The 72,089-nt window shown below is 43.8% G+C and overlaps 1 protein-coding gene across 1 annotated transcript; it reads left to right on the forward strand.

Annotated features, from left to right (window-relative positions):
• The first annotated feature begins 15,880 nt into the window (after nt 1-15,880).
• On the forward strand, nt 15,881-55,740 carry LOC126427996 (protein phosphatase inhibitor 2-like). Its single transcript, XM_050089880.1, has 3 exons — nt 15,881-16,034; nt 28,742-28,926; nt 55,438-55,740. Exons 1-3 carry the CDS (start codon nt 15,881-15,883, stop codon nt 55,738-55,740), a joined length of 642 nt encoding a protein of 213 aa, XP_049945837.1.
• Nucleotides 55,741-72,089: the final 16,349 nt, after the last annotated feature.

Consider the following 72,089-nt stretch of genomic DNA (forward strand, 5'->3'; position numbering starts at 1 on the left):
TGGTTCGAGTTTGCGTCAAACCGCAAGGGAATCTGGAATGAGCCAGAGCAGTGCTGTTCGTGTTCTGCATCGCCATAAGTAACCTTACCATATCAGTCTCCACCAAGAATTAACTGGTGCAGATTGTATGCGTCGCATTGAATTCTGCCGATGGGCTCAACTTCAGGTTCAGAGGGATGACTCATTTATTAATTTGATTTTGTTTACTGACGAGACTACATTCACGAACCACGGAAATGTTAATTCTGGAGGACAGAGTTTTAGGCCCCTATTTCATCGATGGAAATCTTAATGGTAGGAAGTACATCACAACTCTGCAAGAAACATTAGGTCTGTTATTGGAAGAAATACCTTTAGGAACAACGAACAGAATGTGGTATCAGCACGATGGGTGTCCGACACATTTTTCGCTGACAGCTAGAAATGATTTGCAGAGACACTTCCCAAATAGTTGGACTGGACGCGGAGGAGATGTGTCGTGGCCGGCTGGTTCGCCAGACTTGACGCCTCTGGATTTTTTTTCTTGTGAGGATTCGTAAAAGACATTGTTTATAAAGACATTCCAAGTACACCTTAATATATGCGAGAGAGAATTGTCGGAGCATGTGCTTCGATAAGTGCCGATGTGATAAGGAATGCCGCTCAATCCATGATAAGACGATTTCAGCACCGCATTAATACCAATTTTCATCACTTCGAAAACCATCTGTAAATGGTCGTTCATGCCACCTTTGTGACCTTCGTTGAGGCTCAAAGACCTTACTGTTATACATAATTGGATTCGTCTCGATAGCCGCTATCAGAAAATAAGTACCAAACTACAGCATCCCATTTAAAAAACAAAGTTGAACCGCATATCTCTGAAGAGACCCCACCAAGCAACAAAATACCAACGTCATATTATGGCCCCCGTTGTCCCATGCAACTTTTGTCCCACAAATTTTTCAGCTCCTATCATACTTTCGGAGTTATTCTTGGTGGGAATAGTTAGTCACTCATCCTGTATATGAAATAACGAATCTAGTATCGTAAAAAAAAATTCTTTGGCTTAATGGACAACACTGTAGACCATCGTAAGGAAAACTCCCACCAAAACAAAAAGAGGTAGAATTTTGTTTCTCGTACACAGCAGAGGATAAAAAAGTATTTCCGTGAATAATAGCTAAAAATGTGACTCAAATTATATTGTTTATTGGTGACGTTAACGATACCTAAAACTAACCACCGCCTATCACTGGATGGTGAGCCCGGTGGTACCCTCAGTTTCCCCGTTGCTGGCTACAGCGGTTATGCTGTTGTGGCTATGCAGGTATGAGTGTGTAAAGTTTTCGCCGCTACGTCATCGTGATCAGCATGAAATCTTGTATTCTAATCTATTCGACTTCGCATCAGTGTACGACGGGCAAGGGTTAGTAGTGATTCATGCGTCTACACAATGATCTATGCACGAAGCATACCTTAACTAAAGGTCTGTCTGAGAACCCGTAAAAATTGTGGATCTACGCTAAACGGCTAAGCGAGTCGAAGGCTTCCATCCAGTCTATTCTTGACCAGTTTGGTGTGGCACTTGAAGACAGCAAAACGAAAGCATAAGTTATAAATTTCGCGTTCAAGAAGTCTGTCACGCAGGGGAATCGTAGAAACGTACTGTCCTTTGACCATCGCACCGGCTCCTGAACAGACGGTATAGTCATAGGCAACCCTGGCGTAGAGCAAAAAGAGTTGAAAACAAATAAGTTGCCTTGTCCGGATGGAATCCTGATTAGGTTTCATGAACAGGCTCTAGGTGACTCCTGCATGTAAGAAGGGTAAAAGAATACACACACAAAATTAGACCAATGTCCTTAACACTGATTTTCTGTAGAAACCTTGAACATAATGTGAGTTAGATTATAATAAATTTCCTTAATACCGAAAGGCTTCTATCGACGTATTAGCATAGCAGGGTTTTAGAAAGCATCACTCTTGCGAAACTGGGCTTGCTATATTCGCACATGATATACTGCGAACTACACTCCTGGAAATTGAAATAAGAACACCGTGAATTCATTGTCCCAGGAAGGGGAAACTTTATTGACACATTCCTGGGGTCAGATACATCACATGATCACACTGACAGAACCACAGGCACATAGACACAGGCAACAGAGCATGCACAATGTCGGCACTAGTACAGTGTATATCCACCTTTCGCAGCAATGCAGGCTGCTATTCTCCCATGGAGACGATCGTAGAGATGCTGGATGTAGTCCTGTGGAACGGCTTGCCATGCCATCTCCACCTGGCGCCTCAGTTGGACCAGCGTTCGTGCTGGACGTGCAGACCGCATGAGACGACGCTTCATCCAGTCCCAAACATGCTCAATGGGGGACAGATCCGGAGATCTTGCTGGCCAGGGTAGTTGACTTACACCTTCTAGAGCACGTTGGGTGGCACGGGATACATGCGGACGTGCATTGTCCTGTTGGAACAGCAAGTTCCCTTGCCGGTCTAGGAATGGTAGAACGATGGGTTCGATGACGGTTTGGATGTACCGTGCACTATTCAGTGTCCCCTCGACGATCACCAGTGGTGTACGGCCAGTGTAAGAGATCGCTCCCCACACCATGATGCCGGGTGTTGGCCCTGTGTGCCTCGGTCGTATGCAGTCCTGATTGTGGCGCTTACCTGCACGGCGCCAAACACGCATACGACCATCATTGGCACCAAGGCAGAAGCGACTCTCATCGCTGAAGACGACACGTCTCCATTCGTCCCTCGATTCACGCCTGTCGCGACACCACTGGAGGCGGGCTGCACGATGTTGGGGCGTGAGCGGAAGACGGCCTAACGGTGTGCGGGACCGTAGCCCAGCTTCATGGAGACGATTGCGAATGGTCCTCGCCGATACCCCAGAAGCAACAGTGTCCCTAATTTGCTGGGAAGTGGCGGTGCGGTCCCCTACGGCACTGCGTAGGATCCTACGGTCTTGGCGTGCATCCGTGCGTCGCTGCGGTCCGGTCCCAGGTCGACGGGCACGTGCACCTTCCGCCGACCACTGGCGACAACATTGATGTACTGTGGAGACCTCACGCCCCACGTGTTGAGCAATTCGGCGGTACGTCCACCCGGCCTCCCGCATGCCCACTATACGCCCTCGCTCAAAGTCCGTCAACTGCACATACGGTTCACGTCCACGCTGTCGCGGCATGCTACCAGTGTTAAAGACTGCGATGGAGCTCCGTATGCCACGGCAAACTGGCTGACACTGACGGCGGCGGTGCACAAATGCTGCGCAGCTAGCGCCATTCGACGGCCAACACCGCGGTTCCTGGTGTGTCCGCTGTGCCGTGCGTGTGATCATTGCTTGTACAGCCCTCTCGCAGTGTCCGGAGCAAGTATGGTGGGTCTGACACACCGGTGTCAATGTGTTCTTTTTTCCATTTCCAGGAGTGTATGAATGAAAGACAGGAAGCAGATACAGTTGTAGATTTTGGAAAAGCGTTTGTGACCATGCCCCAATGCAGACTGTTAGCGTTGGTAGGAGCACATGGACCAAGTTCTCAGATATGCCAGTGGCTAGAACCCAGTATGTTGGCGATGGCGAGTGTTCATTAGCGACAAGGATATCGTCAGGAGAGCCACAGGGAATTGAGATAGGACGGCTGATATTTTCTGTATACATAAATGCTGTGGTGGACAGGGTGAGCAGCAATCTGCTGTTGTTTGCTGATGATGCTTTGTTGCCGGCCGTAGTGGCCGAGCGGTTCTAGGCGCTTCAGTCTGGAACCACGCGGCTGCTACGGCCGCAGGTTCGAACCCTGTCTCGGTCATGGATGTGTGTGATGTCTTTAGGTTAGTTAGGTTTACGTAGTTCTAAGATCTACGGGACTGATGACCTCCGATGTAAAGTCCCATAGTGCTTAGAGCCATTTGAACCATTTGATGCTTTGCCGTAAGGGAAGGTGTCAGAGTTAAGTGACTTGGGAGCATACAAGACGACTTAAACAAAATTTTTAGTTGGGGCGATGAATGGCGGCTAACTCTAAATGTGAAAAAACGTAGATTAATGCGAATGAGTAGGAAGATCAAACCTGTTATGTTCGGATGCAGTATTACTAGTGTCCTGCTTGACGCATTTAAGCCGTTTAAATGTCTGGGCGAAACTCTGTAAAGCGATGGTAAGTGGAACTAGCATGTGAGAATCATGGTAGGGAAAGCGAATGGTCGACTTCGATTTATTGGGAGAATTTTGGGAAACCACATATAGGACACTACTGCGGCCTGTTCTTGAGTAGTGTTAGAGAGTTTAGGACCCGTATCACGTGGGATTAAAGGAAGACAACGAAGCCACTCAGAGGCGGGGTGCTACACTTGTCATCGTTACGTTCGAACCACACGCAAGTATTACGAAGATTCTTCGGGAACTCAAGAATGAATTCCTAGAGGGAAGGTGACATTCCTTTCTAGGAACGCTATTGAGAAAATTTAGGGAACCGGAATTTGTAGCTGACTGTAGGAGTCTACTGCCGCTAACATAAATTTCAAGTAAGGGCTACGAAAGTAAGATTCGAGAAATTAGATACAGATAGTCTTTTTTCCCTGGCTCTGTTTTCTAGTGGAACAGAAAATGAAATGAGTAGTAGTGGTACAGGCCATCTGCCACGCATCGTACGTGGCTTGCGGAGTATGTATGTGGATGTAGAATATATTTTCGAGGGGAGAAAATATTCAAGATTCTGTTACAATGATTTCCAGTGTTAAGTATTGTTTTAGAATGTTCTACGGGGTGTTCAAAAAGTCTCTCCGCAGTGCCGTATGATTGTTCGCCTGCCTGGGTTACTTCCCTTCAAGTGGACTCTCTCAACATTCCACTGTTTCGTTTATCTCAGCCAGCGACAGTAGTATCGTTGGTGTGTGTCGTTACGTGTTGACGTGAACGTTTAAGTTTAGTGCCTTTGTTCATTAGTTTCGTTTTTGTCACTGTTAAAATTCTAACCATGCTGGCGGAAAATCCCAGTTTCAGTTCGTCAAACATTTAATTCAGTTTTCCCGGAGACAACACTCCCACATCGCGATACTGTGCGAGAATTGATTAACAAATTCCGAAGTACGGGTTCAGTGAGAGATGCACCGAGAAGTGGTCGTCCTAGCGTTTTGTCTGAAGATAAACTACTCGATATTTCCCATAAAATGTTCACGAGTCCGAACAAGTCAGTAAGAAAACTCGCCCAGGAATTCGATGTTAGTGTCGGAACGGCCCACACAGCTGTAAGGAAAAAAATAGAACTTTTTCCCCATGCAAAGTGACAGTCGTGCAAGAACTGAAAAACACTGATCAAGGCAAGAGACTGCATTATTGTCAATGGTTCAAAAATTTTGTTCAACTAACCTAACATCACTTGACTTCTTCTGGGGTGCAGCGAAAGTAACTGTCTATAAAAACCGTCCAAAATCCATCGATGAATTGAAAACCGCAATATCCACTTTCACTGCTTCTGTTACAGAAGAAATGTTACAGCTTCTGTTTGGAAACATAATTAGACGAATCGTATTGTGTATTTAACAACAGGGGGGACACTTTCAACATTTAATGTGACAATTTGTAAGTAAAAAATGAGTATTCAGTAAATTAACTTGTATTTCACTGAGTTTCATTTCGGTATATTCGCGGCGGCATGCGCCACGCGCGGCTAACAATCATACGGCACTTTTTGGAGAGACTTTTGAACACCCCGATGAATATTCTAGAATATTCCTGCGTGGCCTCGCAAAAACGATACACAGGAATATATTTGTTCTCTATGTACACGTGAATAGACTCAGGTTTATCCTACTTTGAAGACGAGCACCATGAACAAAGAGCGAATACAGAGTTTGTTTCTGTGGCGTCTCATGCTTTTTTACTCTCTCTCTCTCTCTCTCTCTCTCTCTCTCTCTCTCCCTCTCCCCCCCCCTCCCCCTCCCGCCACCCCCTCTGCTCCCCATCTCTCTCTCCCTCTCCCTCCCTCCCTCCCTCCCTCCCTCCCCCCCCCCCCCCCCCCGCCTCTGCCCCCACGCCTCCAAACACAGTCACACACTCATTTGGCGTTCCGAAGATTCTTAGGTCTTAATAACAATAAAAGTAAAATTCATGAAAAGTTTTACCGTAGCAACCAGTAAACCCAAGATTGTTTAAAGAATCGAACTACCATGTATAAGAGAGCTTCAAACATCTGATTACTTTACAAAGAAGTTAATGTGTTGAGTATTTGTTGTTAAACAGGTAAGCGAGATAAACTTTAGAAATGTTTAGGAATTACGTGTTACATTTATTGCAAGTCCCTCAGTGCTCGCATTGTGAAACAATAGTAGAATATAGTCTGGGTAATTTGAAACCTGTTTTAAGGTGGGACGTATGCAAAAATACATAGCTACATATAACCTAATGCATCTTCTTTCTATTCGAGAGAGAATTAAACGAAATTTTGCATATGTTGTCATTCTGTTAATGGCTATAATCTAGGTTTTGTTCTTCAATTTTTTTTGTCAAATAATTTATCAGGACGTTGCTGGATACTTTTGAAACAAATACTGTGAGGAACATTTTATCAAAGATTACTTTACTTATCACTTTCCAATTTGTGGTAGGGTATTCTTAGTAATTAGATAAATCTGTGTACTAGTTTTGTAATATTAATCTTAGAGCTCTCGCAACATTGTTTTAAATTTATTTCTATGATATATTCTTCTCCTTCTACGTAATCAGACCCAGCACAACTCCCTTAAACAGCTGAGCAGGCTCTTGCGATGTATACAATCATAGGCCTTCTTAAAATCAACGAATAAAATATGCAAATCTTTCTTCCACAAACATTTAAATAAATTGGGCAGTAAAGCACTTCGAAAAATTTTGTACGGCATGAAGTTGAGTTAAAGTATCTACAAAGACTGTAGCAAATTTCAATTTTTCAGCGGGAATGATTCAGCTGTAAATGTTCCTTTACACCGAAAAATGAAAGTTGCAGGAAATGCAGAGAAAAGATTTTATTAGCATTCATGCCTGAAACAAATACCTTAATGTTGTCCATAACGACACATTTGGGCTTTTTCGTCGAAGCTCTTTTCGTGAAGTCTGACCTTCTGACGTGTCCTTTTCGCAATATCCTTCACTGATATTTCAGATCTAGCAGTAAGCACCTCATCAGTCGTTTTCAGTGGAACTTAAGTGAAGCAGCCTGCATCACATCCTTGTCTCGTAAGGGGCCTGATTCTTCCAGTGTTACCACCACTGAGCACCAGAAAAACGTCGTAAGAGAAAATTTTAATGATAGCTGATGAGGAAAATGTTGTCTTTGGACGTCTCTTATAATGACGTTATTAATGCTGTCATTTGGGTTTTGTGTTGCAACATGTACGCATTTCTTTAAGAAATCGTAATTAAACGCACAGTAAATGTGCTCACAGCCTCCAATACTCTACTGATGTCATCTGTGATGGCAGGAAATAACAAAATATCGCAAACATGGACAGAGTCGTGTAGAAAAAGGGGTTGGCGTTGCGTATTGGTTGAAACAAGTTGGCTTTGACATGATTTGTCGGACGAATTAAGCTCTGAAAATTTGAGACAATATTTCTAACATACTACAAAACCATCTGACAGCAAAAAAATTTCGACCTTTGACCAACTTTGTGTACATTCCCCCTTAAGCACAAACTAGTTTTCTGCGCATGTAAATATTCGTGACGTCATATCTCTTGAACTATGTGTCGTAAAACCACATAGTTTTGCTCGTGCATTCAGTGCTACACTTGGGTACTGTCAGCAAAGTATATTGCTAATAGAGCAAGCAGCAAAAAAAGTAATAAATTAAAATGTCATGATACTGAAGTGTTGAACAGTGGAAATACAGTGAGCGTTGAAGTTCTTTCCTTTCATCGCTTTGTGGAGTGTGTCAACGAAAAAGAAGCTTCGTAAAGGTTTGAAATTCTGTTTAAAGTTTGCTGGAAGTCACTAAATGCTTTTATTATCGAACACTGCATGAGCATACAATGGTAATCTGCCCTCAGTTTTGAGCAAAAGGATAGTCAAATGAAAGCTAGAGAGATGGAAGAAAAGTAAATAAACTGTTTATTATTTCAATAGTAATCATCGTCAGTGTTGGTACATTTATCCCACTGTTTCCCTCATGGAAAATTTTTTACGGTTGCGTGCACCTCTTCGTGCGAAGCAAATCTAAGGCCACGAATATCTTTTTTCAGGGCTGCAAAATGTGGAAATCGCTTAGAGACAGATCAGGACGGCATGGATAATGTGTAAGGGCTTCCCAGCGAAACTTCTACCGCATACTGGGAACTACATTGGCAAAAAAATCGCTTGAGCCAGCCAGCCAGTTTCCTTCCTCATCCTTCAAACAATTCGAGCTTGTGCTCCGTCTCTAATGACATTGATGTCAACGGGACGTTAAACACTGATCTTCTTCCCTTTCTTTCTTCTGCAGAAACCACAAGTTTCGTTTAAAATGAAAATTTCTGGCACTTACACTGTGATAGTCCGGCTTGAGAGTCAGCTTCAGTTGCAAAATTTAAGAGCATTTCTGTAAGTCTCCCGCTGTGTATATACTCCCGTCCCATAATCCCGCGAAAGTTTTAACACAGATTCAACCTCTCTAACTCTACTATAACTTCCTTTTCGATCATGAGAATAAGATGTCTGCTTTTATCACTCGTCTTCCTACCCATATAAACAGTCAGTAACTTCAGCAACAACAAGGTCTGTAATATATCTACATCTACGTCATTATTCCGCAACTCACCTAACGGTGTGTGGCCGAGGCTACTTCCGATACCACTAACTGATCCCCCCTTCTCGTTCCACCAGCGGCTGGCTCGTGGGAAGAATGATTGTCGGTAAGCCGCTGTATTACGTCTAATTTCTCGAATTTTTTCATCTTGGTCTTTTCACGAGATGTATGTGGGAGAACGTAATATGTTATCCGATTCTTCTCGAAAAGCACTCCCTCTAAGTTTAAGTAGTAACCTCTCCGTGACGCAAAACACCTGCCACCGAAGTTAGTAATTCTATCGCGCCGACTGAGCGATCCCGTGACGAAACGCGCTGCTTTTCTTTGGATCTTCTCTCTCTCTTCTTTCAGTCCTATGTGGTAAGGGTCCCACATTGACGAACAATACTCAAGAATCGGCCGAACAAGTACCTTGTAAGCCACTTCTTTCGTGGGTTTCACTTCCTTCAGACTCTTCCTATGAATCTGTCTGCATCTGTTGTTCTCGCTGTTTTATATCGTCATTCCAGTTAAGGTCACTCCGTATAGTTATACCTAGATTTTACAGTATGTACTCTTTCCTGCAATTTTTCATCAACAATTGTAGTAGATTCCTTTTCCTACGTATGCGCAGTATGTCATATTCATTTACGTTCAGGTTCAGTCGCCAGAGACTGCTCCATTCATCAGTCTTCTGGAGGTCATTCCGCGAATCGATACTGTCTTCTGGCGTTGCTACTTTCCTGCAGACAACCGCATTATCTGCGAACAGTGTTAAATAGCTTCCATCATTATCTTCTAGATCATTTACATACAAATTAAACAGCAAGTGTCGTATCACAATTCTTTGGGGGACTCCGCAAATTACCTTTACATCTGTAGGTTTGTTGCATTAAGAATGACATGTTGAGTTCCATCTGCAAGTAAGTCCTGCAGGTTGATACTCTTTTGTCAATGATCCATTTTAGGTGCTGTTACTGAGATGTGCGTTGTTTGACAGTGTTATTTCACTTCCAGTCAAGAAAGAGCAAAATTCAGAAGGGAAACGATCTCTGAAGAAAACCGTCATTTTCTTTTCGTACCGACTTTATGTGGGGGAAAACATTAGCCCTTTAGGTCGTAGGGTAAGGAATAGGCCAAAGCGTAGACAGGAAATTGATCTCTGACATAAAACAGGAGTAAAGAATCTTATCGAAAGATCTCACGAAGCCCAAAGATATTTTGGACATACGTAAAGACTCTCATTGAAAATTTTTAGTGTCCAAACACTCGAGGATAACACAGGGGCTGAAATTGAGAATAATAAGGCAAAAACAGAGATGCTAAACTGCGTTTTCATCTGTTCCTTTACAAAGAACGAGCCAGGAAAATTGTCCCAGTTTAATTATTGTACCATTGTAAATGTGAGCCAGCCGCGGTAGCCGAGCGGTTCTGGGTGCTTCAGTCCGGAACCACGCGGCTGCTACGGTCGCAGGTTCGAATCCTGCCTCGGGCATGGATGTGTGTGAAGTCCTTAGGTTAGTTAGGTTTAATTAGTTCTAAGTCTAGGGGACTGATGACCTCCGATGTTAAGTCCCATAGTGCTCAGAGCCATTTATTGTAAATGTGAGTGATATACACGTGTCAGTGACGTTGAGGAATAGCTAAGATCGATAATATTAAACAGAATTCTATGGCCCTATGGAATCTCTGTCGGATTCTGTAGGTAAATTGCAGTAGAGCTGGCTCGCGTTTTTACTATAATATATCGTGGATTCTTTGAACAAAAAATTGAGAGAGTATGGAATGAAGCGCAGGTCACACCCGTCTACGAGGATGGTAGCAGATTTGCTCCGCAATAGTGTCGCCCTACCTCACTGAGGTCCATCTGTTACAGAATCCCGGAACCTACTCAGAGCTCAAACATTAACAGTTATCTAAAGAACGGCCTCTTCCACGCCAACTAGCATGTATTTCAGAATCTTCGATCGTGCGAGACCCAAATTGTGTATCGGTCAGATGTAATCCTGAAAATAATGGTTCAAGGCTGTCGGGTGAATGCAGTACATCTTGACTTCCAAAAATCGTTTGACTTGGTACACTACCTACAGTTATTATTTTCATTATTATTTGCGAATAAGCCCATTAGCACTACGCAAAGTACTTAGAAGTGCGCATTTGTCTTCCACCGCGACCATATTTCTTTCACTCTCTTCCTGTGGGCTTCGTTTTGCTCTTCATTTTGTTCCAGTATTTCATTCATCTTCTTTCGTTTTTCCTCTGGCAACTTGCCATTTGTGAATTCTGGACATGAAGATTTCATGGTTTTGAACATTTTTTTGGAGTAATTCTTTCCAATTTCAGACCAGTTTTCATCTCGCCAGTTGGTATACTCATTTCTACTTTCGGTTTTGCTCGTATTGTAAAAAGTAGACTATGTGTCCATAACAGAATCTTAACCTCCGTTTCCTAACGACACTATAGATGCTTCTGTACTGTTTCATTTCCTGGTGCGTTCTGAGTCGGTACTGTTTTGGGCCTAGAATTTTTCTTACGATTTTCCGTTCCTTTTTCTCAGTGGTTTAAGTGTCTGTTATTCTGTTCAAAAAAAAATTGTTTTTGATCAATGCAAACACCCTGGTTGAATCAGTATATTGTAATGTCTTAGTTTTGTGTGCTTGGAGACACATTTCTGTTGCAAATATTTTGGGTAAGCCGGTATGCAGTCTCTATTTTTGGTATGTAATTTTCGTTGCTTTTGCTTCGATTTCATTTTCCTGATTGTGTTCACAGAGATATTTAAATTGGGAAACTCGTTTAATTATTATTTAATTAATGTCATTAATTGTTGCTAACATATTAGGATTATAAAATTTGTGTAGTGAGGTCTCAGCATGTTACCTCGTAGACAATGTTATCGACAGAAGTAGAAGGAACATCAGACGTGTCCAAAGATATTACGTTAGGACCCTTGTCGTGTTGTACACTCATGCTCATAAATTACGGATAATGCTGATACATGGCGAAACAACACTCTGGTGGGCGGTTTGCGGGTTTATATCACTTCGGGGTATGACTATGCGGTGCATTTGACCCGCGGTCGTCGCATGGTGGCGCTGGCAGCAGTCCACATACGCAGAGGTGTGTTGGTGCATGCCAGAATACGGTGCAGCGAGTAAGTGTGCAGACGATTTCAGACGTGCTAATGGTGTCTGTGTGTTGAAAATGGCTCAAAGAACACATAGTGATGACGTTATGAGGGGTAGAATAGTAGGGCGACTGGAGGCTAGTCAAACACAACAGGGCGTAGCACGGGCCCTCCGTGTGCCACAAAGTGTGATCTCACGATTATGGCAACGATTCCAGCAGACAGGAAACGTCTCCGGGTCCAACAGTACGGGACGTCCACAGTGTACAACACAACAAGAAGACCGATATCTCACCATCAGTGCCCGCAGACGACCACGGGGTACTGCAGGTGGCCTTCGTCGGGACCTTACCGCAGCCACTGGAACAGTTGTCTACAGACGACTGAACAGACACGGTTTACTCGCCCGGAGACTTGCAAGGTGCATTCCACTGACCCCTGGTCACAGGAGAGCTCGTAAAGGCTGGTGTCAAGAACACAGTACATTGTCATTGGAACAGTGGTCCCAGTTTATGTGCAACGACCGCAGGTCAGATGAACCGCGGGGTCATATCCCGAGGTGATTTAAATCCGCAAACCGCCCACCAGAGCGTTGTTTTACCATGTATCAGCATTATCCTTAATTTATGAGCATGAGTGTATGTTGTGACGGTGCAGTTAAAAGGCTTGAATGCTTGAAGAGGTACCTAAATGGCGACTGCGGGTGAAGACCACATATTACTCTTACTGCTCACTTTTCTGCCCTCAGTACTCTGTTTCTAAGTAGTCAGAAAATTATTCCGCGGACGTTACTGAGGTTGAATACGTCAGGAGGTGGATTCGTTTGTTTGAGAGTAGCAGTTATACGAAGAGGAAAAAGTAGATGGGCCAAATTTTTTGAGAAGCTCATTATAAGCTTCTTTCAGTTAAAATTTTCCTCAGTATGAACACCCGAGAATTTGGATAATTTCGCCCTATTTAATGACTCCTGTTCATGTGCAATGATTGTTATGACTCTGTTTGTCGTACAGGACGAAATATAGTGTGGCCGGCCGCGGTGGTCTCGCGGTTAAGGCGCTCAGTCCGGAACCGCGCGACTGCTACGGTCGCAGGTTCGAATCCTGCCTCGGGCATGGATGTGTGTGATGTCCTTAGGTTAGTTAGGTTTAAGTAGTTCTAAGTTCTAGGGGACTGATGACCACAGAAGTTAAGTCCCATAGTGCTCAGAGCCATTTGAACCAGCCATATAGTGTGTTTCCTCAAAACGTAGGGCGAGTCCATTTTCAGAGAACCTCTTAATAATTTTTCTAAGAGCATTAACAATCTCTTATGGGACTTTCCCTGTAATTGTTATTATAACACTAGTATCGTCTACGGGTCTAATTGTTAAATGTTGAGTGGAATGTCATTCACATATAAGAGGCATAAGAGTGGAACTAAATTGAACCCTGTGGGACTACCTCTGTGATTTCTTCCCAGTCACTAAGGTTTTGTAGTCTTCTAACACTGTTTCGATTATTCAGCACGACTTGTTGATTTCGACTTCATAAGTATGAATCCATAGAACTTAAGTTTTATTAAGAGTGTAACATTTTTTCTATTTAAGAAAGACATTCAAGCAATCATACGTCCAGCACGCCATACGATGCTTGCACAGGGGGTGTTGGTACGTCCTTGGCTTTCCTTAGTTAAAACTGATGTAGATAATTCTGATGTTTTGGCATTAAACCTTCTTCTTGGCGTTACATGTGAGAGTAACTGTGTAGCAGTAACACTGGTTTTTATTTTTCTGAGGAGATTCAAAGTGAATGCGCAATTAACAGTAAAAGGGATTCGTGAAGTGATTAAGTACCTTTTTTGAAAGGGAACACGGCCAAGCAAATTTATGTTGACATGCCCTGCACACTGGGTGGTTACGGGCCTTTCTACTACATTATCAGTAATTGGTTAACTGAAGATGAAGACAGTTCTGGAAGGCCAACTCAGGTCGCAACTCCTGAAGCCGTCGATACTGTTCATTCCAAGATCCTGGATAATTGGACGATAACTTCTAAAAAATGGCAGAAACTCTGCGCATATCGCAAGAACATGTTGGTCATAGTATTCATGAGATTTTACACTTCAGGAAGGCCTCAGCCAAATGGATTCCCAAATGTCTCAATGCAGATCAGAGCCGTGAGTGAGTGGTTGCTTCAGTCCATACAGTTGTTTTCTTTTTTTTTTTTTTTTTTTAGATGGGTTCAGAAAGCTGGAATATGTTGAACTCAATCGGTAATACGTTGAGTAAAGAATCTTTTTCATACCTATAACAGCATCTTTTCCTTATAAAGCAAAGGGCTTAGCAGCAAGCCCATATACACTACAGGCCATTAAAATTGCTACACCAAGAAGAAATACAGATGATAAACGGATATTCATTCGACAAATATATTATACTAGAACTGACATGTGATTACATTTTCACGCAATTTGGGTGCATAGATCCTGAGAAATCAGTACCCAGAACAACCACCTCTGGCCGTAATAACGGCCTGGATACGCCTGGGCATTGAATCAAACAGAGCTTGGATGGCGTGTACAGGTACAGCTGCCCATGCAGCTTCAACACGATACCACAGTTCATCAAGAGTAGTCACTGGCATATTGTGACGATCCAGTTGCTGGGCCACCATTCACCAGACTTTTCAATTGGTGAGAGATCTGGAGAACGTGTGCTGGCCAGGGCAGCAGTCAAACATTTTCTGTATCCAGAAAGGCACGTACAGGACCTGCAACATGCGGTCGTGCATTATCCTGCTGAAATGTAGAGTTTCGCAGGGATCGAATGAAGGGTAGAGCCACGGGTCGTAACACATCTGAAATGTAACGTCCACTGTTCAAAGTGCCGTCAATGCGAACAAGAGGTGACCGAGACGTGTAACCAGTGGCACCCCATACCATCACGCCTGGTGATACGCCAGTATGGCGATGACGAATACACGCTTCCAATGTGCGTTCACCGCGATGTCGCCAAACACGGATGCGACCATCATGATGCTGTAAACAGAACCTGGATTCATACGAAAAAATGACGTTTTGCCATTCGTGCACCCAGGTTCGTCGTCGAGTACACCATCGCAGGCGCTCCTGTCTGTGTTGCAGCGTCAAGGGTAACCGCAGCCACGGTCTCTGAGCTGATAGTCCGTGCTGCTGCAAACGTCGTCGATCTGTTCGTGCAGATGGTTATTGTCTTGCAAACGTCCCCATCTGTTGACTCAGGGATCGAGACGTGGCTGTACGATCCGTTACAGCCATGCGGATAAGATGCCTGTCATCTCGACTGCTAGCGATAAGAGGCCGTTGGGATCCAGCAAGGCGTTCCGATTCCATATTCTGCTAACAGTCATTGGATTTCGACCAACGCGAGAAGCAGTGTCGCGATACGATAAACCGCAATCGCGATAGGCTACAATCCGACCTTTATCAAAGTCTGGAACGTGATGGTACGCATTTCTCCTCCTTAAACGTGGCATCACAACAACGTTTCACCAGGCAACGCCGGTCCACTGCTGTTTGTGTATGAGAAAGCGGGTTGGAAGCTTTATTCATGTCAGCACGCTGCAGGTCTCGCTACCGGCGCCAACCTTGTGTGAATGCTCTGAAAAGCTAATCATTTGCATATCATAGCATCTTCTTTCTGTCGGTTAAATTTCGCGTCTATAGCACGTCGTCTTCGTGGTGTAGCAATTTTAATTGCCAGTAGTGTATGTGGCACAATTCGCAATTACCATCTGCTGTGCACTTTACAGTGGTTTGCGAAATATGTATGTGTACCTGTATATGTTGGTGTAGAGATCTTGAATTTAGCTGAAGATGAGATGAGGAACGACAGAAAAAGGTTTTTCCGATGACTGGCCTGAGTGGCAGGCTTTTCTATATTGCGGGGTTAATTTCAGTGTTAACAGAACACTTGAGGCATATATGTGCACTTCTTCCCAAGCATTCTCGCCTGCCTGACTGTTGCCATTCCCGCAGGAGAGCGAGCGCACCCGCCATGCAGGAGTCGACGTCCTCTGAGGAGGAGGAGGAGGGGGAGCACCACAGGCCGCAGGTCCAGCTGCCGCCGCCCCCCGCCAAGGGCATCCTCAAGAAGACCAGCTCCACCGAGGCTGGCGCGCCGTCGCAGCCCAAGGCGCCGCCGGAGGCAGGTGCGACAGATCAGCCTGCACCGCCTCAAAACTCAGCCCCCACCAACGGACCCGCCGATATACACTATCTGATCAAAAGTATCTGGACTCCTATAAGTGGACATACCAATGGAGTTTGTCTGCTCTTCGTCTTTATAGAGGCTTGCACTTTGCTGGAGACACTTTCAATGAGGTGTCCGAATGTCCGTGCAGGAATGGTAGGAAGATATTGGTATTGGGCATTGCGGTCTGGAGCAAAGTCGATGTTCTAACTCATTCCAAAGGTCTTCCATTGGGTTCAGGTCGAGACTCTAGCAGCGCGGGATTAGCCGTGCGGTCTGAGGCGCTGCAGTCATGGACTGTGTGGCTGGTCCCGGCGGAGGTTAGATTCCTCCCTCGGGCATGGGTGTGTGTGTTTGTTCTTAGGATAATTTAGGGTAAGTAGTGTGTAAGCTTGGGGACTGATGACCTTAGCAGTTAAGTCCCATACGATTTCACACACATTTTGAACATTTCGGGACTCTAGGCAGGCCAATCCGTTTCAGAATTGTCCACAAACCACTGCCCCATAGATCTCCTTTATGACTTCTTCTCTACTACGATAATGATGTAGAACCATGGAACATATTTTGTGTTCAGACAGAATGACTTTTCTAAGAGTCTGGGAAGCTCATCTGCAGAAACAAGCACGGTTTTAGGAAACAGCGGTCGTGCGAGACACAGCTGGCCCTTGTAAGGTGTCTCTTACGCGAGGAAGACATTTTTACCAGTTTTAATAAATTATTGTCTCTTACTGATGTATTCACGATAGTTAGGAAGTGCTGTAGTCCGTAGCCGTTCGTGAGTCGGAGAGCATTTCCCACGCTGGCTGGCTAGGTAACGAAGCGACCATATGTCGTGCGTAGTGGGGTGGGGCTCGGCGCTGGACCGTAGCAACAAGCGTCAGCCTGGGAAATATACGTGACGGGAAGTACCGCCATCTTGGCGCCAAAGTCACCGAGTTTGTTTATTTATATTTAATAATTAAAGTCATTCATGACAACATGAATACTAGAAGGGGCCTCTGGATGTTTAAAACTATTTATCATAATTTTGCCTCGTTAAAATTCACACCCGATCATTAACAAATGCATAGCTTAGTAAATACGAACTTGATCGGAAATCCACGAACTATGACGAAACTAGTAAGAGATACGGACTGTGCGCCAAACTCGGTTACGAGTAGTTTGTGACATGAGTGTTTCATTATTGGTATAATAGGAATAAAAGTGATATTACGGCATTCTGAGTGTTAATTTCGTGTAAATAGATACCCCAAAGTCGATCGACAGCAATTTCAGATAATTAGCTTCCACCGTCAGAGACATCCAATGCCCCAATGAACAATCTGCACGGGACGACCTTTACGAGAGCTGCACCGCGCACGGATAGGTGGAAATCCGACGACACGATCCACTAAGGCGGATCGAGGAAGGTCCGACTTCACTCGCAAATTCCGGGTGGAAATGCTCACCAGTTATACTGTACGTCACATATACCTCCCTCTACGGATTCGCGGCTAAGCTGAGTAATAACAGTATCAGTTTAGAAGCGAGGGGATCTTGCATCCTCTTTGTCCATGATATACAACAGGTTCTAGATACCGGCTCCCAGGTTCATGCCATATTCCTCGCCTTTCGAAAGGCGTTAGATTCAGTTACGCACTGTCGCTTGCTCCAAAAAGTGCGCTTCAACATCTCAGTGCTCCACAACGGCACCATCTTCTTCGGGTGTTTAACCGTATCTGGCTCCAGGGTGACTTCCCTTCTCAGTGGAGGGATAGCATTGTGGTTCCTGTCCTTAAGCCTGGTCAGAACCCCCTATCTGTTAACAGCTATCGGCCAATTAGTTTGACCAATGTTGGTTGTAAGTTACTTGAACGGCTGGTAGCCCGTCGGCTCACTTGGGTCCTCGAATCTCGGGATCTATTGTCCCCTTACCAGTGTGGCTTTCGAGAGGGACGATCTCCAATCGATCATTTGCTTCGCTTGGAATCCGCAGTTCGGCAGGCTTTTTCCCAGCGCCGCCATTTGGTTGCAGTGTTTTTTGACCTTCGCAAGGCCTATGACACGGCCTGGCGCCATCACATCTTACTAACCCTTCATCAGTGGGGTCTTCGGGGCCCACTCCCGATTTTTATCCGCCAGTTCCTGATCCATCGGTCATTCAGAGTTCGAGTTGGTACTGCTTTTAGTTCTCCACGGACCCAGGAGACGGGCATCCCACAGGGTTCTGTCTTGAGTGTCCTTCTTTTCCTCATTGCTATCGATGGACTTGTGGCCTCTGTCGGTCCCTTGGTCGCCCCTGCCCTGTATGTGGATGATTTCTGCATTTGGGTTAGTTCCTCCTCGATGCCATCTGCAGAACGGCAGCTCCAGGTGGCTATACGGCGTGCCTCTGCATGGACCCTCTCCCACGGGTTTCAATTCTCTCCTTTAAAATCGCGGGTGGTCCACTTCTGTCGCCGTACTACGGTCCACCCTGATCCAGAGCTCTATCTCGCTGCACAAAGATTGCCTGTGGTTCCACAGTTTCGTTTCCTAGGTCTTCTTTTCGACAACAAGCTCACTTGGCTGCCCCATATCAGACTCCTGAAGGTAGGATGTTTCCGTAAACTCAATGTCCTTCGCTTCCTTGCCCACTCCTCCTGGGGTGCGGACCGTTCCCTCCTCCTCCGTCTTTATCGTGCTCTAGTTCTGTCACGTTTGGACTATGGTTGTCAAGTTTATGGTTCAGCTGCTCCTTCCACGCTGCACGTGCTGGATCCAGTCCACCATCGTGGTATCCGTTTGGCCACCGGTGCCTTCCCTACTAGCCCTGTTGATAGTCTCCTGGTTGAAGCTGGGATCTCCCCCTTTCTGTTCGGCGGTCCCAGCTTCTGGTGTCTTATGCCCTCACTATCCGTTCTTCTCCCGCTCATCCTTCCTATTCTATCCTATTCCCAGACCGTGGGCGTCGCCCGCCTGACTCCCGCCCTCGGGCGGGTTTACCGGTTGGGCTGCGCCTTGCGTCTCTTACCCGTGATTTTCGGCTTCCTTCTTTGTCCTGTCTTCCTCGCTCCCTCCCCTCCACCCCTCCTTGGTTAGTTCCTCGGCCTCGAATTCGGATGGATCTCCGCCGCGGTCCGAAAGATTCCATCCCCCCGGTGGTGTTCCGTTCCTTTTTCCGCCAAATTTTATGGGAGTTTCGGGATGCTGTTGTTTTTTACACTGATGGTTCTAAATCTGCTGATCATGTTGGGTATGCCTTCACGTCCTTTGTTGGAACGGAAAATCATCTACTGCCACCCTCATGTGGGGTGTTTACTGCGGAATTGATGGCAATTTCCCGGGCCCTTACCTTTATTAAACAATCCCAACACAACCGCGTTTTGTTATGTACGGACTCGATGAGTGGCCTTCTTGCTATTGACCGGTGTTTTTCGCGCCATCCCTTGGTCTCTGCCATCCATGACCATCTCGCTGATCTTCACCGTGCTGCTTGTTCCATTGACTTCCTATGGGTCCCGGGCCATGTGGGTATCCCGGGTAATGAGCTCGCTGATCGTTTGGCTGGGGGAGCAGTTACTTACCCCCCGTTTTCTGTAACCCCTCCTGCAGCGGATTTACGGCTTCACATCAAATCCCACTTTGCACAGTCATGGGCCAATTCTTGGGAGGCTACTCCACTGTCTAATAAACTTCGTGCCATTAAGGTGAATACAGGCCCATGGCGTTCTTCCTTTAGCCTCTCCCGCAAGGACTCGACCACACTGTGTCGTCTCCGCATTGGCCATACCAGGCTGACCCATGGTTTCCTTTTGCGTGATGAGCCACCCCCGCTATGTGGTTGTGGAGCCTTCCAGTCAGTGGCCCACATTTTGGTTGAATGCCCCCTTCTTTTGGCTCTGCGTGCTAAGTACAGACTCCCCCACACTTTACCTTTGATGTTGGCTGACGATTCCCGGATGGTCTCTCTGGTTCTAGGTTTCCTCCGGGAGAGTGGTTTTTATTCTCAGTTTTAAAGTTTTTAATCTCCCTCTGGTGTTGGGGCAGGGCGGTGAGTGTTTGGGTGTCTCCCACTGTAGGCAGTGTTCAGAGATTCCCGATTCACCTCCCTGACCGGAATCCTCTTTTCTTTCCCTTTTACTCTGTTTTCACCCCTTCTTTTTAAGGCTTGGTTAGTTTTTCTATTCCCATACGTACTTTCTGCATTATAGCAGTTGTACCTTTTAAGTCACAGGTGGTCTTGCCTATGCTGTTTCAGCATAGTGTTGGGTTCGTTCTCTTGCCAACTTCCCTCATTTGTTTTTACTAATGACAACGTGACTGCCCTTTTACGTTTCCCCTTTATCCGTTTTATTTTTCTGACTATACTGAGATGTCCCGTTAGCGGAATGGAGTCTATTTGAAACAAGGGACTGATGACCTTGCTGTTTGGTCCCTTTAACCTCAAACAACCAACCAACCAACCAAAAAGTGCGCAATTACGGTCTATCCGGTGACATATGCAGTTGGATAGAAAGTTTTTTAACAGACATAGAGCAGTATGTTGTCCTGAATGGGAACACTTCAACAGAAACAAGAGTAACTTCAGGTGTGCCCCAGGGCAGCGTAATAGGTCCGCTGCTTTTTACGATTTACATAAGCGATCTGGTTGATGGTACTGACAGCGGCCTTAGACTGTTTGCCGATGATGCTGTAGTCTACAGGAAAGTAGTATCACACGAAAGTTGTAAACAAATGAATGAGGATGTCTCCGCAATATCATTTCTTTCAGGAGTGCTAGTTCTGCAAGTTCGCAGGAGAGCTTCTGTAAAGTTTGGAAGGTAGGAGACGAGATACTGGCAGAAGTAAAGCTGTGAGGACGGGGCGTGAGTCGTGCTTCGGTAGCTCAGATGGTAGAGCACTTGACCGCGAAAGGCAAAGGTCCGATTTCGAGTCTCGGTCCGGCACACAGTTTTAATCTGCCAGGAAGTTTCATATCAGCGCACACTCCTCTGCAGAGTGAAAATCTCATTCTGGAAGTTTCATAAAGGTCTGAAATTACATTGGATGAACACACTCTGGCGTAATTTTCGCGCCATGAGTTTCTCTGCCTCGAGATATATACACAGTTTATGACATTCATACTTGGCTTCTGGTGTTAAATCTATAACGTGAGATTATACCTCTTAATGACTAGATTAAGGACAGCGTTCTAAATTTTTAAATTCGTTCAATAATTATATGAAATACTGAAAACAATTTTCTTTTTGCCCTTGGAATCTGTTAGATAGGCAACCTGAAACTGAGACTTGGTAACAAGATGACCGTTTTCGCCGTTTAGTAATGCAGACGTTTGCATGTGAGTTCCTAAATTATTTTGATAGGAGACGGCAAAGGCTCAACAGTACATCTACATCTACATCCATACTCCGCAAGCCACCTGACGGTGTGTGGCGGAGGGTACTTTGAGTACCTCTATTGGTTCTCACTTCCATTCCAGTCTCGTATTGTTCGTGCAAAGAAAGATTGTCGGTATGCCTCTGTGTGGGCTCTAATCTCTGATTTTATCCTCATGCTCTCTTCACGAGATATACGTAGGAGGGAGCAATATACTGCTTGACAGATCGGTGAAGGTATGTTCTCGAAACTTCAACGGAAGCCCGTACCGAGCTACTGAGCGTCTCTCCTGCAGAGTCTTCCACTGGAGTTTATCTATCATCTCCGTAACGCTTTCTCGGTTACTAAATGATCCTGTAACGAAGCGCGCTGCTCTCCGTTAGATCTTCTCTATCTTTTCTATCAACCCTATCTGGTACGGATCCCACACTGGTGAGCAGTATTCAAGCAGTGGGCGAACAAGCGTACTGTAACCTACTTCCTTTGTTTTCGGATTGCATTTCCCTAGGATTCTTCCAATGAATGTCAGTCTGGCATCTGCTTTACCGACGATCAACTTTATATTATCGTTCCATTTTAAATCACTTCTAATGTATACTCTCAGATAATTTACGGAATTAACTGCTTCCAGTTGCTGACCTGCTTATATTGTAGCTAAGTGATATGGGATCTTTCTTTCTATGTATTCGCAGTACATTACACTTGTCTACATTGAGATTCAATTGCCATTACCTGCACCATGCGTCAATTCGCTGCAGATCCTCCTGCATTTCAGTACAATTTTCCATTGTTACAACCTCTCGATATACCACAGGATCATCTGCAAAAAGCCTCAGTGAACTTCCGATGTCATCCACCAGGTCATTTATGTATATTGTGAATAGCAACGGTCCTATGACACTCCCCTGCGGCACACCTTAAATCACTCTTACTTCGGAAGACTTCTCTCCATTGAGAATGACATTCTGAGTTCTGTTATCTAGGAACTCTTCAATCCAATCACACAATTGGTCTGATAGTCCATATGCTCTTACTTTGTTCATTAAACGACTGTGGGGAACTGTATCGAACGTCTCGCGGAAGTCAAGAAACACGGCATCTACCTGTGAACCTGTGTCTATGGCCCTCTGAGTCTCGGGGGCGAATAGCGCGAGCTGGGTTTCACACGACCATCTTTTTCAAAACCCATGCTGATTCCTACAGAGTAGATTTCTAGTCTCCAGAAAAGTCATTATACTCGAACATAATACGTGTTCCAAAATTCTACAACTGATCGACGTTAGAGATATAGGTCTATAGTTCTGCACATCTGTTCGACGTCCCTTCTTGAAAACGGGGATGACCTGTGCCCTTTTCCAATCCTTTGGAACGCTACGCTCTTCTAGAGACCTACGGTACACCGCTGCAGGAAGGGGGCAAGTTCCTTCGCGTACTCTGTGTAAAATCGAACTGGTATCCCATCAGGTCCAGCGGCCTTTCCTCTTTTGAACGATTTTAATTGTTTCTCTATCCCTCTGTCGTCTATTTCGATATCTACCATTTTGTCATCTGTGCGACAATCTAGAGAAGGAACTACAGTGCAGTCTTCCTCTGTGAAACAGCTTTGGAAAAAGACATTTAGTATTTCGGCCTTTAGTCTGTCATCCTCTGTCTCAGTACCATATTGGTCACAGAGTGTCTGGACATTTTGTTTTGATCCACCTACCACTTTGACATAAGACCAAAATATCTGGAGACTTTGGCGGTCACGGGAGATGCGACACTTCATTCCCATGGTCAGAAAGCCGACTGGTGGGTGAGACCTTTTTGAACAGTGGCCCTGTCGTGTTGGGACACAGCTTCACCACTGGGTAACTAATACTGTATCATGGGTTGGCCTTGATCAGCGACATTAGTCACATAATTATCAGCAATAACGTAACCTTGCAAAGTAACCATAGGGCCCGTGGAATGCCAATGTATGACTCCCCAAATCATTACCGAAGCCCAGCCATGTTGGGACGTAAACACTGCCAGAAGTTGGAAACTGTGTGAAACAAGACACTTCCGACCAAATGGCTTTTCTCCTCTGCGCCGTAGCCAAGGTTTTATGGCTTACGCGAGACGTTTTCCTGTTATGGGCGATTGCATCATTTATGTGTGGCTCTGGAACAGTAGTTCCTTGCTTCTGGATTACCCTTCGTGTTATTTTGGTGCTGACAGTGTTTGAGAACGCGACATTTAGTTCTGCAGTGGCTTTTGGAGCTGCTGTCCGCGTTATCTTTCGTCAGAATTTTCTTCGGTGACTGTCTGTTACAATCACTGAAAACACATTCTCGTCCGTGCTGTGCTTAGCAGATGATGTTTCTCGTCCTACCTTGCATGCTGTATACATCTACGATATGGTGAATCTTGAAATACCAAACACGTCTGCTTCCTAGGTTACGGAAGCACCAACCATGAAAGAACCAACATTGTGCCCACATCGGAATTCACTTAGTTGTAACATAATGCACTCACAAGTACGAACTCTGTTCTGACAACGACTGACGCTTGGCAACGTTTTGAGGGTGCCCTTCAGGGTCAAAGAGCGCAACCTGCAGGCTTGGCTAGCATCTGCATTTATGTTCATCCATTCAGTTCACTCTGTTTCCGTATTTTTGCCCAACTCGTTTCTGGCACTCTCGCCCCTATTCCGTGTAACACATAAGGCGCTACCCTTCTTTGTACTATTTGATGCCTTCTTTCAGTTCTATTTGTAATGAAATAAATATCCCTAGCTGCATGCAGCCGTTGATATTTCAACGGGGACAGTTGAAACTGTGCTTATTGTCCCGCACTATATTCATAGTGCCCCTGCCCATCATACTCATTACTCGCGGCTTTACCGCCGATTCACGTAAGAGTTCGGGCACTGTTGATGCATGTTCACTGAAGATGATGGTCAACTGGCCGGTGAGTTCTTCCAGACATGTCCGAAAGAACAGATACCATCTTCATATATGTATAGTTCTATTTGTCAACCATCAGAAACTGTGCAGCCGCGCTGTAGAATAGCATGGACACGTTTAGTGCAAGCAATTGCTTTAATGGATTCGTTGCACCAGTGACGTGATCTTACAGGAGCAGCAATCTTTGGTGGGCTTTCCTACGTGATTTTCAGTTTGATCGTCCCACTATAAATTGTTTGTAGCTGTAATCCATACATATTTAGGTGATTCAAGATACTTATAGTCACAGAAATTCAACTACTACTCATTAGACAAGTGCATGCACTTGACGAAAGTACGTCTCTTGCGCTCGTTGCCCCATGAATGTCTTTTCACGAGATTTGGATTCCCTAATTCTCTCGTGAGTTTCATGCATGTGGGCACTCGACAGTTGTGACCCAACAGGCACGAAGTCCTAGCACACAGCAAAGAAACTGTTGTATTCACTTTGTGTAATACATAAATAGGTGGCAGATAGGGATATACCTTATTGCCGAAAGTGGTTGCTGTTATGATGCGCTTGCTTCCACGCAGCGACTATACAGCTCCGCCGCAGGGTCAAATGGGGTTAGGCAACACTACAACAAAAAGGTTCGCAACACCAATTAGCAAGAAATTACAATATTTTATTAATGGAGATGTTACATACACTCATGCTCTTAAATTAAGGATAATGCTGATACATGGTGAAACAACACCGTGGGGGGCGGTTTGCGGGTTTAAACCACCTCAGGGTATGACCATGCGGTGCATTTGACCTGCGGTCGTCGCACGGTGGCGCTGGCAGCAGTCCACATACGCAGAGGTGTGTTGATGCATGTCAGAGTACGGTGCAGCGAGTTAGTGTGCAGACGTTTTCAGACGTGCTAATGGTGAGGGTGTGTTGAAAATGGCTCAAAGAACACATATTGATTTCTTTATGAGGGGTAGAATACTAGGGCGACTGGAGGCTGGTCAGACACAGAAGGTCGTAGCACGGGCCCTCCGTGTGCCACAAAGTGTGATCTCAAGATTATGGCAACGATTCCAGCAGACAGGAAACTTGTCTAGGCGATACAGTACGGGACGTCCACAGTGTACAACACCACATGAAGACCGATATCTCACCATTAGTGCCTGCAGACGGCCACGGAGAACTGCAGGTAGTCTCGCTCAGGACCTTACCGCAGCCACTGGAACAGTTGTCTCCAGACACACAGTCTACACACGTCTGAATAGACATGCTGTATTCGCCCGGAAACCTGCAAGGTGCATTCCACTGACCCCTGGTCACAGGAGAGCCCGTAAAGCCTGGTGTCAGGAACACAGTACATGGTCACAGGAACAATGGTCCCAGGTTATGTTCGCGGACGAGTCCAGGTATAGTCTGAACAGTGATTCTCGCCGGGTTTTCATCTGGCGTGAACCAGAAACCAGATACCAACCCCTTAATTTCCTTGAAAGGGACCTGTATGGAGGTCGTGGTTTGATGGTGTGGGGTGGGATTATGATTGGTGCACGTACACCCCTGCATGTCTTTGACAGAGGAACTGTAACAGGTCAGGTGTATCGGGACGTCATTTTGCACCAGTATGTCCGCCTTTTTGGGGGGTGCACTGGGTCCCACCTTCCTCCTGATGGATGATAACGCACGACCCCACCGAGCTGCCATCGTGGAGGAGTGCCTTGAAACAGAAGATATCAGGCGAATGGAGTGGGCTGCCTGTTCTCGATACCTAAACCCCATCGAGCGCGCCTGGGATGCTCTCGGTCGACGTATCGCTGCACGTCTTCAAACACCTACGACACTTCTGGAGCTCCGACAGGCACTGGTGCAAGAATGGGAGGCTATACCCCTGCAGCTGCTCGACCACCTGATCTGGAGTATGCCAACTCATTGTGCGGCCTGTGTACTTGTGCATGGTGATCATATCCCATATTGATGTCGGGGTACATGCGTCGTAAACAGTGGCGTTTTGTAGCACATGCGTTTCGGGACGGTTTTCTCAACTTATCACCAGATCTGTGTCGTGTGTGTTCCCTATGTGCCTATGCTGTTAGCACCAGTTTTGTGTAGTGCCACGTTGTGTGGCACCACATTCTGCAATTATCTTTAATTTATGAGCATGAGTGTAGTTTAACTTCAGTCTAAAGATGATACATCGTAATTGCTTGTAGGGCACGTTCACTAATTTTAATGCTGGCCAATCCTTGAGTCCCATGTTCGGCAATCACTATCACTTGTAGTCTAAAATATCCAGTCGGGTTCTTTGTAGGAATGTAGATACGATCCTGATGCTGTCCTGAGGTACTGTCGATGATATTACTGTGCTAGTACTGTGGGATGGTAGTGTACGGATAGTAACTGCATGCGCGTGCGCCTGCTTAAGGGGGGGTAGGACGTCAACGGGCCGACTTGGAGCAGGAGAGGCACCACAGGACATTTCAATTTCCACTGTCTATACTTTTACAAGTAAATTCATAAAACTTTGTCAGCATGACCAGGAAGGATTCAGGATTCACACTCGTAGCAACGGAAGTGCAAAAACATAACAAAATAATTTTTTACGTGTGAAATTTCATCATTTTTTCACTTACTATTGGCTGCATTTGTTGCTATAGGTACACTTTTCTTCATAAGTAAGAGAGACTGTTCGATGAATTTTGCACAGCATACAAACCATACTTAAAGGTGTCTGAAACTCTATAATCTATTTACTTTATGCAAAAATGAATGAGCTGTTACGTTTTAAACTTTATGTTTAGAAAAAAATCAAATTCTGTAGTTAATTAGCTCAATTCTTACCACAGTTTTTAATAGATTTGGAAAATTCTAGAGTTTCATACACCTGTAAGTGTGATTTGTATGCTGTGCAAAATTCATCGAACAGTCTCTCTTACTTGTGAAGAAAAATATACCTATAGCAACAAATGCAGCCAACAGTAAGTGAAAAAATGATGAAATTTCATATCTAAAAAAAAAATTATTTTGTTATGTGTTTGCACTTCAACTGGTATGAGTGTGAATCCTTAATCCTTCCTGGTCATGCTCACAAAATTTTATGAATTTATTTGTAAAAGTATAGACAGTAGAAAATAAAATGTCCTGTGATGCCTCTCCTGCTCCAAGTCGGCCCGTTTGACGTCCTCCCTCCCTTAAATCCACGTTTGGCGGATTGATGCCACTTAGAAGTTATAAGGGGCGACCAAAAAGTTTACTTTCTAAGGGCATATAGTCCTGAATCAATAAGCCAATAAGGCAGAATCGGTGCCACCAACGTGTTCTGCTGACCGAGGATTTCCGTAACTGCCTGCTGTACATCATCATCAGACAGCAATTGTCGACCCTTCAAGGCCTTTTTAAGAGACCAAAGGCATGATAATCGCATGGGGGTTGGAGGGGGGGGGGGGAGATCAGGACTACAAGGTGGTTGCTTGAGCGTCTCGACAGACGCGCTGGCCCCATACACACTCATTTCCCGATGGATGTCTAGCGATGTTGGACCTTCGGCAGCCAAGAAAAGAATAGCATCACTCTGGTCCCGTTTGGTAATAACTTCGCCATATATCATGTTTTCGTATTTACCACACCCTCGTCGGGAATACATGTCGGAGCTTACATAGCCGCGCCGGCGTCGCACTGCGTTGCATGTACGCTGCAACAGAACCCTTCAACGGAAACTTTTTGATGGCCTTTATATATGAGTGACGTACGGCATAATCATATAAACTAGTACTAGCTGTGCGGTGCCCTGTGTTGGACAGTAGCCTTAATCCAGTTGCACCTGAGTACTAGGCAGTTCGGCACTCTTCTAAGTGAGGCTGAGTTCCGTAAGAGTGGTCGTTGGCTACGTCAAGGGCAGTGCCAGATGTGATGAAAAGTGAAGGACGTTCATCTTGAGTGTGACTCACAAGGACACCACGCGGCGATCCAATTTTTGTATTTTTTACTATCAAAAATTCTCTGGCAATTCGACTTTGAAGTTTCCTGAACGCCCTTAATTCCCTAACTCAACGTCGACTGTTCGGTGGACTGCGTGGACCTTCCAAACTTTACAGTATCGGTCCGGCACACAGTTTTAATCTGCCAGGAAGTTTCATATCAGCGCACACTCCGCTACAGAGTGAAAATCTCATTCTGTACAAGAAATTGGTTTGCCCTATCGCTTTCGTACCAGGTCAGTGAAGAGCAGGCGGATGTGTCAGCACCTGCGGTCTTCTAGTACGCATGTAGAGTACACTAAACTTTCTGTTGTTCGCACCGTTACGATACAGTATCTAAAGCAGCTCAGAATATCGTATATTCGTCGCCTTGTACTTGATTTCACTGTTTCCTCAGTTTCCTCATGTAACTCTCCACTTCTTCTTCACTTACCAGAAAAGGAAAAGAAAAAGAAGAAGAAAAAGAAGGAAATGGAGCGCAAGAAGAGCGCCAGGTTCGACGAGATGAACATCATCGCGACGCTGCACCCGGCCGACAAGGACTACGGCCACGACGCCATAGACGAGCCCAAGACGCCCTTCAACTGGGAGCTCGGCGAGGGGACCTCCGCCACCACCGAGGTTAGTCACAAGGCATCTCTCGAGATATCTTGTAAATCCGCTTGAACAAAATGTCGGGAGGTCCTCAAAAAGTGACACCGTCTACATTCACAACTACATCCATACTCCACTTAACGATGTGTGGAGGAGAAGGTTATTTCATGTAACACTGTCACTTACCCTCTGTGCTGCTCCTGTCAGCAGTTGTGTTACAAGGAAGACTTACTAGGCCTTCGTATCAGTTCAAATCCCCCTAATTTTACCTTAATTTCTTTGCGCGAGATACATAGAGGAGTAAGCAATGTGCTCTTTGACTCTTGTAGCTGCGTAGGAATGCACCTTCTCCAAACTGCAGTAGCTACATACACCGGCGGCAGTTATGTACTTTACATCTACATGTGCACTACTACCCTTTAATTTAGACTTTACTGCCTGGCAAAGGGTTCATCGAACCACCTTCAAACCACTTATCTACCACTCCACTCTCGAAAAGCGCGTGGGAGAAGTGAAAACATAAAACTTTCTGTGCGAGCTCCGACTTCACTTGCTTTATTACGATGATCATATCTCACTATGTAGATTGGCATCAATAAAATACCGGGTGATCGAAAAGCCGGTATAAATTTGAAAACTTAATAAACCACGGAATAATGTAGATAGAGAGGTAAAAACTGACACACATGCTTGAAATGACATGGGGTTTTATTAGTAAAAAAAAAAAAAAAAAAACCAAAAGTTCACAAAATTTACGACAGATGGCGCTGGACAACAAAACGTCAGTGACTGCTACCGTGACGGATGAGAGGTATGCCGATATGTTAGCCTGGCTGATAAACACCTCCTGGAACGTACGATGTTTATGCAGGACGGCGCTCCACCCCATATTGCTAGACGCGTGAACGATTTCTTGCGCGCGTTGTTTGGTGATGATCGTGTGCTCAGCCGCCACTTCCGTCGTGCTTGGCCTTCCAGGTCCCCAGACCTCAGTCCGTGCGATTATTGGCTTTGGGGTTACCTGAAGTCGCAAGTGTATCGTGATCGACCGACATCTCTAGGGATGCGGAAAGACAACATCCGACGCCAATGCCTCACCATAACTCCGGTCATGCTTTACAGTGCTGTGCACAACATTGTTCCTTGACAAACGCTATTGTTGAGGAATGATGGTGGACATATTGAGCATTTCCTGTAAAGAACATCATCTTTGCTTTGTCTTACTTTGTTATACTAATAATTGCTATTCTGATCAGATGAAGCGCCATCTGTCGGACATTTTTTGAACGTTTGTATTTTTTTGGTTCTAATAAAACCCCGTATCATTCAAAGCATGTGTGTCAATTTGTACCTCTCTGTCTACATTATTCCGTGATTTATATAGTTTTCAAATTCATTCTGACTTTTTGATCACCCCGTATTTTCGCATTAAGAGGAGAAAACGCAAATGCTTTAATTATTGCCACCCCCAATTAGCGTATCATATCCGTGAAACTGTCGCCCATATTTCACGTAAATACAAAACAGGCATTTGAACTTTTTAGACGTCCTCCGTCAATCCTATCTGGAATGGACCGCATACTGCGGAACAATACAGAGCTATTCAAAAAGAAGGAACAGATTTCAAACACTCATTGCTACCAAGCTGAAAAACATAGAAACATAATTCCAACATTCCTGGAAAGAGAAAATTTCAAACTGTTATGTATTCAATGTGAGCACCATGTTGTACACGACAAATATTAAAACGATTGCTTATTTCCTGCTCACACGAAGCAGCTGGTCTCTCTTTATCGACTTCCCATTTTCAACGATGCGATGACGCAGACTTTCAACAGTGTCAGGAATAGAGGGGATAAATATGCTGTCTTTCACGTAACCCCACAGATAAAAGATGATTGGTCTGGAGACGTGAGAGGCCACTGGCGATGAGTTCATCTTCTGCTCCCACTCTTCCAATCCAACGCCTTGGAAAAGTGTCATTCAGGTAACGTCGGACGTGAGAATTACCTGAAAGACACCATTCCAGGACGTTGGACAGCAAAGAGAATTTCTCTAAGCACGTTCGACATTACCTGAATGACACCATTCCATTGGAAGAGGAGGCGCAGAAGATGAGTTTCATCGCTGGTGGACTCCCAGGCCTCCAGATCTGTTGTTGTTGTTGTTGTTATTGTTGTTGTTGTTGTTGTGGTCTTCAGTCCAAAGACTGGTTTGATGCAGCTCTCCATGCGACTCTATCCTATGCAATCTTCATCTCCCAGTACCTACTGCAACCTACATACCTCCAAATCTGTTTAGTGTATTCATCTCTTGGTCTCCCTCTACGATTTTTACCCTCCACGCTGCCTTCCAATACCTGATTGGTCATCCCTTGATGTCTCAAAACATGTCCTACCAACCGATCCCTTCTTCTAGTGACGTTGTTCCACAAACTCCTCATTAGTTATGTGATCTACCCATCTAAACTTCAGCATTCTTCTGTAGCATCACATTTGGAAAGCTTCTATTCTCTTCTTGTATAAACTATTTATCGTCCATGTTTCACTTCCATACATGGCTACACTCCATACAAATACTTTCAGAAACGACTTCCTGACACTTAAATCTATACTCGATGTTAACAAATTTGTCTTCTTCAGAAACGCTTTCCTTGCCATTGCCAGTCTACATTTTATATCCTCTATTACGACCATCATCAGTTCTTTTGCTCCCCAAGTAGCAAAACTCTTTTACTACTTTAAGAGACTCATTTCCTAATCTAATTCCCTCAGCATCACCCGATTTAATTCGACTACATTCCATTATCCTCGTTTTGCTTTTGTTGATGTTCATCTTATACCTTCCTTTCAAGACACTGTCCATTCCGTTCAGCTGCTCTTCCAGGTCCTTTCCTGTCTCTGACAGAATTACATTGTCATCAGCGAACCTCAAAGTTTTTATTTCTTCTCCACGGATTTTAGTTCCTACTCAGAATTTTTCTTTTGTTTCCTTTACTCTTCTGCAGACCTAACATTTTGTAACTGGTGTCTGTGGGGTTACGTAAAAGACCGTGTTTCTATCCCCCCTACGCCCGGACACTCTTGAAAGTCCGCGATATCGCATTGTTGAAGATGGGAAGTCGATAACGAGAGACCAGCTGCTTCGTGTGTGGCAGGAAATGAGCCATCATTTTAATATTTCTAGCGTAACACATGGTGCTGACATTCAGTGCATACAAATTTAGACTTTCCTCTTTCCAGCAACGTTGGAACTGTTTCTATCTTTTGTAATTTCGAAGCAATAAATGTTTGAAACCTATTCCTCCTTTTTGAATACCATGAACTGTAGTAGAGGACGAATACCAATTGTGTAGGTAGTCTCGCTACTGGAACTGTTGCGCCTTCTGAGTGGTCCGCCATAAAACAGTCTTCGCTTCGTCTTCCCCACAACATTATCTGATCGATCAAATTTCAGTTGTACGTAATTGTAGTTCCTAGACATTTAGTTGAATCGACAGCCTTTAGATTTATGTGATTTTATTGTGTAAGCGAAATTTAACGCAATTGTTTTAGTACTCATGTAGCTGACGTGATACTTTCCCTAACAGTCAGTCGTCACTTTTTGCAGCGTACTGATATTTTGTCTAAATCATTTTGCCATTTATTTCGCTCTTCTGATGACATTTTTTGTTGTACTCTTCTGTCTGTAGACTGGTTTGATGCAGCTCTCCATGCTACTCTGTCCCGTGTTAGTCTCTTCACATACGAGTGACTACTGCAACCTACGCCCATCTCTACATACTTACTGCATTGGGTTCTCTCTAAGATTTTTACCCCCCCACCTCCCCCACTTCCCTCCAGTACTAAATTGGTGATCCCTTAATGTTTTGAAATGTGTCCTATCAAGCGATTCCTTCTTTTAGTTAAGCTGTGCCACCATTTTTTTTTGTCTTCCCAGTTCTACTCAGTACCTATTTACTAGATGGTAAATGATAGCTTCAGCTATAAACAATCAAAGATGGCTGCTGAGATTGTCTCCTACATCATTTATACAAGAACATCAGAGGGCCTGTAACATTTCCTTGGGAAATTCCAGATATCACTTCAGTTTTACTCGATGATTTTTCATCGACTCATACTGTGACCTGACTGACAGGAAATCACGAATCCTTTCGCATAACTGAGGCAGTGCTTATAGAGCTCTGTGCTTATTCCTTGATACTCAGGCTTAAACAGAGAGAAGGAGAGGGTAGGAGACAGTTTCGTAGCGCCAAGAATTACGATTTATGTCACTGGCGAAGCATCTGAAATGAGGGTACGGGAGAGAGACAAATACCTTTTAAGATAACTTCTCACTTTTTGTCACTGGCAGTATTTGTCATTAAGTCAATTATAATCGTATGAGAACAGAAAAAGGCAGAGGACTGAGTCTTCTTTGTCGGAAGAGGACTGCAGGAAGTTGCTGTCCAGCCAGGCACCACCTCAGGTGACAACAGCAGCATCTCATTTGGCGGAGGTGTGTAAGGTGTCAGGCAAATCCAACACCTTCCATGAAAACCCTGACATGATAGCAAGTCCGGCAATATGACACATAGCTCCGAATAAATCCTGACATTAAATTAACCAAAGTAATACGATCAATGACTGAGCAAATGGAATACCACAGACTAACACAAGAACGCCTAAATGCATGTCATACCTTCCCACCGTGAGACAGACGCAGTTCCGAGGGGAGAAACGAGAGCAGAAGCCGAGAGCAGAGCCGTGTAGGCTAGAAGGTCCTACGATGAGGGACGGACACCCACGTCGCCAGCCGACCGCCAAGACCACCCCCAGCCCATGTTAAAAGATACAGCCCTCCAGAAGAACAGTATAGATCTTACAATAACACTAAAAGTACCACACCAGCTGCAAGTTTTAGTGTGAGACTATATGCGTCTCTATTACGTAGCAAATATTAGAAACATTGCCCCACCACGAAAAGCATAACGTTTCTCATTGGATAGACAGAATTTTTGTAGGCGGAGCTTAAGGTTGACATTGAGAGCCTGATTGGTCAGATGAAAACACAGCCAGATAGTTTTTTTAAACCAACTTCGGTAAATTGTAGTAAGGAGAAGTTAGGAGAGAGTTGCTTCCGAGACGGCGAGGTGAGCGGAGCTGTGCCGCCCCCTGACGCTGCCTAACCACCGACAAGGTAATGAACGCACGCGATGCTGCATAAGAGTGCATAAGGCTTCACTCAGAACTGCTGAAGTCTCATCTGTTATATCCCCTTTTTACGTAATACTAGTGTCGATCGTCAATTAAACTTCATGGTATTCACATTTGCTATTTGAAGTTAAAATCTGAAACGCGATGATTTTTCTGTTATATGATTATTGAAAAGCCACACCAGCCACTGTAATTTACGACAAGTTAAATAAGTAATTAAAGATAATTGAGGGTCACTGTAGACCATCTTGATAGTTTTCTCTTTTATGAAACTTAATTTAAACCTAGATTATAGATGTGATATGGCATAGGTCATCCTTCGATCCATTATAGAACTTGGAAACCCATTCAGGGAATATTCGTTCACATTTTGGTTGAACGCAGTTGGTTTTTATCATCCTGTATTAAAATATTTCCTTTTATCAATAGTGCAATTTATAAAGAATGTTTTGTGAGTAGAATAAAAATTCCAATGGTAAACTTGACTGATTTTTCGACGTTATTTTACCAGCTAACTAAAAATAGGAAAGCCTTGAACCCCTTCCACTAAATTTAGTTAGTATTAAGATTCTTTTACAGGGAGTGCAGTGGAGCTGATGCTGAAATCATTAAGTATTTGGTTATATCATCGCTAGTCTCACTGAACTCTTCTGAACTCTACATGTCATGTGTGGTCTGGCGTCTTCTTACCAGCAACAGGTCCCAGTTTAAAGATACTCAATTCACTAAAAAACATGCTCAGAGTGTCGTTGTGCGAAAGTGGTAGGGAGACAGGACCTAGAACAGACACCATGCAGAATGTTAGAGCTGAACTTAGATGGAAGCTGTTGCTACAGAGCCAAGGACTGGTTCTGGAGGTACTTCAGCTCCCCTATGCAGACTACACATATGGTGAGGTCCAGCGGCCACTGCAAAGTGAGCTGTAGGGAAGTTGGAGAGATTTTCAACGATTTTCAGTAATTTCAGTCTTAAGTGGAAGACTCGCTTGCATTTAGTTTCAACAGCTTTTAACTCTAGTCATGGATGCAAACGCATACGCTTCTGTAGTACTACCATTTTTTAATTAAAAACAAATTTTTTTTCCAGACTATCCTTTGACAGTCGTGATAAGACATCCACGAATATACGAGGTGCGACAATAAAGTAATGAGACTGATTTTCTACGCAAGATGTGGCAACCCTGCAGGCTTGCGCAGCCACAATGTCTTTGACCTTAGTCTATAGACTGCTTCTACTCCAAGCGGCACATCTATGCAACTGCTCAGTCGTTCATTGTCCTGTAGTAAGTTAAAACGTTTTTGTGTCTCTCGTCACGGAAATGGAATCGCATAATATTGCGCAACGGTATGCCATTACTTTTTGTATTAAATTGGGTGAAAACACGACGACAACTTACGGTAAGCTTCAGAAGGCTTTTGGAGAGGTTATTTCAAGAGCTCAAGTTTTTCGTTGGCATAAAATGTTTAGTGAAGGCAGAACGAATGTTGAAGATGAAGACCGCAGTGGACGACCATCAACCTCATCGACGGATGTCAACTTGGCCAGGATGCGTGAACTCCTACGATCTGATCGAAGATTTTCCGTGAAAATGATTGCAGAAGAACTGAACACCAATCGAGAAACGGTCCATCTAATAATAACTGAAGATCTTGGTATGAGAAAGATTTGTGCAAAAATGGTCCCCAAAAATCTCATACCACAACAGCGAGAAACATGGAAAAATGTGGCAGCCGATCTGTTTGAGCAAACGGAAATCAATCCAGAATTGTTGAGCCATGTTATCACTGGTGATGAAAGTTGTTTTTTTTTTCTGTACGATCCAGAGACAAAACGCCAAAGTTCGCAATGGTGCTCAAAGGGATCACCCAGACCAAAAAAAGCTCATATGTCAAAGTCAAAAGTGAAATGAATGCTTGTGTGCTTCTTTGATTCCAAGAGAATTGTTCATAAATTGTGGTTGCCTCCTGGACAAACAGTTAACCAATATTACTGCGAAGAAATTTTAGGAAGACTTCTTAAAAGGATTCTTCGTGGCCATGCCAACATTGCTGATAATTGGATTCTGCATCACGATAATTCGCCATCCCATACTGCTCTGTCAGTACACCAATTTTTAACCTCAAAACAAATTTCAGTACTACCACAGCCACCTTATTCACCAGACATCGCTCTGTGCGACTTTTCTCTATTTCCAAGAGTCAAAACGGCGGTCAAGGGACACCATCTTCAGACAACAGATGTCCAAAAAGCTGTGACGAGGGTCTTGGAGGATATTACAGAAGATGAGTTCCATAAATGTTACATGAATGGCAGAAGCGCTGGAAAAAGTGTGTGCATTCAGAAGGGAACTACTTTGAAGAAGACAACGCTAAACTTGACTAAAACGGTAAGCAACATTTTTTTCACATCAGTTTCATTACCTTATTGTCGCACCTCGTAGATGCCTTATCCCAATACCCACTCATCTGAATCACATTCCAGATTCCACGACCTTGTTCGTCAAGGTAGTAAACTATTATTGTTAACAATGGCCTTTGCATTTTCGTGTAATAAATTAAACAAACTGAGATCGTTGTTAATTTCTTAGTTAAAAGAACACCTTTATCATTGTTTTGGTGGAGAACAATTTTATTGTGTCAGAAATATAGGCACATTTGAATGTATCCAATTAAAGATGGACATTTTGAAACCACCACCACCCACAAATCTTAAAAGTGACAATTTACACTGCCCCTCTGTGAAAGTGTCTTTCTGAGTAGCTTCTCACAATATATTCTTCAATCCGATTTTTTGCTTTTATCTCCTTTGTTTTTATTTATTTAATGTTAATTCTGGAACTTAAATTTCTTCATGTTGAACATGATATTCTGATATTTGCTCTGGCCGTGTAAAACCCATTAGCATTCGAAGAGCGTCCGCTGTTATCATTTAATTCCATCTTGTGTTCTTCGTGAATGCAAATCTAGAGAGATGACTAAGGACTTTTGGAACCGCTCAACTTATTTTCTGCCGCACCTTTATATATTGAATCAATATTGCAGAGAAGATTGGTCATCTAATACGTTCAGCGTCTCTGTAATAATCGACCAGTTACCAAGTGTTGCGACTGGTATTTTGCCCTGTAAGCTATTACAGATGAATAGAACTACAGTAGTATTCGAATGCAGTATTGGTGATGTGCTGCTTGAGACAGTAATATCTATTAAATATCCAGGTCTAACGCAGAAAAACAATATGAAATGGAAGGAGCGCCTAAGGTCGGCTGTAGGGATGGCGAATGACCGGCAGCAGGTTATTCGTAGAATTGTTAGAATGTGTAGTTCGTCTATAAAGGAGACCGTAGTGAACCCATTCTTGAGGACTGCTCGAGTGTTCGCGAGACCAATCGAGTCGAATTAAAGCAAGACGCTGAAGCAAGTCAGAGGCACGCTGCTAGATTCGTTGCTGGTAGGTTTGATGAACACGCGAATGTTAGAGAAACACTCCGTGAACTCAAATGGGCAGCTCTGAAGAGAAGAACACGGTCGTTTCGCAAAATTTTGTTGAGAGAGTTCACAGAACCGGAATTTCCATCCGACTGCAAAATATTTCTACTTCCACCAACGTGCATCTCACGTATGAATCACAGAGACAAGAAAAGAGAAATCTCGTCTCGTACAGAAGAGACAATCGAGAATGATTTAGAAGTGGGTATTACATCGGTTTTTAACATGGTCGGAACTGAAACTTCTTTGGCCACTTACAAGTCTTCATTCGTCTTCCTAAATATGAAAATACACCATATCCCAGGTCTACACCTCCTTCCAACTATCGTATGGGCGGCTTTGATACAAGGTACCCTCAGCCATGCACTATACAGGGTGATTCAAAAAGAATACCACAAGTTTAAAAATGTGTATTTAATGAAAGAAACATAATATAACCTTCTGTTATACATCATTACAAAGAGTATTTAAAAAGTTTTTTTTTTCACTCAAAAACAAGTTCAGAGATGTTCAATATGGCCCCCTCCAGACACTCGAGCAATATCAACCCGATGAAACTTCCTGGCAGATTAAAACTGTGTGCCCGACCGAGACTCGAACTCGGGACGAGTTCGAGTCTCGGTCGGGCACACAGTTTTAATCTGCCAGGAAGTTTCATATCAGCGCACACTCCGCTGCAGAGTGAAAATCTCATTCTGGAATATCAACCCGATACTCCAACTCGTTCCACACTCTGTGTAGCATATCAGGCGTAACAGTTCGGATAGCTGCTGTTATTTCTCGTTTCAAATCATCAATGGTGGCTGGGAGAGGTGGCCGAAACACCATATCCTTAACATACCCATAAGAAGAAATCGCAGGGGATAAGATCAGGGCTTCTTGGAGGCCAGTGATGAAGTGCTCTGTCACGGGCTGCCTGGCGGCCGATCCATCGCCTCGGGTAGTTGACGTTCAGGTAGTTACGGACAGATAAGTGCCAGTGTGATGGCGCTCTATCCTGCTGAAATATGAATTGTTGTGCTTCCTGTTCGAGCTGAGGGAACAGCCAATTCTCTAACATCTCCAGAGAGTGTGGAACGAGTTGGAGTATCGGGTTGATATTGCTCGAGTGTCTGGAGGGGGCCATATTGAACATCTCTGAACTTGTTTTTGAGTGAAAAAACCTTTTTAAATACTCTTTGTAATGATGTATAACAGAAGGTTATATTATGTTTCTTTCATTAAATACACATTTTTAAAGTTGTGGTATTCTTTTTGAATCAACCTGTATAATGGCTTACAGAGTACTTATGTAGATGCAGATACAATGATCGTAAGTGTACATGAGATGAGTCTCTCAAGAAAATCTTCGGTAATACTAGTCTCAAAGATAGCAGCCGTTCTGCTGGTCCATTGTGGAGGACACTAGTAACATTCCTGGAGGATTTCGTATTCCTCATGAGTCACTGCATATGTGTGAGTGGCTTCCGTTCCCCGTCACTCCCTTTTCTCCTGTCTCGGCTTCACTCAACAGGCAGCTCCCTCACTTACTAGTGACCCAAGAGGTAGCGGGCTTTACCGTGCATATAAGGAAACATTGCGGCTAGCTGTGTTACAAGACTACGTGAGGTGCCCTGGTGAGTAATTGGAATGCGTTGCCTCTCTGCATTCTATGACTTTACAGTCTATGAGTAAGTGGGCACAGCCATGTGGAATCCATCTGCCTATACAAGCTGCGCATGCAGATTTGTCATCATCAAACGTAGTATCAGTCGTCATTAGCAACGTCGGCCAAGCCATCTGAAATTTGTTCACTGTCTCTCTCCTGTACAACACTCAAGTGATATATGCCTTAGGTCGGCCACGAGTTTGTGGCGCTCCCACTGAAACCCTATTACAACTTGTATAATACGAGGGTGAGTCACATGAAAACATTAAACTCGCAAAAACAAATCGAAATTTCGCGCCGGTATCCTGTAAGTTGGTAAGCGTGCTACAAACAGCTTGCAGAATGGCCTGTAGGTGGCAGCATAGTGCAGATGCACACATACCGTCGCAGTATCAATATAAAGATTGCCTCCCCACTTGCGACTTGCACCAGGAAAGAACAGCGTTCTGTTGTTCGGTTTTTGCGTAGTGAAGGTGTGAAACCTATTAAAATTCATCGACGAATGAAGGTTCAGTACGATTATGCATGTTTGTCACAGCAGCAAGTCTACGAATGGAGTAGGAAGTTCGAAAATGGTGTGACTTGAGTGGAAGATGCTCCTCGTCCAGGTCAGGCACAACGAGTGGTGACTCCACAGAGCATTGCAGCAGTTGAAGCCATAGTGGAGGAAAACCGCCGAGTGACACTGAATGACACTGCAGCATATTTGCAGATTAGTTATGGGTCAGCACACCACATTGTGCATGATGTGCTCCAGTTTCACAAATTGTCTGCAAGATGGGTACCACGGCAGCTGACTCCTGAAATGAGAGAACGACGTGTTGATGCTTATGAAGAACTTCTTCGGCACTTTGAACGAGAAGGTGATGGTTTCCCTGCAAGAATCGTTACTGGAGACGAAACCTGGGTTCACTTCCACCAACCGGAAACGAAGAGAGCGAGCAAGGAATGGCGCCATTCTTCATAACCAAAACCAGAGAAGTTTCGAACAGAACCATCAGCAGGGAAGGTTATGCTGACTCTCATTTGGGACGAAAAGGGTGTCATTTTGGAGCATTGCGTGCCTAGAGGGACCACTGTCACCAGTGCATCATACACAGACCTCCGAAAAAATCATCTGCGGAATGCAATCAAATCAAAGCGACGTGGATTGCTGTCAGCAGGTGTCCTTTTGCAACATGACAATGCGACGCCCCACACTGCCCGTACAACAGCTGCAACAATCACAGACCTGCATTTTGAGTGTCTTCCTCATACACCATAGTCACCAGACCTTGCCCCATGTGATTTCCATACGTCTGGACCACACAAAGACGCAATGGGAGGAAAGAAGTTCCGTTCTGATGAAGAGGTACGCCATGTGGTGCACGAGTGGTTGCGCCGACTACCGAAAGAATTTTCTTCTAAAGGAATTTATGCATTTCGTAAGAGCTGGAGGACTTGCATTGAGCGGGGGGAGATTATATTGAAAAGTGATAGAGCTTTGTACCACGTCTGCACAATAAATAATATTTAAAGAAATATTCAATGGTTTCATTTGACTCACTCTCGTGTAACTTGACATCAACAGAGAAAAGCTTTCTCGTCCTTAGCGCGTAGCGAATCCATTTTGAAGAGGTGGCCACATTAGCGTGCTGTCGCCTGCTGACCTGTGCAGTTCTTGAGAGATGACCATCTCGCAAGGAGAGGTTTGCAGGCATGGGATCAACTTTCTGAAGCAGTGGTGTAAGCTATTTGTATAGTCCCAGGTAGCAGACAGAGCAGCCATTTACCATGGTGGGCTTTCGTTTGTGGATAACTGACAAAAAAAATTCAGATTTCTTGTGAACCACGAGAGAAGCGGTTCCAGTGTTGCCCATGGGTCGCAGGTGTTGGGAGTGCCCGTCACCTCGCTCGTAGGTAGGCTTATCTGCCGGGTAGCCCTGTGGGTGTCGTGGGGTTTCCTACCGTGGGGTTTCCTACGAGCAGTGGCGCACTAAACCTGTCAGAGGCCCGGGCCGGCTAAACAAATTGAGGCTCCACTTGCTGCCCCCCTCCCACCCTCCTCACCACACAGGAGTTCTCCGAGAGTTTCAAACGCAAGCTGAAGGAAGTCCCACATTGCTTATCATCTTCATTTTGTGTCGTGATAATTTACAAGGTATAACGTTATTTTACGTAACACTGAAAGTGACTGCTCTCGTAATCTCGTTGCTATTATTTAATAGCTATGTTGCCCCTTATACAACAGAAATCATTACACGATTTCTGTTGTCTGAATCTATTATTTATGTTTCGCAACCAAGTCAGCATAGAGCGAGCGGGGTGTATAAAAATGAATTCCTATTTCCCAAACCAAGAGGAAATTCACTGTCTACAGAAAACTTCGTTCAGTGCATGGTGGAGGGTACTTTACTTACGGATTTCAAAAAAAGCCACAGTGTTCCTCCGATCTTGATGAAATTTTCTACATTTGATCTTTAAAACAAGGGGAACCTCACCAACTACGTGAAATTTCATACGGTGTAGGGCGGAGGGCACCTTACAACAGAATTACACACCGTTTGACTGATCAACTTGGGAGTTGGCTTATGTATGTATGTTTTCGTGGTGAAGGCACTTACACAAGCCAACGTATGCTGGATGGCGGAGGGTTGGCCTACCTTTAAATACATTCAACATCATTCCATCAATCTGCAAGAAAGTAGGCAGATATACGTATTTTTTTCATAGACGGGTAAAGAGGAGATGGCATGACGGAGGCGGAGGAGGAGATATACAGAGAGAGGAGAACTTGATGGGGGCGGGGAAGGGGGAGGAGGTGCATCCAGAGAAGTGAGAGAAACAGATTAAAAGAGAGAGTGAGCAGCAGGTAAACAGAGAAAGGGGGAAGGTGATGAATGACTAATAGAACACTGTAATAAATATATAAATTAGGGGTGTTATTGTGAATTTAGAAAAAGCGGAGGATGAGGCGGACGGAGATGCGAATATGGATGGTGAAGGAGAGGAGGATGGAGAGGAGGAGGAGGAGGAGGAGGAAGTGTTGTGAGAGAGTGGGGCAGATGGAGGAGGTGGAAAGAGAGACAGATGGGTGGAAGGAGGAGGTGGATAGGGAGACGAGTTAGGACTAAATGGACAAGAGAGATGAGGGAAGAGGGGATGAACTGACATAAAACTGGGATGAATAAATATCCGGGCAACACCGAGTTTACTGTTAGTAATTAGATAAAGACTTACTCGACAATGAGCGTGTTCATCTGAAAGAAATTACAGAATATTTCCCTATGGTTAGATGCGACGTATAAATTCTCGATAACTAGTGTTGTTGTTGATGTCTACAGATGATAAAATTCGGTGTTTAACATAGATGACTCTACCAAAGTTCATCTAGTTGGAATTTCACCTTTATAAAATGAACTACATAATAATCAGCTGAAAAATGCTCCTGTTGGAGCACAATAATGGCAAATATGATCGTGTTTAAAAAATGAAAGCTATCGACGACGACACTGTCTGAGAAACGGAGACAACACTGCACTGAGGGTGAGCGACTGGAATAGACAAGCAGTGGGGGGAGGCTCAGTTCGCAAACACCTCCTTAGAGAACCGGTTTGTCAGGACAGCTTCGCTACCTGCTGCACCCTTCTAGGAAACCCCGCATAGCCGCCCTATGGCTATGGAGCTAGCAGTTGCCCACCCCCGCCAGTGGGAGAGAACCAGTGAAAGTAGGGTCAGTACGCCGTGTGACTTCCCACACGCCAGCTGTCTGCCCACGCCTGCCCACTGCTACCTGCGTTTTTTTTATGTTTATTTGGCCTTTGAGTGTGTACTCAATTTAGCCATCGGCAACACATAGTGACAATGTACACATAATTGAATAAACAAATACAGAAATGCATATTTACAAGAATAAAAAGCTTAACTGTTACAGTTTTGTACATAATGTTTTAAAAATTGAATTGAATTGAATTGGAAAATAATTAAAAGTGTCTTGGCTTACAATTCACACCAATTCTGAAACATCTTCATCAGCAAGACATATTTATAATTTATGTACACCATTAAAACCCACAGATTATAACCAGTACTCTTGATGAAGTTAACTGTTACTTTATACAGACGAACGTCTTTAGTACACAAAAGAGAAGAAGCTGATTGAGGAAGATGGTAGCCCATACTCACAAGGGAACCTCTCCATCGCACCCCCCTCAGATTTAGTTATAAGTTGGCACAGTGGATAGGCCTTGAAAAACTGAACACAGATCAATCGAGAAAACAGGAAGAAGTTGTGTGGAACTATGAAAAAAATTAGTAAAATATACAAACTGAGTAGTCCATGCGAAGATAGGCAACATCAAGGACAATGGGAGTCTAGGAGCGCCGTGGTCCTGTGGTTAGCGAGAGCAGCTTCGGAACGAGAGGTCCTAGGTTCAAGTCATCCCTCGAGTGAAAAGTTTAATTTTTTATTTTCAGTTTATGTGACAAACTCTTATGTTTTCATCACTTTTTTGAGATTGATTATCACATCCACAAGAAAACCTAAATGGGGCAAGGTAGAAGAATCTTTTTACCCATGTACAAGTTAGGTGGGTCGACAACATATTCCTGTCATGTGACGCACATGCCGTCACCAGTGTCGTATAGAATATATCAGACGTGTTTTCCTGTGGAGGAATCAGTTGACCTATGACCTTGCGATCAAATGTTTTCGGTCCCCATTGGGGAGGCACGTCCTTTCGTCTACTAATCGCACGGTTTTGCGGTGCGTTCGCAAAACACAGACACTAAACTTATTGCAGTGAACAGAGACGTCAATGAACGAACGGACAGATCATAAGTTTGCGAAAATAAAGAAAGTAAAATTTTTGGTCGAGGGAAGACTTGAATCAAGGACCTCTCGTTCCGCAGCTACTCACGCTAACCACGGGACCACGGCGCTCCTGAGCCCATATGTTCCTTGATGTTGCTTATCTTGCGCATGGACTACTCAATTTGTACATTTTACTAATTTTTTTCATAGTTCCACACAACTTCTTCCTGTTTTCTCGATTGATCTGTATTCAGTTTTTCAAGGCCTATCCACTGTGCCAACTTACAACGAAACCTGAGGGGGGTGCGATGGGGAGGTTCCTTTGTCAGCAATGTCTTCAGAAAGACCAACCGTTCACGGTCAAATTTGGGGCACATAAATAAGATGTGGTTGACATCAGCTTCCGACTCAGGATCACACTCATATGCTGGTGAACTGTAAACGTTGATCCGATGTAGATGTTGTGGGAAAGAGACATGATTGAAGCGGAGTCTTATTATGGTAGAAACCGTGAATCGGTCCAGATGTGTCCTCATGAACCACGGCTGTGAAGGAATCCGAGGTTGTAGCACTGCATAATAGCCGCCTTTTGTCTGTTGAGAAACGTTCCACATTTCCTGCCATTGTTGTCTTGCGTGATCCTTGACTTCACGTAAGTAGTCAGTATAAGGAAGGAGCAGATTCAGGACGGTGCCTAAGGTTGCCGCTTGTTTGGCTAATGCATCAACTTCATCATTATAGAGGATACCAGAGTGGGAAGGTACCCACAACAAATGGATCGTCCGGCCCGTGCGTGTGCTGCGAATATATTCAGATATCACATCCACGATGTAACGGTTGGTTGTTTTGTTCCATCGACTGTACTGAATGTTTTTAAGAACGCTTTGCGAGTCAGATACTATCAATACCTTGGGGAAGGAAGTGCTAGAGACAAACTTAAGTGCTTCCAAAACTGCAACTGTCACCGCCGTAAAAACAGAAGTGTTCGTAGGCAGTTTGAAGGTTTTGCGGATCTAGATCTGAAGGCAGAAAAAAGCGCATCCTGTACACTCTTCTTGCGGAATTTTGGAGCCATCCGTATATACACAGAGAGAACCCGGCCATTGTGCTTGAACGAGACGATTGAAGCCAACGTTGACATTAGTACTGTCCAGCCAGGTTGTACTTAAATAATGGAGTGGGATCTGGGAGCAGAGCGTTTGAAGATCATATTCAAAAACAGGCAGATGCGCTGAACGCCGTATAGAATGTATGACAGGTGACCAAGTGTCAAAGCTGGCACTTTATTCCTTCTGTGGGATGCAATCCACAGTCGATAAATGCAGTCTCTACTTTGATAGACGGAACTGTCCATAATGGCCATGCCTTGAATGTAGAATTTGTCCGATAACATTTGGCGCCTAATGCTCAAGGGCATCTCCCCTGTTTCTATTAAAAGGGCGTTGGTGGGCGTCGATCGCATGGCTCCAAGACAGGTACGAATGGCTCTATATTGAAAATTTGGAGAGATGAATCTTTGACGCAGTGTGGTAGAATTGACAGCCATAGTCTAATCGAGATCGAATTATCCCTAGGTACATTGTGAATAAAACACTCTGGTGCGCTCCCCACCAGACACGAGTGAGTGATCTGATTACATTTAAACCTTCTTCACACTTGGTAACGGTGGACCGGATGTGGGGCGCCCATCTTAACCGAGAGTCAAAAATCATCCCCAGAAATCGAACGTGAGACTTTATTTGGAAGGTGTACTTGCCACAGGTAATGTCATCTTCAGTGCGAGCTGTCGTCGAAGTGGAGAAGGGAACGACTGCTGATTTCTCAGCCTAGATCTCCAGCCCATTGATAGAGAGCCACTCATCGATGTGTGCGATGGTTGTGCTTAATGCCGTTTTGGCCTGAAGATACGAAGCAGCAGTAGAATAAACACATATATCATCAGCATACTGTAGGATTTTTGTGGGGGGAGTAAGTATGCGTTCTAGGTCGTGCGTATATAGAGTATACAGGAGAGGACTTAAAATTGCACCTTGCGGCAAGCCCTGGGAGACATAAAAAGGTCCGATCATGGTACCTTTGAAACGGACGTAGATCGTTCTTTGAGTAATCGGGGTACTGATACCGTAGATCATCTGTGAAGGAATTCCGCATCCTGCCAGCTTGTCCAAGAGTATCGGTATTTGTACGTGATCATATGCACCCTTAACGTCAAGAAAAGCTGCCACTACTGTCTCTTTCGTTTGAAAGGCTGACGTGATATCCATATTAAGCAAAAACAGGTTATCCATGGACCCTTTGCCTTTTCGGAAGCCGTATTGACTCCGAGGTAACAAATTACTTTTTTCAAGCCACCATTCTAGTCTCCTTTTTACCATTCGTTCCAGTGATTTTGCAACTCACGACGACAAGGCAACAGGTCGATAATTAGTACCGACATTTCGATCTTTACCACTTTTGAGAATTGGAATTATTACTTGCGTCTTCCATGTTGTTATGAGGTCTTTCTTCATCCAGTACTGATTAAAAATGTTCAAGAGAAAGTCTTTCGCTTCTATAGGCAGGTGTGCAAGCATAGAGTAGTGTATATGATCAGTGCCAGAGCAACTATCGCTCGATACTTTAATAGCTTCGTTGAGTTGTTCTTTAGAGAAAGGACGAGGGAGAACATGGTAGCGAATAGCTTCGTTGAGTTGTTCTTTAGAGAAAGGACGAGGGAGAACATGGTAGCGGTCTTCTTCAGCAGGGAACCGATGGTTTAAAAATGGCACCGTGGGAGGAGCGATTGTATCTATGAATTGCTCTAACCAGGCCTTGGTAGCAGGAGGGGAGGAAGACAGTCTTCCTGTTCTAAAAGCTTTTATTTTATGCCAGATGCTTGCCATACTGGTTTCATTATTTAGGGGCAGGCAAAATTGTTTCCAATTTTTCTTCAGGAATTTGTTAACTCGCGCATTCACTTTTTGCACAGCCAAGAAGTTGTCCAATGAAGGATTCTGACGATAGGTTTTCAAGGCGAGTCGTCGCTTCGCAACTTCCCAAGAGCACTCAGAATTCCACCAAGGAGGAGAACGGGTCTTCATTACTGTAAACTCTTTTTTCTTAGGGATGCTGATGCCAGCTGCGACGTTCATAACATCGAGTAAAACTGGGTATGCATCTTCGTCTCGTAAGTCACGTCTCGTATTTGCGAGTGCCCGCCGAACCGTTTCCTTATAAGAGGCCCAATTGGCTTCCTTGATTTTCCACGGACTATTAGAGTAACAGATGCACGTAGTATCGAAGTTGATGTTAATGTGAAACTGTATTGGGAGATGATCGGATCCCATTGAATCCTTTTTAACGCACCAATTAGATATTTCAGTAAAGCAGGGGGTGCAAAGAGTTACATCAGCTGCGGAGGGTCTACGGAGAGGTGAAGTTATCATAGTAGGAGAGCCATCGTTGAGTATCACTAGGTTATTATCTTCGATAACGCTTATCAAGGTCCTGCCGTTCCTGTCTGTCACGTCTCCTCTTCTCGCTACATGGTGGGCATTCACGTCTCCAGCTACGATAAAGGGAGGACGAAGCTGACTTACACTCCTGGAAATTGAAATAAGAACACCGTGAATTCATTGTCCCAGGAAGGGGAAACTTTATTGACACATTCCTGGGGTCAGATACATCACATGATCACACTGACAGAACCACAGGCACATAGACACAGGCAACAGAGCATGCACAATGTCGGCACTAGTACAGTGTATATCCACCTTTCGCAGCAATGCAGGCTGCTATTCTCCCATGGAGACGATCGTAGAGATGCTGGATGTAGTCCTGTGGAACGGCTTTCCATGCCATTTCCACCTGGCGCCTCAGTTGGACCAGCGTTCGTGCTGGACGTGCAGACCGCGTGAGACGACGCTTCATCCAGTCCCAAACATGCTCAATGGGGGACAGATCCGGAGATGTTGCTGGCCAGGGTAGTTGACTTACACCTTCTAGAGCACGTTGGGTGGCACGGGATACATGCGGACGTGCATTGTCCTGTTGGAACAGCAAGTTCCCTTGCCGGTCTAGGAATGGTAGAACGATGGGTTCGATGACGGTTTGGATGTACCGTGCACTATTCAGTGTCCCCTCGACGATCACCAGTGGTGTACGGCCAGTGTAGGAGATCGCTCCCCACACCATGATGCCGGGTGTTGGCCCTGTGTGCCTCGGTCGTATGCAGTCCTGATTGTGGCGCTCACCTGCACGGCGCCAAACACGCATACGACCATCATTGGCACCAAGGCAGAAGCGACTCTCATCGCTGAAGACGACACGTCTCCATTCGTCCCTCCATTCACACCTGTCGCGACACCACTGGAGGCGGGCTGCACGATGTTGGGGCGTGAGCGGAAGACGGCCTAACGGGGACCGTAGCCCAGCTTCATGGAGACGGTTGCGAATGGTCCTCGCCGATACCCCAGGAGCAACAGTGTCCCTAATTTGCTGGGAAGTGGCGGTGCGGTCCCCTACGGCACTGCGTAGGATCCTACGGTCTTGGCGTGCATCCGTGCGTCGCTGCGGTCCGGTCCCAGGTCGACGGGCACGTGCACCTTCCGCCGACCACTGGCGACAACATCGATGTACTGTGGAGACCTCACGCCCCACGTGTTGAGCAATTCGGCGGTACGTCCACCCGGCCTCCCGTATGCCCACTATACGCCCTCGCTCAAAGTCCGTCAACTGCACATACGGTTCACGTCCACGCTGTCGCGGCATGCTACCAGTGTTAAAGACTGCGATGGAGCTCCGTATGCCACGGCAAACTGGCTGACACTGACGGCGGCGGTGCACAAATGCTGCGCAGCTAGCGCCATTCGACGGCCAACACCGCGGTTCCTGGTGTGTCCGCTGTGCCGTGCGTGTGATCATTGCTTGTACAGCCCTCTCGCAGTGTCCGGAGCAAGTATGGTGGGTCTGACACACCGGTGTCAATGTGTTCTTTTTTCCATTTCCAGGAGTGTATTAATTGTCTCCAGTCATCTTCCACGATACTGTGGTGGGGAGCGTTATACAACGAGACAACTGTAAAGGTTTTGTGGGCAGTTCGTATTTCCACAGCAACTAATTCAAGGTTGGTGACAGGTACGTGTAACGGGTGTGGTCGATGCGGCAGCGAAGTTTTTACCAGTATAGCTACGCCGCCCCACCCATCGAGACGGTCTTCCCTTACTATAGAATAATTTTGAAAGCGAACAGTTCGTTCGAATTTGAACCAAGTTTCACATAACAGAAAGATATCAGGCTGACTTACGAACAGTTCTCGTTGCAGGCTTTCTCTATTAGAATTAGCCGATCTCGCATTCCACTGCAATACTTTTAAAGCCGCCATAATTTAGGGAAAGAGAGATAGAAATATGCCAGTAACGAGGTGCCGGATACCTGCGGGTTCCCAGCTGCCTTCAGGTGGAACAGCCTGTACTAGACACTTAAAATAGTGTCCAGTTTCAGAATGAACCCATAGTATAGCGTCGAGTTATTTGGGTAGTATTCTGAAGGTTGAGTGTTCACATCTGTTTTTTTACATTTTTATCGAAATGACTGTGACCATTATTTTTAGTCAGTTATGGTGTAAACATAATTTTTATTTTTCATCTGTTTCCACATCATTTACATCACCGATTCAACTTTTTCATTTGTTCTCATTTTTGTTTTCTTTTATTCTGTTTTCATTTGGCCTCCATTCTTAACTGATTTTAATTATTTTCGTTCATCTATTGTAATATTTAAACGTTTAAAACTGTTGATCTAACTGGCAAAAAACAAAAGGCGAAATAATCTATTTGTATTGGCTATGCAATGTGATCAAATATTTATTTTCCATTACGTACGTTTCTTGGATGGTAATTGTCATACAATCATTTAACCCATAAATTCTTGCCACACACGTCACAGATGGAGATTGAAACTCAACAAAGTTTTTTTATTACAAGGTGTACAACCTTGCTTCCGCCGTTTGCGGATAGGTGGCGACAACGGTAAGTAGCGGTCGAAAGAAACAGATCGCAGACGTCAGGCAGTTAGCTCTGACCTCGGTCAACATAACCTCATTCAAACATTAGTCGATCTGAGTCTGCATCATAAAGTTGTTCTTGATTGAAAATGTCAGTTTACGAGCCAATTGTGGTGATAAACATATCAGTAAATTAGCCTACTATGCCTATTTACATTCACTACTTTCATATGGCATCATATTTTGAGGTGATTCGTCATTAAGAGAGAAAATATTCATTGCACAAAAGGGTGTAATCAAAATAATAGCTGGGGTCCACTCAATATCACCTTGCAGACATTTATTTAAGGAACTCAGGATATTCACGGTACCTTGGCAATACATAAATTCACTTATATTTGTTATTAATAACCCACCACAATTAAAAAAAAGCGAAGTGCATAGCTACAACACTAGATGAAAGGATGATATTCACTATTCTGAGTTAAATCTGACTTTGGCACAGAAAGGGCTGAATTACGCTCCCACAAAAATCTTTGATCATTTGCCAAATAGCATTACAAGTCTGACAGATAGCCAGCGAACATTTAAATAAAAATTAAAAGAATGACCACTCCTCCTACTCAATAGATGAATTTTTAGGTCTGCTGGAAAAAAATTGATATACTGTAAAAAAATTTGATTAATTGTTTTGTGTAAAGAAAACTCACGTAAAGTGACACGTTTCACATCATTACGAAATGTCTTATTGTAACGTCACCGGTTTTTCTAGTTGGTAGTTGATAGATTAGTACTGATCGGCCCTGGCAAAAACTCGGCGATAGTCGGTAGAGCGGTAAAGAGACGTTACAAAAAACTGCGCTGAACTGAACTCTCGACGTGTGCGTGATATTTACTTCACCAACTGTGACCAATATTACGCTACTCGTCGTAATTAACTCTTTTATATCCGATGGTTTAACAGTTGCTATAAAAATATTAATGATAAGTTCAATTCAGTTCCACCAACACCAACTTCCCCATAGTTTGGTTGTAATTTCAAATTTCTAATAAGTCGTAACATTGCGATTGCTTCCTAACGTCAAAGAGTTTCTATACATGCGCCGAGCGCTTCAATCAAATATTATCGCAGCACGCAAAAGATCACAGTTGTTTCTCTAAACAATTTTGTAATTTGTAATGAGTAAATTGGCACGAAAAGGTGGTTTATTTCACAATAACAATCACTTCCTAACAAGGCCGTGAGGAAGAAGCTTTCCGAGGTGGCGGTTTTGGGGGGGGGGGGGGGGGAGGAATTTATAAATTATCTGCTTTAAAACTATTGCCCAGTTCCAGAGTCCATTTGCAATTACGAATGAAGTTAATTGTCTATCACTGTTCAATGCCTAACTAGAGTTGAGTTCGAGTTATCTAATTAAAAAGTTCACTTTGGACTAATATAAGGTAGTCCTCCATCTGAATTCTAAACGATGTTATAGTCGAAGTCAGTGTTTCGTTTCACTGCGTCATAGTAGATCATATCAATCCTCGAAAAACAATCTAACCGCGTCTACATTTACGAGGATTCAAGTAAGTCTCACCAGCTTCGGCTAACTCTCGTAATGTAGAGACAATGGATCAAATTTTCCTTAGCCATTACTCACGATTCTCAAAGAGTACTCACACAAAGTATTCTTTGAGATCGTTGGTTCTAATTAGCTAATTTTAATTATAATGATTTTGCGATTTACTATGATTTTGAGTTCACTGAGATTCTATCTTCCTTTTGTAAGTTGATAAATTACTAAGTATAAGGTTCTTGTTTCAACTACTGGTTATTATTCAAATAATAGTGATAAATGTAGGATGATCAGATGCAGCTGTTTAAAAAGGAGGACAGGCAGCTTCGAAAAGGAGGACAAAGGAAGAAAAATGAGGACACATCAAACGGGTCAACTGCAGATGAGGATACTACCTGTCAGCTTTGGACAAGTCACGTGACTGCCGGTGGTGATTCCCAGAGCAATATTTTTTTTATTTTAAATTAAAAACATTGATTGTGGTGACAGTGTGGGATCAATTGTTTTTATATTTACGCCTAGTTCTAAGATTTCACAAAGACGGCTGCCTAAACGCCACTCCTGATTGGCTACTTTCATTTGACTTGTCCAACGTTGACGGGTGGTAACCCCATCTGCAGTATTCACCATCAAACATACGTTCAATTTAAATAAATGAGTTTATTATTTATACACATAACATACATACATTCTTTAACAATTATTGATACTTCTCGGAGTAACCAATTTTTTGCACAAGTTTAGGCTTACTTAACAGATAATTGTAAAATGACACACATGAAAATTCTTTTAAATTATATTGGACCATCAACAGACCTTCCACTGATTCAAAGTTTAATCTATTCCTCTTATCAGTCCACTGTGTGGCAGTTAGGGAAAATATTCTTTTGGCATTAGCATTATGCCCTGAAATACTGAAAAAGCATTCAGCAAGCTTCAGCAACTCTGAGTGACAGTCAACTTACTTACTGTGACAAAAAAACTTTGCCCATTTCTTACTACAAGATAAAGTCCTAAATTCTGCATCATCATTATTCCTTTTTAGAAATTGCCTGAAATTGCAGAACTGATCAAAGCATTTTGCATCTTTAATTTCAAAGGCTTTACATTTCTACTTCTTTTGTCCTGTTATGTCAACAAGACGGAATTGTTTACAAAGCGAAAAACATAAGACCATTCACCTCCTTTCATTCGAAGCACTGCTACCAACATCTACAATTCAATCGGCAGCTGACGACATGTAAACTGCACTTCAACCTTCCGAATACAAATAAATTGAATGACTACGAAACAATGAAATAAAACCATGACAGTTAATATGTCGAGTTATTTCTTACCTTTATTGGCCACTGAGACGTATGTTCCGCTCTATATAGCTTATATTCTGCTTCAAATTCATCCCTCCTTTTGTTGAAAGCCGGATATTTGCAGGAAAGGACATCAGAAAACGTACACTTTCGTTTAGGCATAGCCAAATATTTTACGTAACTCACTCAGTTAAAAATTACACTCACATATCACACATGCACTACAGGAAGCCTAGCCAACGCAAAGCGAAGATACGAAACCAAAATTTTAAATAATCGATATTTGCATTCGCTTATAGTCGATCAACGGTAACATCGACAATCCTGGTGCCACCAACTAACACCGCCTTCGTGTGTGTTTATCACGAAGGCTGTGCCAATAGTTAAAGTATTTATGAAAAGAGCAATAGAACGTGACGAATTATTATATTACGCTCAACTTTGCGAAAAAGCCGGGCACTATAAAAATCTGCCCGGACCCCTGACAAAGAGCAAAAATGGCGGACATATCCGGATTAATCCAGATGTCTGGTCACCCTAGATAAATGGAACTTTGGTTACTTGTTCATTTGAGAGGTGGCATGAGCCCCCTCTCATATTTCTATCTTACTCTGAGTAATTCGATTTTCCTCTCTAATTGCATGCGGTGAAAAGTTGCTATTCCTTCACACGCAGACTTCCCACGCAGTGTCTCTCGTCACACGGGTGGTCCGGTGACAGGCAGGTTCTGCTGATCTTGAAAGGGTTAAGCTGATGGGTGTGAGGGAGTCGAGTGGATGCTTTCCAGACGCCGACATTGTTATGAGAGCGGCGGCGACACGCCCGCAGGGGCCTGGAGGAGTGGCTGGGCTAGAGATTCCGTTACTTCGCAGAAACTTTAGTGAAACCACTTTCTGGTGGGCTACCAGCGAGGCGTGGGAATGACTTGTGTTCCCAGGCAGTCTTGGCGGGCAAATTCCCGCGTTTCCTGCAAAATCATAACTGTGATTGGCTTTCCCAGGGAATAGCTCTGTGACGTAGCAAAATCGGCGCAGAAATTGGCGCCAAGTATCTCCATTGGTGGACTCGTAGTGCGTCGGCAATAGAGTGGAATTTTCCGCCGGTTTTCGAGTTGCTGATTGGAACGTTTAACCACGACCACTGTCGTGGGAGCGGCAATGTTCTGTGTTCGACTTGTGCGGGTGCTCTTGAGGAGAGTCGGCTCTCGCCTTTCGGTCAGACTAGGTTACAAGACTGTGCTCTCACTGCTCGTTGCTCTGGACAGCCTGCCTTCCATTGGCTGTCTAAGATACTTTCATTTAATTGTAACTGTTTGATGAAGTTGCTGAAGTTTCGACTTCAACGTAACTTTCCGAGTACAGTTGGCAATTGAGCATTCTGCGTACAAGTGGCCTATGTTGTCCGTCTTGAACAGTTTTGGCTAAAGTCGACTGTATCGGAGTTACTGTGTGACTTCGCTTGTTAAAATCAATCGCTGTACCATCAGTGATTGTGTGGCGAACCTTCTTCGTCTCCCTCAGAGGCGCATTTGCATTGATAGGAAGTCTTTCGTCTGGAACAACCAGACCAGGATAATTTGTTTCGGGATATACTCGCGACGTTATCATCACCATGACGGGACGTCGAAGCAACCAGCCATCGCTTCCGATACGCCAGATCGTGTCTTTGCAGTTAAGAAGACAGGTTGGTAATGTATGTCCGCAGCACCGGCAAATTAGGGAATTTGCTCTGTGATAATCAGAGCTCGGCAGAGCATGCCTGTTCCCATCTTTTTATTACGTGGTTCTGTCTTGGATGTTCATTGCCCAAGTTCTCACTACTGTAGCAGCAATTAATGTTGGGATGGCTGGGTGTTTCTCTTAAAATTTGAGTTACAAGGAATTGGCTCCACATACCACTTGGTCATAAATGTCACAAGCTAGTTTATGGACAACTTCACCTTCACAGCATTTATTTGAGTATCCAATTTGACGTATTGTAAATGTTTCATGTGTTTTGTTATTATTTTGAGTTTAGTCATAATAAATCAAATTGTTATTTTGGACAGAACTTTCATTCTGTGGATTAGTAAAGTAACCCTTTCATTTCTCACTACGTTAATGAAACTTTCCTTTATCAAATTAATTTCTGTCAAATTAAGTTATTGCAGGTGCCAAACTCTTTTCTACTCCACTTGCAGGGTCAGTTACAGTCAGTTTGCGTTTCTTCTTAATCCATGTGCAACAGCAAAAGTAGGAGCTAGAAAAGGGGGCTTAGAGCATCATTTCCATATGAAGATCCGAGAAGAATTTAATGTTAAATACACTCCTAGCCCCGGCACCTCGCACACTTTTCATGGAATTTGGAACTATTTTTTATGATCTATGGAACAAGTATTAACGTATGTACGTACATATGTATGTATGTAATTTGCTTGCGAGGTGGTTTCAGCTGTTCAGATCGATTTGTCCCCCCATGTGGCAGCTGGCAGCCCCATGTAGTGAACCTCTACACTGTCCCTCTGCCATCTGCACAGGTAAGGGTAAAGTTATTTGTGTGAACTCTACCTCCAGCTTGCCCTCTGTTGCAGTCGGTGAGTGCCTGCGACCTGGCGTCGAAGCTGCTGTCGCTGAGCTCGACAATGCCGACGGTGGTGGAGAACCCGGCAGTGACTAACCACAACACCTCCAACACGTCGCTGTCCGAGGACCTCTCGGACATGGACGAAGAACGGCTGACGGAAGATGAAAAGAAGAAGAAGCTGGAGTTCGAGCTGCGTAGGAAGGCGCACTACGACGAGTTCAAGGTTGTCAAGAAGATGCCACCTCCCGAAGAGAGCGATGTGGAGGGCGACAACGACGATTCCAAGAAGAAGCGGAAGAAGGGCAAGTAGGGGGACTGCGGGGAGACTGTTCACTTGTGTGCGACTCGGCCCGCGGGGACAGTGTGAGCCAGACCCTGGATGTGGGTGTGTTCCATCTCCTGTTCCTGTTGTCACTGCTAGAAGCCGCGTTTATTGTGAGTGCTTTGTGAGGGCGTGGTTTCATTTATTGTGAGAGACAGAGAAAGCTGTCTGGTGGAACTATCTGTCCACTGCAAGTTTTACATACTAACTGCTATACAATGTTTGCAGCAGTGGAATGATTTTTTTATAAACTTTCATTACTTGTGCCATGCTTCGGCAGAGTTTCTTTACTTCTCATTCTGACTGTGCTCCTTGCAGTGGTGGGAGACATATTGCTTTCCCACTAACCTGTTTCTGAATTAAGCTCGATACAACTTTACTGTACTGCAACTTAGCTATTTTTCCTTTTAAAAAACCACAATCAATAAAAATGTATACTTCCAAATACCTGTCTCTGCAGTTGACCGAATGACAACTTGATACGACGTGGAATATGTCAAATAAGATATTTCTCTATATAAAAAAGCGGCTCTGTGTTGCTCAATTATGCAACTATTTTTCTTTGATTTCAAAAAAATTTGATTAATATTAGCGAACCACATACAAATACTTCTTATTCCTAAATACATCTATGGACTAGAAGGAACTATCAAGCAGAAATAAATTTAATTTGTTTCCAAAATTTCATTTATCTACCAGCACCTTTAATACAGAAGGGAATTAGTCGAATATTTTTATACCTGTATATTTCGTTCCTTTCTTTCCAAAAGTAATGTCAAGTTGTGAATAGTTCTTGACCTATTGTTGTATTCAAGAATGCTTCCATTATTTTTAAAATGTGTCTGAATCTGTACATCAAGTTTCGTAAGAGTAATTTTTAAATAGTTGCCTACATGAAGTTTAAAGATGGAGACAAATACTATTCTTACAGAAAATTTCCCTGCTTTGAATACTGTCTGCCTCTACGTGGAATTGACCCACAAAATTATTTTGTATGATATCAGTAAATGGAAACTTGGAAAGTAAGCTAGTTTTCTAATGCTTTCATCATGAAAAGCAAGTGTCTGAGAATATATGTTGTATGTGGCTTCTAATTCACGATCTGACCATATGCACATCGCAGGAGCTCTGCAGTTTTATGTTTCCCTTGCAGCTCTGGTAATGCCTCACCTTGTGCAATTGCAATCAACTATGTCTAACTCATACACATTTTACGAAGAATCTGTCAGTACTACTTTTAATACTGTTGAATGAATGACGGGAAAAGCCATACTCATCACTCCATTCAACTGTGGTGGTAACACAGAAATTCAGCTTGGGGATCCAGGCCCAAGTTTCACTGAGGTTTACATGCATCACCCATACTCTACCTTCCACAAAAGTTAGTTGTGTGTAAATGTCGAGTGCATGTAGAGCGTCCTGTTCCGTTCACGTTTTAATGGGCAAAAGTGGAATAAGGGTTGGTGGATGAAGAAATTCAGTCAGTACTCTGACTACTACTCTCCGACTACTTCTGTAAGTAGAACATCAACAAAAAACATCCTTCAGTCACAACTGTTGGTGTAGAAAAAATTGTCTGGTATAGTAGTAAAGTAAGCTGTCTCAGTATATATGAGTAGAATAGCTGAGAGAGGCCGAGACCACTCTGCAGTGTTGCCAGCTTTATCCCTACCTGCCAATGGCATCATTGATGATGTCATTCACTGTTAGCAGATTACCCCTCCCACACATCAGACAATCGCCTTATGTAAGGGCCATAAATTCAGCAACTGGTGGGAAACTTAAAACAACGTCATTGTGCCACAGAGTTTTCGCCCACCCCTCTGACATCATTGCTCAGAGTCCTACTCTCCTAAGTCTAAATTCGCGGGAAACTGAAAATATGCAATTATTGTATTAGTTGAAAATACAGTATGTTGAAAGTAGGCCACTTGTGCTAAGTATAGGATTCAAGATGGTAATTCAAGATAGCCTCTGTGTTTTCCCCAAGCTGTATAATTTCAGAATTCCAGATGAGGGACCTGCAATTATGAGTACAGTCCACTGGCCCACAAACTCAAGATTGCGATCCAAGATATCTGATAGGTTTGTCCCTTACGCCACAAACTGCTTTAAAATGGGGGCATATTCTAAATCCGAGAATCACATGTGCTGACTGTAGAAATCAGCCCTAAGTTTAAAATGGCGGGAAATAAGAAAAATCACTGGTTTCCCCACTCCGATGACATAACAGTTCCTCACTCTTTGTTTAAACCCTGAAGCTGATTTGACTTAAGCTTATATCTTATTTTGCTATGATTAAGCAATTTCCACCACACAGTTGCTGGCTCACTTGTACGATTTAAGCATTTACTGTAAAAATAGAATATGAATATTTATGTTATAACCTTTGTAAATTTCAAAAAGGCATATGATTGCATCCATAGATCTTCAATGATGAAAATATTAAGGAATTTTGGACTTCATCGTAAAGTAATAAAAATGATACAGTTAACCTTAACAAACACCAAATCCAAAGTAAAATTTAGAGGAGAAATATCTGAACCATTTACGATTAAAACAGGGTTGAGACAGGAAGATTGTTTATCACCATTGCTATTCAATTGTGCTCTTGAATATGTAATAAGAGAATGGTACAAGGAAAATCCTATGAATATTAAAATTGGAACTAAGAAAGATAAAATAAACCTAAATTGCTTGGGATTTGCTGATGACCTAGCATTACTAGCTAATAATATTCAGGAAGCCACGAAACAAATAACAAGCTTACAAAATATAGCACAAAAATTAGGACTCCAGATATCATTTGAAAAGACTGAAATAATGGTAACGGATCCACTTGTAATAGATCACATCACAGTAAACAATAGGGAAATTAAAATAGTGAAACAATTTAAATACCTGGGTGAAATTATAACACACAAATTGGACGAGAAACCTGCATGGCGAGCAAGAACTAATAAAATGATAAAAGCTCAAAAACTAACATGGTCTACGTACAATAAAAAATGTCTATCAATTAAAACAAAATTAAAACATTACAAGACGGTGGTTCAACCAGAGGTTACATACGGAAGTGAAACTCTTTTTAAAGTCACCCAGAAAAACAGAATTGACAAAATTTTAAAAGTAGAGAGAAGAATTGCTAGAACATGCATAAATAAGAAATATCAAAAAGCTGGGCAATGGCGGATAGTTCCAAATGAAGTGGTATACAGAGAACTGGAGCCCATCACTGATACTATACGAAAGAAAAGGATCTCTTTTTGTGGTCACATTCTGAGGACACCAGAAACCAGATTATCAAGGAAAATTATTGAGAAACTCTGGAATTTGAAACAACAAGGAGGATGGCTTAAGGAAATAAGAGAGGATATGGAAGAACTGGAAATAACTCTGGATGATTTGCAGAACAAAACGCCAAATTTAAAGAAGTTGAGGGACACAGAAATAAGATTTAAACCAAAAATTGACAAACGACATACAATGAAAAGGGTATTTACAGATAAGGAACGACGAAAAGCATCGGAACGAATGAAGAGATACTGGGCCACTCGGAAGGGGAAAATACCAAAGAAGAGGACCAGAAATGATTGACTGAAGTGGTCCAATGAGGCCGTAAAAGCAGAAGAAGAAGAAGAATATTTATGTTTTTACTAAACAAAATCTGGGGATGATGCTCACTTCCACACTCAAAGCATGTGCAGAGGTCAGCAGCCTCCGGGCACTCGGGTCCATCGTCATGGTGGGACTGCGCGCTTCAAGTTGGAGAGACCCTCGACAACTGCATTAACCAGCCAGGTCCCCATGCAATAAGTCACACAGCAGAGCTAGTGTTAATTTATTTGTCTGCCTAATGTCGAGTGTGGGTAAAGACATTCAACACTTCTAATGGAATATAAATGAATCTCTTCTACAAAAAAATGTGAGGAAAACAGAAATGCTTGCCTACCATAAGCAATTTAAAAAATGAGGACTTTTAATGAGTTGTAACTGTGTCTCTCCTTCTAGAAAAGATATATATGTAATGAAGATACATGTACAGGTTACATACAGTTATTTATGGAAGGATTGAGGCAGGAAGAAAGAAAATGAGCGAGCGGTGTTTAGAAAAGTAGTTTTGATTGTAATACGTTTCATCTTAAAATAGATTTTGTACCAGGAAAGAACTTACACAAGTAGCACACACAATGTGCAAGCAATATACACTGACAGAAGAAAATAGCAGTACCAACATGCGTTGTGCGGCATAAATGGAAATTGGTAGGTGTGTTTCTTCATCCAAAAGACTGGTACTAGTAGAGGCACTATAAGGATCCAATCCGGTTTGCATTAAATACTAGTTGTAACGGTTATGAGCGTTAGTTACTTTTGATATTGGAGGTGGTGAGTTGATGTTAGTCAAGAATTGCTTTAAGGCAACATAAACACCATTATCAAAACCTCACTGAGTTTGAAGGATACAACGTAACAGGGCTACAAGAAGCTGGATGTTCCTTCTGCGATATCACAGAAAGACTGGGCAGGATTGTAGCCACTGTACATAACTGCTGGTAGAGGTGGTGACGAGAACAAATGCTCGTTAGAAAACTGGGCTCCAGAGGACTACGTTACACTACTGAGTGGAAAAACTACCATGTTCAGTGTATGGCACATCGTACTGCAACTGCAATAGAATTTGGATTGGGTTGGGTTGTTTTGGAGGAGTAGACCAGACAGCGAGGTCATCGGTCTCATTGGATTAGGGAAGGAAGTCGACTGTGCCCTTTGAAAGGAACCATCCCGGCATTGCCTGGAGTGATTTAGGGAAATCACAGAAAACCTAAATCAGGATGGCCGGACAAGGCAGTGAACCGTCGCCCTCCCAAATGCGAGTCCAGTGTGCTAACCACTGCACCACCTCGCTTTGTCAGAATTTGGGCAGCAGTTATCACCACAGTGACACACTTCAAGGACATGTCAGAGCCAGACGCCCTCTAGCGTTCATTCCATTGGCCCTGAAACCACCGCCATTTGCGGTGTCACTGGTGTCAAGGAAGAGCTTATTTTAAGCCAGGGTGGAAGCCTGTTGCGTTTTAGGATAAAAACCGTTTAACCCTGGTGCCAGTGATGACCATGTGTTGGTTGGGAGGAGCCCAGTATAGATCCTGCAACCAAACATCTGGAGTTATGGTCTGGGGTGCAATTTCGTATGACAGCAGAAGCATTCTTGTGGTTAACCCATGCACCATGACTGCAGCAAGTTTGTATGTCAGTCTTGTGATTTGGCCTGTCGTGCTGCTGTTCATGAACAGCATTCCAGGAACGCTCACCCGTATATCACTTTTAACCCAACATGCTCTACCGAATGTCAGTATGTCGCGTTGGCTTGCTCAGTCACCAGATCTGTCACCAATACAGCACATATGGGACATCATCAGATGACAACTCCAGCGTTATCGATAACCAGCATTAAACATCCCTGTATTGTCCAACCAAATACAGCAGGCATGCAATTTCATCTGATGAACTGACATCAAATTCCTATACAATACAATACAATACAATGCATTCATGTCTGCATGCTTGCATTCAACATAACTTAAAGCATTGCAATGTTAATTAAATGAGTTATCTAGACAAATCTATTGCAGAAATTTCATTACTCTACATTAAATTTTATGGTGTTGTAATTGTTTTGCATCAGTGTGCATGATGCACTGCCACACTCACGCACGTACGTACACAGAATTCCTTCCCCCCCCTCACTCACTCACTCACTCACTCACTCACTCACACACACACTCACACACACACACTTCTGTGATTAGCAGGTCACACTGTTCCATACACAAACATGCATTTTCGCTATATATATATATATATATATATATATATATATATATATATATATATATATATACAACACATATACATCCACTCTGTCATTCACATGAATCTTGTGCATACAGCAGAGTTTGTCTCATCAGCACAAATGAACCACTTATGGCATGACAGGCCAATTTTCAGTTGCATTACACTGTGTAATGTCTTTACAGTTGAATACTGAGTTGGCACAACATATCCTGAGGAGGAGCTGAACACCACAACACTGCCATGCAAGCACTTCAAGTAAATCTCAACTATGAGAGCCTCTGAGACTGCACTCTGCACATCCTTTGTCCATTCTGTGTGGCAGATGTGCTGAATGGTATCTCCACATTTTTGAGTGGAGGCCTACAAACGTAACAGTCAGTTTCCTAATGCCTTATCTTTTATCAATCTGGTAAACTTACTTTTAGCCAGCTCTGTGCCATAAGGATTATGAGCTGAATATGGACGGGTGTGGAACGCATCTGGATGGGACGTTACAGCTTTATATGGATTGCAACTCTTCACCTAATTTATGTCCATATAAAGTAACTTTGGCTCTAAAAAATGTGTTTTTGCAACCTTGTGTTAGAACAGGTATATGTGGAATTTAGGTAGCTCTAATATACACACACAAACATGTTTCATAAACTTTAACAAAACCTTCGTCATCTACAGAATGATAAACTCTTTACTCAAGATTCAGGCCTGTTTAAAATTTGATCACATGATACAATCTCCTGCGCTATAAAGCCCATCCCAACAGGTAACTAAATTAATTTCGTGATGGTCTCATTTTTGCACAGTTCTTTTCCGAAAGTTGTTTCATTTATAAGTTTATAAAAATCCCTGTTAAATGAACAGATGACAAAAGCCCTCCTTCGGTATTTAGATCGAAGTATTCCTTCAACGAGGGATTTGTTGGAAGGGAACACTGTGGGTGACTAACCAGTTTCAAACCTAACACAAGATGGTGCTGAAGATTACGATAATTTTGTATGCACTTTGTTTCTCTCTCGAGAGTTGTCAACAACGTGGGGTGGGTATCTTATGATGGAACTCAGTGCTCTGGACATAAATGCAAATCGATGTTCCCATCAAACAAACTATTCGGATACATTAAGTCTACCTCCAAAACGTACCCCATTTCGGAAACTACCACCACAGATCAAAAATCACCCAATGCGATGATTTCTTCACTGGGCAGCCATTGAAACCTCGTTGCATGGAATACTAATATAAATTGTTTACATTCAAGCTAAAGGTATGCTCAAGAAGTTGCCGTTGAAAGGCCATGCATTTCACAATAGGTGTTTCAATCTGGCAAAATCATCCCACCTACGCAACACTATAAAGATATACGTTTTGTAAAACGCCATATGTCTTGCTGCAGGGACACGTCCATAGCTGCCAGCTACACATCCTCGTCTGAAAGGAATCATTGATTCTTAGACCTTTTTTGAGGGACTGAAGGCATGACAATCGCAAGGGATGGACTATAGGGCAGGTCCTTGAGTGTCTCCCACTTGAGTTGTCTGTAATGGATAAACGGAAATGCCGTGTGGCTAGGGCCTCTCGTCGAATACACCGTTCGCCTGGTGCAAGTCTTTCGAATTGACGCCACTTCGGCGACTTGCGTGTCGATGGCGATGAAATGATGATGATAAGGGCAACACAACATCCAGTTCCTGAGCGGAGAAAATCTGCGACCCAGTCGGGAATCGAACCCAGGTCGTTAGGCATGACATTCCTTCGCGCTGACCACTCAGCCACCAGGGTCGGACGTCTGTAATGAGGCTAACCTTGAAGACTAACCGGCCTCTCGTGTCGAGTCGCGACCAGTATGGAACTTCGCGCTTTATTCCACAGCATTGGTTTTCGACCGACATGCTGCCCCATACAAATTCTCTTTTCACTGATAGGTGTCTAATGGAGTTTTTCCTTAACAGTCAGTTGGTCCTGTTTTGACGTATTTGGTAATAACGTTGCCGCAGTTCACACTTCTGCATTTAACACATGCACATCAGGTTCAAATGGCTCTGAGCACTATGGGACTTAACTTCTGAGGTCATCAGTCCCCTATAGCTTAGAACTACTTAAACCTAAGTAACCTAAGGACATCACACACATCCATGTCCGAGGCAGGATCCGAACCTGCGACCGTAGCGATCGCGCGCTTCCAGACTGTAGCGCCTAGAACCGCACAGCCACTTTGGCTGCACATTAGGAAGATGGATATAAATGTCACCCTAATCCCTTGCCTACACATCGGTGCTTATATACCAGCATTAACGTTGCGCTATGATGCATATACGTAGCAGCAATGTCCTCAAACGGAAACTTTTTGATCGCCCCTTATAAGTGCTGTATCTTTAATAGCTGGATGTCTGAAATATTCACCCATACACAGGTATTCAGGCAGTTTATAACTGTAAGACAGAGATCTGAAAACTAGATTTTAAACTGCGATACTGCACTATATTTCCAGGGGCAGATGTGCACGCTGGTCATAATTTACTGGTTATGAGCTGCTATCGAAAACTGACGAAACTGAAAAAAGATGGGAACTATGGAGATAAGACCCAGATAAATTGGAGGAACCAGAGGTTGTTGGAAGTTTCAGAGGAATCATTAGGCTACGTTGGACGGAAACTACGGGGTGTTCAAAAAGTCTCTCCGCAGTGCCGTATGATTGTTCGCCTGCCTGGGTAACTTCCCTCCAAGTGGACTCTCCCAACATTCCACTGTTTTGTTTATCTCAGCCAGCGTCAGTAGTATCATTAGTGTGAGTCGTTACGTGTTGACGTGAGCGTTTAAGTTTATTTCCTGTGTCCGTTTGTTTCGTTTTTGTCACTGTTAAAATACTAACCATTGAAGAACGTGTGTTTTTAGTCGAACAAGTGTTCAAAGCTGGCGGTGAATACACAGTTTCAGTTCGTCAAACATTTAATTCGGGTTTCCCGGAGACAACACTCCCACATCGCGATACATCGAAGCACGGGTTCAGTGACAGATGCACCGAAAAGTGGTCGTCCTAGCGTTTTGCCTGAGGATAAACTACTCGATATTTCCGATAAAATGTCCACGAGTCCGAACAAGTTAGTAAGAAAACTCGCCCAGGATACATATGTTAGTGTCGGAACGGCCCACATAGCTGTAAGGAAAAAATTGGACCTTTTCCCATACAAAGTGACAGTCCTGCAAGAACTGAAAAATACTGATTATGGTAAGAGACTGCATTATTGTCAATGGTTCAAAAATTTCGTTCAACTAACCTAACATCACTTGACTTTTTCTTCTAGGGTGCGGCGAAGCAACTGTCTATAATATCAGTCCAAAATCCATCGGTGAATTGAAAACTGCAATACCCACTTTCACTGCGTCTATTACAGAAGAAATGTTACAGCTCGTGTTTGCAAAATGATTAGACGAATTGAATTGTATATCCAACAACAGGGGGGACACTTTCAACATTTAATGTGAAAATTTGTAAGTAAAAGTGAATATTCAATAAATTAATAACTTGTATTTCACTGAGTTTCATTTCGGTATATTGACTGCGGCATACGGCACGCGCGGCTAACAATCATGCGGCACTGCGGAGAGACTTTTGAACACCCCGCACGTTGGACTGGTACAGGGATAAAAAATGATAGGAGGCGAATGGGTAGCTTTAAGAGGTAAAACAGTGGAGGCAACAGAGGACCCCAGACACAGAAAGACAAGGACTAGCAAAAATCTTCGGTTAAATTAGGAGATATTTACTTCATGAAAGGATAAAATTCAAAAAGGTAGAAAATTAAGCAGGAAAAAGGGAATACAAACGTCCAAAACTGAGATTAATAGAAGGCGCAAAATGTATAAGTAGGAATGGCTTGAGGAGGATTATTGCAAGTCTGTAGAACCATGCATAGCCAGGGGAAAAGAGAGATACTCGTATATGAAACTTAAACACCTTTGCAGAAAAGAGAAGCAACTGTATGGATATCAACGTTCAGATGGCAAGTGAATAAGAGAAAGCTGAGAAGAGGAAGGAATACGTGTGTGCAGAGGTTCTCAGTGAAGGAAACCACCGTCATGACAATACTGTAAATTGTCCAGTCACTTAATGTGACCACCTGTCGAAACCCTGGATAATGGATAACCAACTTTTGCAGCGAACCGCTGCGAGATGTGCTGGAAGGGAGTCATTGAGGTTCTACATCTACATCTACATTTATACTCCGCAAGCCACCCAACGGTGTGTGGCGGAGAGCACTTTACGTGCCACTGTCATTACCTCCGTTTCCTGTTGCAGTCGCGTATGGTCCGCGGGAAGAACGACTGCCGGAAAGCCTCCGTGCGCGCTCGAATCTCTCTAATTTTACATTCGTGATCTCCTCGGGAGGTATAACTAGGGGGAAGCAATATATTCGATACCTCGTCCAGAAACGCACCCTCTCGAAACCTGGACAGCGAGCTACACCGCGATGCTTGCAGAGTCTGCCACTCGACTTTGCTAAACGTCTCTGTAACGCTATCACGCTTACCATATAACCATGTGACGAAACTCGCCGCTCTTCTTTGGATCTTCTCTGTCAACCCGACCTGGTACGGATCCCACACTGATGAGCAATACTCAAGTATAGGTCGAACGAGTGTTTTGTAAGCCACCTCCTTTGTTGATGGACTACATTTTCTAAGGACTCTCCCAATGAATCTCAACCTGGCACCCTCCTTAACAAAAATTAATTTTATGTGATCATTCCACTTCAAATCGTTCCGCACGCATACTCCCAGATATTTTACATAACTGCTTCCAGTGTTTGTTCCGCTATCATATAATCATATAATAAAGGATCCTTCTTTCTATGTATTCGCAATACATGACATTTGTCTGTGTTAAGGGTCAGTTGCCAGTCCATGCGCCAAGTGCCTATCCGCTGCATTTCGCTGCAATTTTCTAATGCTGCAACTTCTCTATATACTACAGCATCATCCGCGAAAAGCCGCATGGAACTTCCGACACTATCTACTAGGTCATTTATACATATTGTGGAAAGCAATGGTCCCATAACATTCTCCTGTGGCACGCCAGAGGTTACTTTAACGTCTGTAGACGTCTTTCCATTGAGGTTCTAGAAGGTATCGACAGGCATGCGGAGGGGGGCCTGTGTGACACGTTCTAATGCCATCTGTGACACGTTGCATTGTGCTGCTGGTAGATGCCATCGTGCAGGGGAAAAAGAAACTGCATGTAGGGGTGAGCATGGTCCGCAAGGATAGACACCTACTTGTGGTAATCCATTATGCCTTCCAGAACGGCTACATCACACAGGGAATTCATTAACACACACACACACACACACACACACACACACACACACACACACACACACACACACACACTAACCCGGCTTCACACAACAAAGCCTTTTTCTCAACTGGCTTCGTGAAGTTTCACTGCCTGCGGCTGCAGCTGCCATACACAACGAAGTTCTGCGCAGTGTCGGTACATCAGAGGGAATGATTAGTTCGCGCGCAACTGTTTAGAAGGTGTTTATAGTTTTCCGTTATTATTAACGCGCGCGCACGCACTGCAACGTTATCGTTGCGTACGACAGGCCGGTTTTCCGTGGCATACCCTGTAGAAGATACGTGAGATAGGCGCTTAGATTTCAGAACGAATGTAGTAGTTCCAGTATCCAAGAGGCGAGGCGCTGCCAGATGTTAATACTATCAAATCGCCAGTTTAATAAGCCAATGTTGGAAAAATTGACGCGAATTATTTGCAGAAACATGGAAAAAGTTGTAGAAGCTAATTTCAGGCAAGATCAGTTTGGGTGCTGGAGAAATGTAAGAACACAGGAAGCAATACAAGCTGAGGAAAGGCAACCCTACGGTCATAGTACTCGTAAATTTTGAAAAAGCTACTACACTGTGAAATTCTGAAAGTAGAGGTGATAAAATACAGGGAGTGAGAGGTTATTTACAACTTGTACACAAACCAGGCTGCAATTATAAGAAACAGCAGGATATGAAAGGGAAGCAGTGGCTGAGAACGGATGTAGAAGGAATTTTAGCCTATCTATGATGTTGAAACTTCCTGGCAGATTAAAAGTGTATGCCGGACCGAGACTCGAACTCGGGATCTTAGCCTTTCGCGGGCAAGTGCTCTACCAACTGAGCTACCGAAGCACGACTCACGTCCCGTCCTCACAGCTTTACTTGTGCCAGTACCTCGTCTCCTACCTTCCAAACTTTACAGAAGCCCTCCTGCGAACCTTGCAGAACTAGCACTCTTGAAAGAAAGGATATTGCGGAGACATGGCTTAGCCACAGCCTGGGGGATGTTTCCAGAATGAGATTTTCACTCTGCAGCGGAGTGTGCGCTGATATGAAACTTCCTGGCAAATTAAAACTGTGTGCCGAACAGATACTGTAAAGTGGTGCTTGGGTAGCTCAGATGGTATGGCAGTCGGCTTTTGGCGGCCGTGGTGTGCGGACCTCCGGCGTGTGCTGTGCGCTGCGGTCTGCTGCGCTCCGCTCGGTAAGTCAAGCGCCTGTTGCAGTAGTTACTGCGTTATTTGAGACTCTTGATGGATTCATATTAGAAGGAGAGATGGATAAGCCTAATAGGAGAGACACATTGAAATTTGTTTTTGACCAGAAAGGGCAGAGACCGAATTCGTTCGAAATTGAGACGTGGTTAGAAGAAGTTGTGAAAATTTCGTTTGAGGATATTATAGGTATTCACCTTTCAATTGTGAGTAGTATTGTGTATGTCAAGCTTAAAAACACGGAATTGTGTGACAAAATTGTTGAATCTAGTGGCGGAACATTTAAGTTCAAACATCACGATGGCAATGTTAGTGAAGTTCGTGTTACGCATGCTGGCTTTGGATTAAGAACTGTCCGTATCTTTGAGCTACCATTTGAAATCACCGCTGAGCAGATCAATTCCGTGATAGCTCCTTACGGGAGAGTAGTTAGCAACTTTGCAGAAAAGTGGTCTCCTGCTCACAAGTTCCCCGTCTTGAATGGTATCAGGCAACTGCGAGTGGATTTACACAAGCACATACCCCCGTATATAAATGTTTGTGGTTATCGGGATATTTATGATGGGCAGCCAAGAACCTGCGCGTCTTGCGGCGGCACAGGCCATGTCCGCTCGCAGTGTATACAACGCCGAGTGGCCCAGCTACCTGCGGGCGAAGCAGTGAGACCCGCGGCCATGTCAACGTTGCCTTTAACTTACGTAGCGGCAGCCGCTGGACAACTCCATACGCGTGACGCTCCTGACGCTACTCGGGACGCTATCCAGGATGATGCAGCTCGCGACAATGAAGTGATAATGGAAGTTAGCGACTCGACGGGGACAACACAGCCAAAGAGTCAAGAAAAAGAACCAAATATCTCTGTTCAAATAGAACAAACTCCTGAACCGGTTATAGTCCTTCAGAATGAGCAGTCTCCAGAAAACCACAAGGAAACCAACCCATCACTTGCCAGAGAACAAGATCGAGCGCAAGAAACCCAAGATGTAATGGAAAACGATGAAACCTCCCCAAGAGTCAGTCCTCCAAGGAAACATAAAAAGAGGAGACTAGCTCATAAGGGAGCTGAACAACTGGCACCCCCTTTGCGAGAAAAAGCAAAGCAGATTAGCAACAAACTGCATGAAGAACAACATCGTAATCCGGTTCTGAGTATGCAGGCACCTGACCCCTTGCAAGCCAAATCAAATACACCATGCCCCATGTCAACGGAGCAGTCGTCAAACGAGAGGTTGAAGCTGATAGTAAATTTCGATGCAGACAAGGTTTTCCCTGATACTAGAAATGCAGAAAAAGAGACATCGAAAGCTAATCAACACAAAACCTGGGCTGATGAATCGGATGAAATGCATCAAGATGAAGAATTGAACGAAACTGGAGGAACGGAACAGACTTCTGCCCCAAGAGATCAACTGAAGGCGATGAATACATCATTGCCGGAACATACATGTGAAAAAGGATTTTCCTCCGACAGCACTTCGTATGACGAATACTGACTTCGGTAATGAATAGGACAATATGAACGCAGCGCAAGCCTACAAAATCGCTACGTTGAACATTAATAAGATACGCTCCTCCCTGCATTTACAACATCTGCTAGACTTTCTATACGCAGCTGACGTTGATATACTACTGTTACAGGAAGTAACAGATATTAAATTAGAGAAGATACGTGGATACAACGCCACAATAGACCCCGGTTACGGTGCAGAGCTGGGAACCGCAATTCTCACGAAAGAAGGCATCCGTGTCACACAAATAGCAAAACTTGAAAACAGCAGAGGGGTTGCAGTGACTGTTAACAATGCCCGCATCATCAAAGTTTATGCACCGTCAGGCAACAATAACAGGCGTGCTAGAGCGGATTTTTTAAAAAGTGAAATCGTTCATCTCTTCGGTACACGTCAAGATTATATAATCCTAGCCGGCGATTTTAATTCTGTACTTAGCCCGAAAGACCAGACACCGAATTTCAACAAGTCCGTAGAACTGGAAAGAATAGTCCACCAAATGCAGTTAACCGATACCTGGGAACATACCCATGGCGCACGGGCCGGTTTCACATATTTTAACAGTCACTCAGCAAGCAGGCTAGACAGAATTTACGTGTCGTCCAACCTTAAGAACCATGTACTCCAGTCTGAGGTCTGGCCCACTATGTTTTCTGACCATGCCGCGTACATCACCACAGTAAATTTGGAAAAACAAGAGACTTAACGAGCGAGGGGCATATGGAAACTCAACATTACACATCTCCAAGATGAGGAATGTCGCGTAGCATTTACTAATGTGTGGCAAGAATGCGAGAAACGATTCCCGCGATACAGTTCTGCCATAGCTTGGTGGTTACAATGTGCGAAGCCTAAAATAAGAATGCTGATGGATTACTCGCGACAGAAAAGTTTCTGGATTAAAAAGACGACTGAATTTTATTTTAGCTGCCTTAGAGACCTGTACACCTTGGACACACGATTAATGGAGAACTTTAGCCGGATTCAGAAAGTCAAAGCAAAACTTTTGGCGCTGAAGCGGCGACAGTCAGAAGGTTTTAAAGTCAGAGCGAGACTACACAACATTGTAGAAGGGGAAGAAACGGCCATGTACCATGTAATGCGTGAGAATAAGAGAGGAAACAGAAAAATACTGACAGAAGTTAAGTTACCTGATGGGACCAGGCACACAAAACAGCATGAAATTCAAAACGCTGTTCATAAATACAGGGCGTTTCAAAAAGAAAGAGCAGATTTCAAACATTTATTTCTCAAAAACTACAAATGATAGAAACACAATTCAAACGTTTCTTGTCAGAGAAAGGTTCAAAGTTTTTCAATGGTCCGCGCAGAAGTTCCATGCAAATCCGCAGTGGCGCTGGCGTTTGTTTGTAGGAAAATGGCGACGACACCACAGGAACGATCATTTTGTGTGCTGCAATTTGCAAAGTTAGAGTCCATTGTTGGTGTGCAACGTGCATTCCGCCGTCAATTCAACAAACAGCCGCCTCGTCATAAGCAAATTTATGAGTGGCATCACAGATTCGTAGAAGATGGTTGCATCTGCAAGCGAAAAAGCACGGGTCGTCCACGCACATCGGATGAAAATGTCGAGCGTGTCCGTGCAGCTTACGAAAGGAGCCCTAGAAAATCCACGGCACGGGCAAGTCACGAACTAAACATGTCTAAAACAACGGTATGGCGCGTTCTGAGTAACCGTCTGCACATGAAGCCGTACAAACTGCAGTTATTGCAAGCATTGCGTCCTGACGACCACAACAAAAGGTTCGAATTTTCAACTGCAATTCTACAGGACATGGAAGAGGACAATTTTGCCGAACGATTAATTTTTTCAGATGAATCAACGTTTCACATTTCTGGTAAAGTTAATCGGCATAACGTACGAATTTGGGCGAGTGAAACTCCGAGGGACGTTATTCAACATGAAAGAGACTCACCAAAGGTTAACGTCTTTTGTGCAATTTCGGTAAACAAAGTTTATGGACCTTTCTTTTTCATGGAGAAAACTATCACAGGAACCATTTACCTGGACATGTTAGAAAACTGGCTATTTCCTCAACTTCAGGAAGATTCAAATCACTTCATCTTCATGCAAGATGGCGCCCCACCACACTTCTCTGAACCTGTACGACGGTACCTAAATAACACCATTCCAGGACGGTGGATTGGAAGAGCAGGAGCACAAGATCAATGTCATCGTCTGTGGCCTCCCAGGTCACCAGACCTTACTCCCTGCGATTTTTATTTGTGGGGGTACATAAAGGACTGTGTTTATGTCCCACCTATGCCCGCTACTCTTCAAGAGGTACGACATCGAATTGTTGCGGCCGTGAATTCGGTAACTAAAGACCAGTTGCGTCGTGTGTGGCAAGAAATGAGATACCGGTTTGATATTTGTCGTGTAACAAATGGTGCTCATATTGAGGTACAGTTTTGATAT

This window comes from Schistocerca serialis, chromosome 12, assembly GCF_023864345.2.
Source record: "Schistocerca serialis cubense isolate TAMUIC-IGC-003099 chromosome 12, iqSchSeri2.2, whole genome shotgun sequence".
Classification (NCBI taxonomy): Eukaryota; Metazoa; Arthropoda; class Insecta; order Orthoptera; family Acrididae; genus Schistocerca; species Schistocerca serialis.

Coding starts and splice junctions, on each gene's coding strand:
- LOC126427996 (XM_050089880.1), top strand. CDS start 15,881: ATGCAGGAGTCGACGTCCTCTGAGGAGGAGGAGGAGGGGGAGCACCAC. Junction 16,035..28,741: donor CAAGGCGCCGCCGGAGGCAG/GTGCGACAGATC, acceptor TTCACTTACCAG/AAAAGGAAAAGAAAAAGAAG. Junction 28,927..55,437: donor GGACCTCCGCCACCACCGAG/GTTAGTCACAAG, acceptor CCTCTGTTGCAG/TCGGTGAGTGCCTGCGACCT.